At 32.8% G+C, this 70,084-nt stretch overlaps 9 protein-coding genes across 14 annotated transcripts; 6 read left to right on the top strand and 3 right to left on the bottom strand.

Annotated features, from left to right (window-relative positions):
* Positions 1 to 483: 483 nt before the first annotated feature.
* On the bottom strand, positions 484 to 2,801 carry LOC123886628. Its single transcript, XM_045935933.1, has 4 exons — positions 2,544 to 2,801; positions 1,573 to 2,440; positions 910 to 1,498; positions 484 to 541 (listed from the first exon to the last, which is right to left on the bottom strand). Exons 1-4 carry the CDS (start codon positions 2,799 to 2,801, stop codon positions 484 to 486), a joined length of 1,773 nt encoding a protein of 590 aa, XP_045791889.1.
* A 6,880-nt stretch (positions 2,802 to 9,681) lies between these two features.
* LOC123885574 (probable protein phosphatase 2C 40) lies at positions 9,682 to 14,281 on the top strand. Of its 3 annotated transcripts, XM_045934858.1 has the most exons (6): positions 9,682 to 9,843; positions 9,941 to 9,990; positions 11,493 to 11,576; positions 11,698 to 12,786; positions 13,535 to 13,799; positions 13,882 to 14,281. In XM_045934858.1, the coding sequence occupies exons 4-6, from the start codon at positions 11,707 to 11,709 to the stop codon at positions 14,007 to 14,009; spliced, it is 1,473 nt and encodes a 490-aa protein (XP_045790814.1). In that variant the 5' UTR covers positions 9,682 to 9,843; positions 9,941 to 9,990; positions 11,493 to 11,576; positions 11,698 to 11,706; the 3' UTR covers positions 14,010 to 14,281. The 3 variants fall into 3 exon arrangements, with proteins under 3 accessions (XP_045790814.1, XP_045790812.1, XP_045790813.1); XM_045934856.1 differs by lacking the exons at positions 9,682 to 9,843; positions 9,941 to 9,990 and adding an exon at positions 10,740 to 10,933; XM_045934857.1 differs by lacking the exons at positions 9,682 to 9,843; positions 9,941 to 9,990 and adding an exon at positions 10,740 to 11,255.
* Positions 14,282 to 18,163: 3,882 nt separating this feature from the next.
* On the top strand, positions 18,164 to 21,171 carry LOC123885475. Of its 2 annotated transcripts, none has more exons than XM_045934760.1 (12): positions 18,164 to 18,422; positions 18,552 to 18,825; positions 18,927 to 19,017; positions 19,116 to 19,237; positions 19,327 to 19,417; positions 19,537 to 19,705; positions 19,790 to 19,947; positions 20,042 to 20,162; positions 20,257 to 20,427; positions 20,532 to 20,579; positions 20,672 to 20,725; positions 20,812 to 21,171. In XM_045934760.1, exons 1-12 carry the CDS (start codon positions 18,285 to 18,287, stop codon positions 20,977 to 20,979), a joined length of 1,605 nt encoding a protein of 534 aa, XP_045790716.1. In that variant the 5' UTR covers positions 18,164 to 18,284; the 3' UTR covers positions 20,980 to 21,171. The 2 variants fall into 2 exon arrangements, with proteins under 2 accessions (XP_045790716.1, XP_045790715.1); XM_045934759.1 differs by having other exon boundaries at positions 20,532 to 20,585.
* Positions 21,172 to 23,261: 2,090 nt separating this feature from the next.
* On the top strand, positions 23,262 to 29,288 carry LOC123886627. Its single transcript, XM_045935931.1, has 7 exons — positions 23,262 to 24,528; positions 24,617 to 25,058; positions 25,146 to 26,062; positions 26,179 to 27,405; positions 27,473 to 27,691; positions 27,766 to 28,621; positions 28,709 to 29,288. Exons 1-7 carry the CDS (start codon positions 23,262 to 23,264, stop codon positions 29,286 to 29,288), a joined length of 5,508 nt encoding a protein of 1,835 aa, XP_045791887.1.
* Positions 29,289 to 30,520: 1,232 nt separating this feature from the next.
* Positions 30,521 to 31,578, top strand: LOC123886626. Its single transcript, XM_045935930.1, has 4 exons — positions 30,521 to 30,610; positions 30,691 to 31,149; positions 31,284 to 31,376; positions 31,480 to 31,578. Exons 1-4 carry the CDS (start codon positions 30,527 to 30,529, stop codon positions 31,576 to 31,578), a joined length of 735 nt encoding a protein of 244 aa, XP_045791886.1. The 5' UTR covers positions 30,521 to 30,526.
* Positions 31,579 to 31,925: 347 nt separating this feature from the next.
* LOC123885214 lies at positions 31,926 to 32,609 on the top strand. The gene is made up of 2 exons (XM_045934487.1): positions 31,926 to 32,107; positions 32,207 to 32,609. Exons 1-2 carry the CDS (start codon positions 31,976 to 31,978, stop codon positions 32,468 to 32,470), a joined length of 396 nt encoding a protein of 131 aa, XP_045790443.1. The 5' UTR covers positions 31,926 to 31,975; the 3' UTR covers positions 32,471 to 32,609.
* Positions 32,610 to 44,113: 11,504 nt separating this feature from the next.
* On the bottom strand, positions 44,114 to 45,905 carry LOC123885242 (heavy metal-associated isoprenylated plant protein 35-like). Of its 2 annotated transcripts, none has more exons than XM_045934515.1 (3): positions 45,670 to 45,905; positions 45,475 to 45,550; positions 44,114 to 45,104 (listed from the first exon to the last, which is right to left on the bottom strand). In XM_045934515.1, the coding sequence occupies exons 1-3, from the start codon at positions 45,715 to 45,717 to the stop codon at positions 44,344 to 44,346; spliced, it is 885 nt and encodes a 294-aa protein (XP_045790471.1). In that variant the 5' UTR covers positions 45,718 to 45,905; the 3' UTR covers positions 44,114 to 44,343. The 2 variants fall into 2 exon arrangements, with proteins under 2 accessions (XP_045790471.1, XP_045790472.1); XM_045934516.1 differs by having other exon boundaries at positions 44,114 to 45,059.
* A 9,636-nt stretch (positions 45,906 to 55,541) lies between these two features.
* Positions 55,542 to 61,862, top strand: LOC123884541 (guanine nucleotide-binding protein-like 3 homolog). Of its 2 annotated transcripts, none has more exons than XM_045933655.1 (6): positions 55,542 to 55,700; positions 58,683 to 58,761; positions 59,548 to 59,662; positions 60,536 to 60,642; positions 60,834 to 61,076; positions 61,268 to 61,862. In XM_045933655.1, the coding sequence occupies exons 2-6, from the start codon at positions 58,746 to 58,748 to the stop codon at positions 61,585 to 61,587; spliced, it is 801 nt and encodes a 266-aa protein (XP_045789611.1). In that variant the 5' UTR covers positions 55,542 to 55,700; positions 58,683 to 58,745; the 3' UTR covers positions 61,588 to 61,862. The 2 variants fall into 2 exon arrangements, with proteins under 2 accessions (XP_045789611.1, XP_045789612.1); XM_045933656.1 differs by lacking the exon at positions 55,542 to 55,700 and adding an exon at positions 56,760 to 57,019.
* A 178-nt stretch (positions 61,863 to 62,040) lies between these two features.
* On the bottom strand, positions 62,041 to 64,651 carry LOC123884542. The gene is made up of 7 exons (XM_045933657.1): positions 64,376 to 64,651; positions 64,237 to 64,272; positions 64,076 to 64,129; positions 63,921 to 63,974; positions 62,629 to 62,682; positions 62,472 to 62,543; positions 62,041 to 62,376 (listed from the first exon to the last, which is right to left on the bottom strand). The coding sequence occupies exons 1-7, from the start codon at positions 64,418 to 64,420 to the stop codon at positions 62,248 to 62,250; spliced, it is 444 nt and encodes a 147-aa protein (XP_045789613.1). The 5' UTR covers positions 64,421 to 64,651; the 3' UTR covers positions 62,041 to 62,247.
* Between the last annotated feature and the right edge of the window lie 5,433 nt (positions 64,652 to 70,084).

Below are 70,084 nucleotides of genomic sequence, written 5' to 3'. Positions count from 1 at the left end.
AGAGCCTGCTCGCACTCGTTAGACCATTCAAAAATAGCTTCTTTCTTTAATAACTTGAAAAGTGGGAGCGCATGTTGTGCGGATTTGGCTACGAAGCGAGATAAGGACGTTAGCATGCCGTTGAGAGTTTGTATTGATTTTTTGTCACTAGGAGTTAGGAACTCAGCGAAGGCACGACATTTGTCGGGATTTGCCTCAATTCCTCGCTCGGTCAGGTAAAATCCAAGGAATTTTCCTGCTCGGACTCCGAAGGTGCACTTTTCTGGATTGAATCTCATATTATATTTTCTGGCCTGCTTGAAGACCTTTCGTAGGTGCTCGACATGATCGTTTTCCTCGGGGGATTTGACGATCATGTCGTCCATGTAAACTTCGAGCATGTCGCCCATTTGTCCTCGGAATACTTTGTTCATCATTCGCTGGTATGTTGCTCCAGCATTCTTCAGACCGAAGGGCATTACGTTGTAGTAATAGTTGCCCGACTCAGTCATGAAGGCTCTTTTTTCCCTGTCCGCCACTGCCATTGGAATTTGATTGTATCCTGAGTATGCATCCATAAAAGATAATAATTTAAAGCCAGAAGAATTATCAACTAATTTATCAATGCAGGGTAAAGGATAAGAATCTTTAGGGCAAGCCCTATTGAGGTCGGTATAGTCACAACACATTCTCCATTTTCCATTAGATTTTTTAACGAGTACAACATTGGACAACCAGGTAGTATACCTGGCCTCAGAAATAAAATTTGCCTCTAGGAGGTCTTTTATAGCTTTTTCTGCAGCCTCCGCTTTTTCGGGAGACTGCCTACGCCTACGTTGTACTACAGCCCTAGCAGAAGGGTCGATGGTCAGCTGGTGACAGGCCACATTGGGGTCGAGCCCGGGCATTTCAGAGGCGTGCCAGGCGAACAGGTCAGCGTTCTCTCTTAGGCAGGCCTTCAGCTGCTTCCTAGCCAGGTCGGGGAGCCCTGTCCCAATCTTCACACCCTTGCTCGGATCTTCACCGAATGGGACCAGCTCGAATTCGCCATCGGGAATTGGACGATGGTGCTCTTTGCTAGCTTCGTCCTCTTCTTTGTTTTCCTTGCGTAGTTTCTTCTCCTCCTTGTTTTCTTTCTTGGAAAGGCGGCTGTCCAGGTCGATTGAGCTGATGTTTGGTGCGGGTGACGATGTTGGAGTTTTGGTTTTCTTGGCTTCGGGAGCTTCTCCAATGTACTCGTTTCCCTTGGAGGATGCATTGAAGCATCTCCTTGCAGCTTCGATGTCCCCATGCAAAGTGGCGACCTGCCCCTTGTGGGTGTAGTACTTCATCTTCAGGTGGGCAGTGGAGGGCACAGCTACCAAGTCTGCTATGGCAGTCCTGCCCAGGATGCATTGGTATAGGGAAGGGCAGTCGACGACCAGGAATTTGACCTTAATTGTCTTAGCTGTTTCCTGGGAACCGAAGGTGACCAAGAGGTCGACATACCCCCACGGTTTGGTAGTTGCTCCGTTAAACCCTGTCAGATCAGATCCCAAGTAAGGAGTCAAGTAAGTTTCGTCCAGCTGTAAAGTTTTGAAGAGCTAGGCGTACATAATGTCGCAGGAGCTTCCCTGGTCGACCAATACTCGCCGAACATCCATATTTGCCATATCGACCCTGATGAGCAGGGGAATCTGGAGTTTGCAGCTCCTCCGGGCAGCTCTTCCATGTAGAATGATAGGGGCTTTAATTGCCCTTTTGCTTTGTCCAGGGTTGCACTCATGTTGGAAGAGGCATCAATGAGTTCTTCAAATTTTCTTTTAATTGAGCCAACAGAGTGCTTGTCAAATCCCCCACCGGATATGACCATAGCTTCAACAAAAGTTTCCCATTCCTGTAGAGTGGGGGCAATGTAATTGTCTTCTAGATAATCAGGGATGGAAAAATCCTCTGTACGGGAAATGGAGAGGGCGACTGGCTTGTGCCCGGTTTTTTCAGGTGGAGCTTCTTCAACTGTGCTGGTTCCAGCAGCTTCTGGTCGAGGATTGTTGCTCTTTTTGACGTATTGCTTCAATTGTCCGTTTCTGACCAATATTTCGATGGCATCCTTCAGCTGAATGCAGTCCTCAGTCAAGTGGCCATAGCTCTTGTGATACTTGCAATATCTGTTCTTGTCTTGACCAGGTTTGAGAGGTGTTTGTCTTGGGAACTTAATTCCCGCTTTTGTGAATTCGGCTGAGTTACATTCCTTGAATTCGGCTGAGTTACATTCCTTGAATATTTCATCCCTTGAATATTTCATCTCGGGGCTCTCTTGGCCTTTCGTTTCTTCTTCTTCCTCCTCCTCCTCCTCGGTTTGACTGCTCTTGATGAGATTGAGGAGCAGAATGCGTATTGCCTGCTCGCCCATAACGAGCTGCATTTGCTGCCTGCTGCTCCTCATATTGTATGTAAGCTTGAGATTTGAGGAGGAGGTCATCTAAAGTACGTGGTTTTTCAATTCCAACAGCTTTTGCGAAGTCACTGTTCGGGCGAAGACCGCGTTGGAGCAGGTACTTCTTCATATCGTCAGTTGTGTCCACCTGAACGACTTCTTTGTTGAATCTCTCAATAAAGTTGCGAGGGGATTCATTATCACCTTGGAAAATGGCGTCCAACACTGCCTCGGTTTTTGGTTGCTTCCGAGAGGCAGTGAAGTGCCTGCAAAATTGATCGGCTAGATCTCTCCACGAAGATACAGATTGAGGAGCTAGACTGTGGTACCATGCCATAGCTCCTTTTCTTAGGGAAGTTGGGAAGTGCCTGCACCTGATTGCTCCGCTGACTCTAAGGAAGTCCATAGTAGCATTGATGGATGCAATGTGGTCGTCAGGATCAGATAGTCCGTCATAAGCAGGAAGGGCAGGAGGTCTTTCAAATCCCTTTGGAATAGGTGCTCGCAGGATATCACGAGTTAAGGGACAGCGAGGGTCCTCCTCGTCACTTTCCTAGGATCTCCGTGCAGGGGAATTGTCATGGTGGGTAGGAGTTGGGCTGCGAGAATAATGATCAGATTGATATCCTCGACTTGTAGACTGTCCTCGTCTAGCCATTGTAGTAAGTCCTTGAGGGGAGTGACGGTGTGGTTCTGTTCGGTCAACAATTTTTCCTTTTTTGCCACTTGGGGAGGCAATGCCCTCGCGAGGAGGAGAAACATAGTCTCTTTTTTTAATGGGCTGCTCAATTCGTTCCAAGGCAGGGCGTCGTTGTTTGACAAGCTCCTGTCGGGGAGGGGATTGGGAAGCAGGTGGTCTCCGCGGGGGAGAGCTTTTCCTTGAGTTATGTTGGTTTCTTTCCAAGCGTTCAAGTCTTTTATTTTGTTCATCCATCCTGCGATTTTGTCCTTGCAGAGCCTCCGTAGTCTGTTTTAGAGCAGCGACAAGTGCTGCTAGATCAGCGTTGGTCACTGAAGCTGTGGACAGATCAGTATCTGCTGTTTTTCCCTGCGCGGACTGTGGTTGCTTCCCCAACTGTTTCTCCGTTAAGACGACCAGCTCGCCGTCCTCGGAAGCCCAGGAAAGGTCCTTCCCGTCCCTGGAGTCAGTCTCGGGGAGGGCCTGGAGGTCAGTAATGCGAACGGGGGACAAAACAGTGTTTCGGGGAGATGTCTGGACGGCAGTATTCACGTCCTCAATGTCATTGTTGTTGAATTGTGATGAACTGGCCATGAGTGATTGATTGGTTTTGTTCTTTAGTTTCGTGCTCGAAATAAAGAAGGGGAGAACTCAGTTTTCCGCATACGGCGCCACTGATCTTAACTGTTGATCAGAACAGGTAGATGGCCAGTTAGCAGTCCGTTGAGCAGGTGGTTGACGGCGGGTCGAGCAGCTGATCCACGGAGGGGGGGGTTGTACCTGCAGGTGCTCCGATGCCAAAGTCAGACAAGGAAAGAGAGCAAGAGAGATACTAGAGAGAGAAAGTAAATGAGAGAATGAATAATGTTATCTAGCTCTCCTGTATAGGAGATCTTATATAGCCCCTAGCTCTGGGCCAAAGGTCCTCTTATTGGGTTGGACTTGCCAAGGCCCAATAAGATGGACTGCCAAGATATCACCCTTAGATATTGGGTAGAACAGTAATTTGCTCATATCTTGGAGAGGTTCCACCATGTTCTGCTGACATGGATATGATGGGGCAAGCCATGTGGACTTTAGAGGGTATGAAGTGGACTAGTCCTAGTCTAGTCCAGAACATTGATGATGTTTGTTTAAATGTCAAAGAAGTATATTAAGGTGTTAATCAACTTAATAAAGAAGTATATCAAATTATGTTATTCGATAAAGACATATATTAAGGTATAGTGTTATCTTAATAAAGACGAAATGTCGGATAGTGTTCCACATTATAAATGACGAGCAAAATGCTAATTGTGTGAGTGTGAATTCATGAATTACATACATGCATTCATGAATTGTTGATGTATATTGGATATTCCAATAAAGACGGATATCGGATTATATTTATCCGATAAAGACTAATATTAGAGGTGAGATACTCTAATAAAGACGATGGTACCACATGCATTAGATATGTCTAGGGGACATAGCATGAAGATTGTGGCATTAGATTGCATTAGGATATGTGTACACTATTTGATATTTGATATGTGACACATATGTTTGAAATTTGTGATAATTGTCTATGTGTGTTAGACTTGTTGTATATGTTGATTGTCCGATGATTATAAATGTAATTGACTTCAAGTTCTTGAGGATTATGTTTGATATTTGATTATAACTTCTTGTAGTTTATAATTAAATGAGATTAATGAAGTATATGCATGATATATGAATATGCATGAATGTTGATGAAGTGTTTAAGTATAATTTACTTACACTTGTATATTTTGAGTATGTTGTCTAACTCTCTTTTATGTGTTATGTGCTGGACCGTTGGAGGTCCAGATTCACAGGTTTTGTGGTTATCGATGTCGAGTCGTCGGTGAAGCTCCGCTCTGATTGTGACACGGGAAAAGGGTTGTATTTAGACTATAGAGTCTTTATGGCTTATGATATTTATTTGTAAAATTGTATCTTTCGATAAAGAAGATTATTTTGTATAAACATTATTTTTACTAATTAATTACATTGGTATTATTTTGATGAAAAATGTAACACTCGAACAATAACTTTTATAATATCAAACATTACTTTTCCGTTGTGTATTTTGAAAAAGATTTTACTAAAGGTAGAAATATATATATAATTAATGGGTTTGGGTGTTACACAATTTGTCAATTATACCCTTTGTCAATTACTACTATCTTTTTCAGTGAAAGTAATTAATGCACTATATTTGGAAAGAGAAAGATAACATATTAATTGTTTTTGTACATAACATATTAATTTTTGGCTTAAATGCAGTTTTACCCCCCCTATTTTGAAAAATGCGGAATTTTACCCCCCCTATTTTAAAATGCGGAATTTTACCCCCCCTATTTTATAATTTGTTGGATTTTGCCCCCCACCAAAATTTTGCACAAAATCTGCTTCTGAGCCTCAAGTTCAAAGCTACGCACAGAACTCAATTTGGATCAATAATTCACCAAACTGGTACCGAAACGACCGGAATCGAGTTAGTTTTCCACAGAATCAAACTCCACTAAATTTGGAGTTACAGAGAGAGATTAATTACTGTTTTAGTGAAGGTCTGTTCAAATTAATTATTGTATGAAACTACTAATGGTATTCTCGTCATTCCTCTCACCCTGTAGCTCATTTTTTAATACTATTTACATGTATGGAAATCTAACGAAATTAACCTTGTTGGCATTTCAATTTCGTCGAATTTGGAGTTACGATGTGTTCGGTAGACGATGTTGAATTTGAAGATCACAAGTAGATTTCTGCAGAATTAGTAATTGGACAGACCTTCACTAAAACGGTAATTAATCTCTCTCTGTAACTCCAAATTTAGTGGGGTTTGATTCTGTGGAAATCTAACTCGATTACGGTCATTTCGGTAGCCATTTCGTGAATTATGGATCCAAATTGAGTTGTATGCGAAGCTTTGAAGTTGTGACTCGAAAGCAGATTTTTTGCAGAATTTTGGGGACATACCTTCACTAAAACGGTAATTAATCTCTCTTTGTAACTCCAAATTCAGTGGGGTTTGATTATGTGGAAAGATAACTCGATTACGGTCATTTCGGTATCCTTTTGGTAAATTATTGATCAAAATTGAGTTGTGTGCGAAGCTTTAAAGTTGTGACTCGAAAGCAGAATTTTAGGGGGGGCAAAATCCAACAAATTATAAAATAGGGGGGGGTAAAAGTCCGCGTTTTAAAACAGGGGGGGTAAAATTCCGATTTAATCAAAATAGGGGGGGCAAAACTGCATTTAAGCCTTAATTTTTTTTTGTTCATACCAATATTAATTTTATTGGAAAGAGAAGTGTGTGTAAAAAAATAGGAATTTGTTGATATATTAAAATGAGGGTATAATAGGAAGAAAATGTGCAAAAAATACACTTATCTAATTTTGTGTTATTATTCCAAAATAACAACTAAAAAGAAATGGATGAAATTAAGTCAGAGTTGGACCATTTTTTCTCTCACTCATCCATTATCCTTAACACTTCCTTATTAACTCTTAAGTACTAACAAATCAGCCCCATTAAGTGATATATATTGAATCTATTGATCTCTATATATTGAGTTTGTTCATGTCTTTTGTAGTTATTTAAGGTTCAAAGCGAAAGACGACATGACTACTAACTATTACTCATGTCAGCATATATCTTTCTAAACCAGTATTCTGATGTAGGAGAGTTTCCTTAATAATTTATTATTTTAGCTATATTTAGTTTTATTATACTTTAGGCAGATTTCTTATTTTTATATTTCACCTAGATTAGTTATTTTTATATTTTAGGTAGATTTGTTATTTTTATTTAGTTAGGTTAGTTATTTTTATTTTTACAATCTTTTAGGAGATTTGTTATTTTTATTTTTCACCACTATTAAACCAAACTATTGTAGCCTTGAAAGACAACTTTTTGATTTAATAAAAATACAGAGATTTCTCTCAAGTTTGGTGGATTCCAAATTACTCCTTCTGGTGGATTCCGGAAGTCTAGTGGATTCTAGATTAGTTACTCTTTCTAGTGGATTCCGGAAATCTGGTGGATTCCAGAACCTTTATCTAAAAGGATTAGCGCTTGCTTTTCCTTCACGCTTCCGTACTGCGTCAGTTGGTATCAGAGCCTGGTTTCTCCTGTTCTTTTCCTAACGTGATCAGCCATGGGAGAATCAATTTCGGTTATTAAGGTTCGCAATAACAACCATATTGTTACGTGCTTGTTCAAAAAAACCATATTGTTACGTACATAAAATCAGAACATACTCGTGGTGAATCTGATTTGGAATACTATGAGCGTTGATATTACAAAAGGTTGAAGGATGATTACTACGAGTTTAAAATCTCTGATTCGACATATCGTTGTCCGTTTTGTTACAACAAAGATTACTCGTTGTCCGGCCTTTTGAGGCATGCTTACAGAATGGCAGGTAACTCGCGTAAAACGATTAAAGATATTGCTAAACATTCTGTTTTGATAACTTATGTTAATTGGTATGTTAATGTTAAATTTGAGGAAGCATTTAGCATCTTCAATAATGCCAATAACAACAATCATGCCAATAATTTTCATCTACGCCACATAGCTACTGAAACCCTAGATGATAACCAACCATCTCTTCCCGAGAAACTTGACGATCCTGCTTATAAATCCAAACCGAAAGAAACCGAAGTAGTTGTTGAACAAGATGCTTCGGTTGAAGTTGATGAATCGAAATATGAGAAGGAAGAGATCGATGAACATGATGATTCAGAGAAAGAGGATCAAACGGATGTGGAGTCTAAAATGGTAGAAACTACAATCGATGAGGAAGGAGTGCTCAATCTAGAATTGGAGGGTAGTTTCAACGAGAACAACAATAACATGGATTACGACATCCAAACAGAGGCGACACCCGAAATTGATAAAGAAACAAAGGAGAAAGAAGGTCATGTAACAAATTTATCGTCATCGGCAACACGGTATGATGCAACTTCAAGGACAACACAAACAGAGGGACTTATGAACATTGATCGGTATTCCCATGTTATACATATAAGCTCTACCTCCACTGTGGAGTTATTAGATGTGTTAACAAGTTGTTATCTCAAGTTAGAGGAGAAAAACAAAGAGCAAAAAGTAGCAATCAAGCAAACGAGAAAGAATTTGATAATTAAAGTAGAACCAGTACTAAGTTTCTACTATGATAAACGCATGAGTCAGTATCAAGCATATGAGGTTCTTTATCAAGATAAGAACTCGGGGTCGAGTTCTTTTGAGGTAGAGGAGACTGATGTAGGAGAGTTTCCTTAATAATTTATTATTTTAGCTATATTTAGTTTTATTATACTTTAGGCAGATTTCTTATTTTTATATTTCACCTAGATTAGTTATTTTTATATTTTAGGTAGATTTATTATTTTTATTTAGTTAGGTTAGTTATTTTTATTTTTACAATCTTTTAGGAGATTTGTTATTTTTATTTTTCACCACTATTTAAACCAAACTATTGTAGCCTTGAAAGGCAACTTTTTGATTTAATAAAAATACAGAGATTTCTCTCAAGTTTGGTGGATTCCAAATTACTCCTTCTGGTGGATTCCGGAAGTCTAGTGGATTCTAGATTAGTTACTCTTTATGGTGGATTCCGGAAATCTGGTGGATTCCAGAACCTTTATCTAAAAGGATTAGCGCTTGCTTTTCCTTCACGCTTCCGTACTGCGTCATATTCACTCATGGACAATTATATGTCTCTTTGTCTAGAGTCACATGAAAGAAGAGTCTGAAGATGTTGATATTAGATGAAGAAAAGATGAAGAAAATCAAGTGTGCAATGAGACCACTAATGTAGTTTATCATGAAGTTTTTAATGATGTATACTAATATTTGTTTCATTGTAATACAATTTAACGGTTAAATGATGACTACATTCCATCTTTTTCTACATTTTTAGGAAATTTGACTCAAATCTTCTAAATTAGCTAAAATATTATATTAGGTAGAAAACCTACAAATGTCATATGTTTGTTTAAATATTATTTTTCTATAATTAAAAAAATAGTGTAGTTCCCGAGCGGTGCGTAGGAGAAACATTTTATTGGGAAATGTCAACCCCTTAAATGGACATCAATTACTTCGAGTGAATTAATCTCTATAATTGTGCGCGGAATATAACTTTAGTTTACAAAAAAAATATGCGTAGAATATATGACATTAATTAATACTTTATAGATAATGATGATATAATATATGATGAGTGAAAATAATTTTAAATAACATTTAGACAAAATTCTAGCCCGTGTTTGGCACGGGTGTCCAAACTAGTATATTTTTTTTAATTGAACATAAATTAGATAAAAGCAGGCGCGGAACGCGCTTGCATGACCCGTTAGTTATTATAACAACGGTAACATTAATGACCGTTTTATGAATTCAAACTCGTACAATTAAATGATAATAATAATAATTTAAAAGACAAATAAATAATAGTTCGTTTTTTTAATGAAAAAAATAATAGGGTTTTTGACTAGTCATAAATGAATTAAGTCTTAGTCAAAAAAAAGAAAAATGAATTAAGTCAAAGAAATAAAAGATAAATAAATGAATAATAAACAAAGAAAAGATAAAAAGAAATAGAGAGAGAGAATCATGAACCATGAAAAATTTGGTTGCTTATAAAAAGGGGAAAAACAGCTTCTCTTCTCTACCATTCGAATTTGCAACAATCTCGCTTTTCGCGTCTCATTCAAGGAACAAAGCACTTATTCTCCACTTACATTAATTCAAGTAACAATCCCTTTTCTCTTCTCTTCATAATTCACCTTCACTTCTTCCATAATTCTTATCATAAATCTGTGTTTTTTTTCCCTCTTTCTGTGTGTAGCTGCATTTTTAGCTTCTTCACTGATTCATTGGCTTCTTAAGGATCAATTGGTAAGTGGGTTTTCCTTCTTTTATTAATATTTAGTTTATTTTTATGTAAAAATGAAATTTTTAATTATTTAATAAGGTGTGTTTGTTTGTAGAAGATTTTGTGTTTCTGAGTTTCCTATGTCATATGTTTCTGTTTTTCTTTGTGGGTTTTGACTATTTTATGAAAAAGATTCTAGCTTTATGCTTTAAGCTTCAATAAAATAAATGGGCTATTGAGAATTATGAGTAATTGTTTTTAGTTTATTAAAATTCAATTTTTTAGGTTTGAAAACTGTGTTATGTAATCTAAGGTAGATACTTGAAAATCACTCAAAATTTGTGTTGATTCGACAAAAATAATAGAAAACAAATATAAGTTTAGTTTCAGCATTAATATTTGTTTTCTTGTTTTTTTTTGCCGAATCAGCATTGATTAAGTCAATGTCTTAGTCGTAAGGATGAGTAATACTATGAGGTTCTACTTACGAGGAGTCACATCATATCGATTGTATGACATGTTTTTTTTTAATTAGGTTAAATAATTACAGGCTGGGAAGTGATATCAATGGGCCTTTGGTGTGATTTTATATGAAGTTTTGTCAAGTGTTTGTTATAGTTAATTAGGCTCTTGCATTAACCAATGGTTGTAAGTATTAGTATAATATAAGTGTCATTGTCAATGATGTTTGATTGAGTAAGAGAGAGATTGGAAGCAAGTAAGCAACTAGGATATTTGATTTTAGTACACATAGATTTGTGTTTCTAGACTTTTGTCTTTTGTATTTTTCCCATTCACAGAAAAAATTAATTGAACATAATTTGGTATTTTTGGAATGAAATGCCTCAATTTAGTCAATTTACAACTTGAGATTCTTGCCATTCATTTACTGTGAAGTTGGTTTATCTTCTTGGCCTCTCTGTGATGTTATGCTGATACTGTGTTTAATGTTTATAGAGCCTTTGAGTTAATCTCTCTCTCTCTCTCTCTCTCTCTCTCTCTCTCTCTCTCTCTGTGTGTGTGTGTGTGTGTGTGTGTGTCTCTCTCTCTGTCTGTCTCTCTGTGTCTGTGTGTGTGTGTGTCTCTCTCTGATTGTCCATGCTTTTGTTATGTTCTCTATAACCCTTTCCTCACTAGTCTTGATTTCAAAGGAGAATTTTATACCATTATTTGCAGATATTGAGAGAGTTGATCCGACGCTGAATTTTATACTATGTTTGAATTGAAGTTAATATTACAGTGAAACATAATTCTACTTCGATGAATCTCTGTTGCTTTTCCATTTATTGTATGTAATTAATGTTATCATCACAACTTAAATTGCTCTCTGGTCATATCGTTTAGTAGCATGCTTCGTAGTACTTATATACTCGCTAATACCTGCAAAGTACACAAATTTAGATACTTTCATGCATTAACCGTCAAAAAAGTGATTATGTTATCACAATTCGTTGCTAATTCGTTTCAGTGTTGTCATTTCTTTATCTGTTGACCTGATGGCTGCTTACTCCTGTATGTGGTGCAGGCTGCAAAGTTTACCGATTAAACCCTTGTTGGAGCATTATTTGGTATATCAATTGTGCCATTACACCATCTAGAAAATCAATCAGTTGAGTTTTCTATATCAAATATGAATTTCATTTACATTTCGTATGTTACTGAAAGTTCTGTTTTATTTAGAAACATATACCAGTGATATTGATATTGTTGAGAATGAATTTCTTAAACAGGAGGTAGCCATGCTTAGTCCTGAAGGTGAACTGAAAATAAGTTTCGGCTATCAATGCAATAGCCACAAAGGCATCCCTTGCAAAGTTGCCAATGGCTGCAAAATCATTCCTGAATTCCGAAGAACGAGCAGTTTCTCTTGCTTGTCAGGTGCTGCCATAAGTGCAAACGCTACACTTGCCAACACAAACATCTGCAATGGTTTGATAGGAGAAGAAATCCTTCCGAATTTGGACTCTCCTAATTCATTTCGGCGGGTACCCTCTTCGCCAAATTTTGGAGACACGCTATCATCTTCTCTCCATAGTAGTTTGTCAAACCTAAGTTGCAGCCCGTCCAGTCCAAGTAATATGCTTGAAAATGACCCTTGTTCGTTAAGATTCATGAGCCCTCCTTCTAGAAGTGATTGTTTCCATAATGCTACGGAAGTACAAGTAGCAGGAGGAGCTGCTGGCGAAGATAGAGTTCAAGCAGTTTGTTCCGAAGAAAAGGGGTGGCTTTTTTGCGCAATTTATGACGGCTTTAATGGGAGGGATGCAGCGGACTTTCTTGCCTGTACACTTTATGACTCTATTGTATCTTATCTGAATACAATAGATTGGGATTCAGAACCAAATTCCATCAAGAATGCTTCTGACAACGAGTGTTTGGATGATAGTCGTATTCTTAATGGGTGCCAATCTTCATCGAGTAAATCATTTTCGCATGTGGTACTTGATAACCTCAAACACATTCTTAGTCAGGTTGAGAATGATTTCTTGTACATGGTTGAGCAGGAAATGGAGGAACGTCCAGATTTAGTCTCAATTGGATCTTGTGTTTTACTCGTGCTTCTTCACGGGAATGATTTGTGTACACTCAATCTAGGGGACAGTAGAGCAGTGCTTGCGACATGCAGTACAAGTAATGGAATGAACGGGAATGAGAGATTGAAAGCTATTCAGCTTACTGATGGTCATACTGTTGACAATGAAGATGAAAGAACTCAACTTCTTGCTAGTCATCCTGATGATCCTAAGACCATTGTATCAGGGAGAGTGAAAGGCAAATTGAAGGTTACGCGCGCTTTTGGAGTTGGCTACTTGAAAAAGGTTGGTATCTCTTTAAAGTTTTAGCCAATTAGTTTCCAAATGATTTTGGATACTGATTTTTTGCAGTAGCATTTGTAGTTATGATTCATTCGATGATGCTGATCAACTTTTTGATTTGACAAAGTTGTCTGTTTGGTGAATTAGACTTAGAAGCTATGCTTGTTTGGATATTACGAATAAGATGAAAATGATACTATTAGTATTAGACTGTAACTAGTAAGCAATTGAATAGAGTCAATACTTGCTTTAAATAGGACTAATGATATTTTGTTACATTTTGACATCAATTAGGGTAAAGATACATTTATGACACGTTTACAAGGAAGATATGTTCGTGTTTTCCGTGTTTTTATTACATGTATCTTGTTGTAAGTTGTGATCGTCATTTGCATATATAGTTATATATTAACAAAAAAATACCATTTTACAGATATAATGCATTTTTGTAATGTGTTTTTGTTAATGTATAACTGTGTCAATATATTCTAGATTCTAGACCACATCGTATCTTTAGTTTTTAAGAATGTCGCATATCCTCGTATATATGTTGTATTACACCGGTGTCGAATCATGTACGTGGGCTTTATAGAAAGATAGTTATTTCAAATTTATACAGCATCCAAATAGATGGAAGAGTGTTGTGCATTTTCTGAGTTTGCTCGTCTACTTATCCAATTTTCGGAGTTTTCTGAGTTTACTCTTCTTACCAAAAATATCTAAACTTGATTTTATTTTATTTTTCATGCAGAAAATTCTGAATGATGCATTAATGGGAATCCTTCGAGTTCGTGATCTTAAAAGCCCACCATATGTTTCAACTGAACCATCATTGAATGTGCATAAAATCTCTACTTCTGATCAATTCGTTATAGTTGCAAGTGATGGTTTATTCGACTTCTTCAGCAACGAGGAAGCAGTAAATCTCGTCGAGTCTTACATCTTAAGCAATCCTCACGGTGATCCAGCTAAATTTCTCATTGAAGAATTAGTAACAAAAGCAGCTGATTCTGCAGGTAGTTTTACGAGATCTCTTTCAAAATTTTATGAATAGATATTTGTGTTTTATTATCGGTTACCTGATCGATTCTCTTACAGGTTTCACCACGGAGGAGTTGATGAATGTTCCGGATGGGAGGAGGAGAAAGTATCACGATGATGTCACTGTAATGGTGATCATCCTTGGGATGAATAAACGGACTTCAAAGGCGTCAATTTGCATCTAAACAGTCGCCAAGGAAAATTTGGGTATGAAGCTTTTCGATAGACAGCTTAGTCATGTAGTTTATTCTAGAAAGTTATGATATTCAAAGATTGTACATATGACAATTTTGAACTTAGAATCATTAGTTCCTTTGGTATTCAAATATTTTGTTTTAGTGGTTCCATTTTGCAGTAGAAATCTATGTTAAATTAAATATAGGTTGGTTTACAGATTATGATGAATTCAATCCATTATTTGCTTGCCATAATAATATATTTGTGGAATTCAAATTAATTCACAATATCCTTACTGTTCATTTTTGTTTTTCATTTATAAAGTTTGGTTGCGGGAACTTTTTCTTCGATGAAAATCAAGCTCTTAATCTTATGAAGCACGGACACCGGACACTGACATGTTAACACCGATAATAATTGCAAAAATGACATATTCAATGTAATCATAAGTGTCGGTGTCGGACACCGACATGTGTCAGACACCAGACACGCCTAATACGAGGAATGTCCGTGCTTCATAGCTCTTAATTGCTTGGACAAAAAGGCATTGGTGACTATTTCTAAAATCTATACTATATGTGAATGAGGGTCCTTCCGCATAATGCCCTTTGAAGTTTGAACAAGTATCTTCATCTAGATGCCAGTTTTATTAAATTACTTACTACTCCTTAGGCCGGTCAAACTTTCAAGGGTATTTGTGCAATATACCAATGATGTGAAATTCTCATTTAGAGTATTAATTCCACTTGATAGTCACAAGTGGTTCTTGGTAATAATTTGTCAAAAAAGAAAGTGACTCTTTGGAAGGCATTGACTTATAGAAACGTTCTTGGGCAATCACGAGGGGGCAGCCAGGGGATCATCCACATTGGGTTTAAGAACAACTTCATAAGTGAGTTGCACACCATACTTCAATCCAAAACCTTAAGGTGTTAGGTTTATGGGTCATCTCACTTATAAAGTGTTCAACCTCCACTTTTCTAAACAATGTGAGACTTAACCATTCACACTTGCCACAACAATCTCCCCCTCAAGTGTGAGTTCATCCCCTCTTGGATATGCTCCCCCTCAAGCGGAAGCTTTCTTCATCCTACACTTTTACCGCTGTAAGCCACACTGCTCCACGTGACTCTCCGCCTGACCACATTTGTCAGGAAGACTTTCGATACAAGGAGCCAGTTCAACCCTTCGTCGAACCATCGGCTCTGATACCACTGTTGGGTCATCACGAGGGGCAGCCAGGGGGGTCATCCATATTGGGTTTAAGAACAACTTCACAAGTGAGTTGGACACCACACTAAGTGTTGAACTGACTCCTTGTATCGAAAGTCTTCCTGACAAAGGTGGTCAGGCGGCGAGTCCCGTGGAGTAGTGTGGCTTACGGCGGTACAAGTGGAGGATGAAGAAAGCTTCCGCTTGAGGGGGAGCATATCCAATAGTGGATGGACTCACACTTGAGGGAGAGATTGTTGTGGCAATTGTGAGTGGTTAAGTCTCACATTGCTTGGAAAAGTGGAGGTTGAACATTTTATAAGTGAGATGACCCATAAACCTAACACCTTAAGGTTTTGGGTAAGAGTGTAGTGTCCAACTCACTTGTATAGTTGTTCTTGAGCCCAATGTGGATGATCCCTTGGCTGCCCCCTCATTGTTGACCCAACAGTTAAGATCTAAAGTTTTGGTGGCTGGCAGAAAAGTTTTACTTTGACCATACATATAACTAATTTCTTCAATATACTTCTAGAATTTTAGAATTATATTTTGACATTTTTTTATATTTATAACTGGATGGAGTATATATTTGCACTCCTTATCACGTATATCCATCTTTTGCCTATGAAACTAACATTAAAGCTTCAGCGACTCCTTTTATCTTTAATTCAAAACAGTTGAGCTACTCAGCCCTCACATTGATAGCTAATATATTCTAATATTGTTATTTTTTTTTACCAAATTATAATATTGTCAATAAATAAACTTTATAATATATTTGTGTTAGGTAATAATGATATTACATAAAACCTGACATATAACACTCCCATAGGTAAAAGTTGAGTAAAAAAAAAAAATACTCGTAGAAGTTGAAAAAAAGGAAAAAAAAAAAAGCATATATTAACGCAAAGGTATGAGTTCAGATTCAGAATTTTTTTTTATTTTTTTTTTAACAGTCAATGGTCTTTCTTTACATTTCTTCTCATTCTCCCATTTCTTCTCTAATTTTCTCTTATTAATTTACTCTTTTTTTCATTTTCGTTTTTTCCGGTGTAAACGGCCACATAGTCCGTCGTCGGTTAGTCATAACGATCTCATTCATGTTCTTTGATGACGGTTGAGATCATCATACTAATCGGTGATGGGATTTTTGGGACCTATTGAGATCGCTATGACTAACTAAAAGGGTTCGGGATCCGCTCGGATTTACTTTTACCCCAAGAGGAAGAGGAAGAGGTAGAGGTGGTTATGGTGAATTCGTCTATGCCAGATTTCCTATTAGGGGATTTATTGAATGTCCCTAAAAGTTGCAGCCTGACCATCATCATCTTTAACTCCTAGAAAGAGAGAGATGTGGGGCGTGAAATCTTAAACCTTTCTAGTTTTTGAATTTTTTTCCCATCTTCTACTTAGGTGACAGGTTTTGTTCGTTACTTAAGTAGCAGACATAAGTATTTACTCCTTCCGTCCCAATTTGATTGACACAGTTGACTGTTGTGCACTATTCACACATGTTGCTTTGACCTTATTTTTCTACTAATAAACAAAAATAAATATTAGCATATAAGATGTTGTTTGATACGTCTCGATTAGTATTTTCAAAATATCAAATTTTTACTATTATACAATTAAAAATATTAATCGTCAAAATTATGCACCATCATGCGTGAAACAGTCAACTGTGTCAATCAAATTGGGACGGAGGGAGTAGGTAATTTAGCAGGGCGCTTGAGAAAACTGGTAAGTGCTGAAAGAAACTTGTATACGAATATTAGGGTTGGGTCTAGCCTAAAGGGTAAGTCGTTTCCTCTTATTTGAGAATTTCTCCTTCCACACCCTACATTATCAAAAGTCTCCCCAATTCTTTCTTTCTTTTTTTCCCCAATTTAACCCTCTCTGAATTTTGAAATCATTAAGGACATCTTCATATCTACCATTCAAAGAAACATATTATCCAATACAATATAAGAATATTACTGTCCCTGGTAAATTCTAAAATGCCCCTGCTTAATAAACTGCCATGTGTCCATTTTAAGGGCAATTGATGTCCAAAAAACTGCTAACTGAACTAAATTGTGTTGAACCAAGCCATATATACATAACCAAGCCGCAAGTACATATTTGTGACACAAATTCACTTTTTAATATAAGCCATGGTTGGAAACAAATTCAGCCGGTTACATTTGAAATGAAAGTACACCTGTCAAATCAACCTCTTTTGCAACAAAACATCTTTTGTCTCAAATAAACTGACATTTTTCCCTCTCTCTATACACCAAAAGCTCACCAACTCTGTCTTGGTTGTCTCTCCCAGAAACTGTTCTCAGCAAGCAAGATTTTGAGGTAACGTTTTCATCTTCTTTCATTTCATCTCCTTGCATTTCATTCATCCGATTCATAAGATGTTTTCATCTTCTTATGCGAACTTTAAAATGTAAGATCACAAGTCTGAGTTTAGGTTTTGAGTAAAATTTGCATTCATGGTGTTGAGCTGTGTTTAACAGTTATAACTTTTGTGTTTTTGTGTTTTCACCACTTTATTTTCATGTTTAAAGTTATAAGTTTTGATATTTTCATGAAATCGTTTTTGGTTATTAATTTCTTCAACAACTTAATACTCTGTTTTTTAACTTCAAAGTTTAGATCTTTTTATGTTTTCATATTTGGGTTTTAATGGTTCCAAAGTTTTTTTTAAATGTCGGTTTAACGCTTCAAATGTTGGTTCTTTTGATTTTGCTTTAACGGTTGGTCATTTGAGTTAGAAAATTTTTAAGTTATGTTTTATTGATGTTTTATTTTAATGTTTAAAGTTGTAATACTTCAAAGTTTTGCTATTTTGATGTGTTCATATTTTTGTTTTTCTGCTTCAAAATCTATGTTTGTATCTCACTTTTAATGCTTCAAAAGTTGAAGAAGTTGTCTTATATATTTTGAAGTCATATGTTTTGTTTCTAAGTCACTTTTAGTGGTTGAAATGTTGAACAAGTGTCTTACAGATTTTGAAGTCATGTTACTTTTAAAACTGCTAATAATGTGTTGTCCTTTTCAAGTATATTTCGATATTTCAGCAAATGGCTAGGGCTTTTGAGTTTATCAAAGACATCACTGACCGTAAGGATCTATGGAAAGTAGCTGTCAAAGTGAAAGATAAATGGAGTGCTACCAAAGATGGGAAGGAGTACTTTGAAATGGTTGTGGTAGATGCAAAGGTAAAAATCAAATAAATTATTAAAACATTTAGTTTTGAGGTTGATGTTCAGAAATAATGTTACAATACATTCATTTGTCAAGAAAAAAAACAAACATTACATACAGAGATTAATATTATTTAATTTCAGGGAGATGATATCTTTGTCTTAGTTCCAAACGAGTTGAAACAGAAATTTGAAAATGAGATTCCTATCATTGTCAAAAACACTTACACTATGCAGAACTTTCAAGTATCAAAGAATGATGACCAATTCAAGCCATCACACCATGAATTCAAGTTGGGGTTCAATGGTGGTACATTAGTTAATGATGTCAATGTTCATGAAATTGCTGACCCTGTTACAAAGTTCAAATCTTTTGTGGATATTATTAATGGGAATTTTCGTGAAGATTACTTATATGGTAAATACTGTCATTTTCTATGCTTAAAGTGAATTATTTTTGGTTTGTTGTTTGATTTATCATCCTAAAAGTTTACATTATTTGTCATTGTCTATTTGTAGATATCATTGGAATGGTAGATGAACTAGGTTTTCAACAACCTAATCATGGAAACAGGAAAGTTCAATCAAACTTTTTTCTTCGAGACTTAAGGTATATTCTGCAATTGATAACTGTCTTAAATTATATTTGATCTATTATAACATTTTGATGTTCAAATCACTCATGATTTATATTGGATACATTTGTAGCAACAATCTGATTAATTGCACTCTGTGGGAAAACTATGCGATGAAATTCTTCAATGTACAGAACAAAGCAAATGATGGTCCAATTATTGTATTCATGAAATATGCCAAGATTAAAGCTCAAGGTTTGATAAAATATATACATATAACTGTGAATCCAATTATGTATGCATATATATATAGAAAATATATTAATAACATATTTATTCTGCAGGCAAATATGCCTTGAACATTTCAAACACCTGGAGTACTACGAAGCTTTTCATCAATGATGATGTTCCAGAGATCATTGAATTCAAAAAATGGTAGATAATTAAAAGTTTCTAACACCTTTTATTTTCTATGTGTCTTATGGCAATCACATGTGTCTTATAGCAATCACATTACATAGGTCTGCTAACTGTATCCAAAATTATTTTCTCAGTTTAGCTGCTGGTATTGAAAATGGAACAATTAATGCTGTTGCTGAGACTCCATCTCAAATGAGATCTCAATCAAGTGGAGCAACACAATTTGTTCCATACACACCAGAGCAGAAATTCTATTACAATGCTGAAGTCATGCCTCTTAGCAAAATTGTCCAACTACCTCAGGTTTAATGTTATGTTTCTCATTATTTGCCTGCAGCTGTACATTGTTCTTCTTATGTTAACAAATGCACTTTTTGTTTTATCAAGGATGCTAAATGTGTCACAGTCATTACCACAGTCAAGATTAAACCCAGTAGAGGTGGTTGGTACTATCTTACCTGTTTTAAATGCCCAAAACAGTGTTTTGGAGTAGCTCCTCCTTATAAATGTGGAGATGATCATGAAACTGAGACTGAGATCATAAGGTTAATATTGGTGTATCTGATTTTATACATTCATATTAAACTTATCTTTCTTCTTCAATGGAATGGTTATATATTCATTATTTATTCATTACAGGTACAAACTGGATGTTGAGGTTGCTGCTGGTGATGTAAAGGCAACTTTTGTCTTTTGGGACCGTGAATGTGCTCAAATATTGGGAATTAGTGCCGCTGACCTTCGTGCTGAAATGCTTGCGGTGAAAATTCATTTTATTTTTCTTTTCCTTACAATACTAATTTGAATTATTTGTACAACCACTTTATATTGATGGCTGTTTTGTTAATGAATAGCTTGGAATAAATGATCCTTTGAGTAATCCAGTAATAATGGATGACATTGCTGGCAAAACTTTGGATGTTAAGCTTAAGTGGCAAGCTAAATGGAAAACTGGGTCTGTCATTGGTATTCATGAAAGTCCTGAATTTGCCCTGGACATTCAATCTCAATTTCCAGCTGCCAATGTTAGTATTTTACTTAAGTATTGGAATTGTTTCCTGTTTGTTTCGACTGAAATCCATTTTCATAACAAATTATAACTACTTATTCCATCATTACCATTATGCAGGTTCCTCAAGGAAAGTTGCAACTACCTGCAAAAGAAGCCAATTATGAGGTGATGGTAATGTTACATTGATTTTCATATGCTTTAATCAATATTCAAACTCGAATGATTAAATCTTATTATGTTGCTATTATCAATTTTAGGACAATACTTCTGCTGAATCTTCTCAGAAATCTGACAACATTATTTTTCCAACGGTAAATTTCATACAAATATCATTTTATCAATGCGATTGTTTAAAATTATATGATGATGTATAATGATTTAGTTGTCAATGTTATAGGTTTCTTTGTCTGCCTCTGATGAAGTGGATCCTGACATAATTGATATGAGTACACCACCAAAGCGCTTAGGAAAACAACTTCAATCTCCCGCTGAAATCGATGTTGGCTCTGTCATAGCATCAAAAGCTTCTTCCACAAAGATGCTCAAGAAACCTAAGAAGGAATAGCTGCTTCAACAAGTTTAATGTTTCACTATATGGAAGATTTTACATGTTGTTTATTTAGCCATTTTGCTGGGACAAACTTTTACCTCCTATTGCTAGGTTATTAAATCTTTTGTGTTGTGGTCATATAATTACATTATTTCAAGGATATATTTTATGACCTATATTTTGGATGTATTGTAATGTGTTGCATCTAAGTACAACAATCTGACTGATATATTATGATATTATATTTTAAATGGATGAAACTTTATTTCTATACTTATTGCTTGGTCAAATAGTTTGGTATCACATTAATTATCTACCTCATGACAGGTTCATATTTTAGAGTTCCTCCATTTAATATCATGTAACAACCTACAACTAATCCTCAATGGCAATTACTAACACATAACTCTATCTATAAATAGTCTTCCACTTCCATAACTTTGGATACATTGTTTTACAATACTCTCCCATCTATAACATGGATGTATATGCCTATGAGGATGTCAATACTGTTCTTGGTACCAGGTTCAAAAAATCCATCTTAACTACAATACATGTCAAGGATGTTGTAAGTGCTACATTTTTCAAATTTTTACACTATTTTTTTTAGCTAATCATTATTTCTGACTTTTATCACTAATTTCATCTTCAACATAACAGCCATTTGGTGAAATCGATCTTGTGTTTGCTTATATGTACTCTGATGAGTTAGATGCTCAGTGGAAAGTGTATGCAGGCAATCACTTGCATTTACTTACTTGGAATCAATGTCTTGAACAACCTCTAATATCAAAAGGATGGACAGAACTTCGTGATTTGCTTCAGTTAGAGTACCAGTTTTATAAAATGGATTTGGTTTATTATGGTGATAACATTTTCCAATTGGTTCTTCCTTTGACAGAACCATGTCCAACTAATGAGTTTCCTTCATTTCACTCTCTTTCTACCAAACTCCCAGAACCATTTACATTTGAGATAGTATTAGCAAGTGACTCAAATGGATCAATAGAAGAATTAGTTGAGTCTTTGAGTCTTTTCATTTCAGTGATTAAGCTTACTTTGATTTTCCTTTCCTTATTATGGATTAATACTTACACATTTCCCTTTATTTAAAACCATATTATGCAGATATTAAACAAGTGGTTTGGTGACTATATCACATCTTTTCATTCTTATTTGGTGCTTGAAGGTCCGGTTGCTGAACCTTATTTGGCTGAAATTATTCAAACACCAGGTCCAAATGGAGTCAAAAAAATTGAGTATCAAGCATGGCACAAATTCTGCTCTGAAAATTATTGCAAAGCTGGGGATGTACTCAAGTTCAGCTTCTTGAATATTGCAAAGAGTAATATAGTTGATGTTGACATTGATAGAGTTGTTAATTAATCCAACTATCAACTAATGTTAGTTCTGCTTTTGTAATGCTAATGACCATTACAGCTGTATTGGATTTTATCTTAGCTATTATGTCATCTTTTCTTACTTTTTGTTCGTACTATTGAAGTAATGGTGTTGTTAACAACCACTTTGAAATGTGACTTTTCTTTTAGCTTATGTTCTTCCCAACATCTGATACTACTAAAATAATATCCATATAGTACAGTTGCATCAAAGAAATATTGGTTATTAACCACAATGTCTTTACATCGATTGAAGACAAACACCTATATGCTACCACAATTATCACAGCTGGACTGTATAACATAGACTTTGACCTTTTCTTTCACAATTCATGCTGATTTTGCATAAATAATTAGGTGGGCATTTAATGAACTGGCATTGTTAGTGTAACATACAAGTAAACAAGCAAAAAATGCATAGTTCAACTTTTGCCAGCTGCAAAGTAGTTACCTACATTTCCATAGTTAGGTCTAACTTAATTTTTCCATCGACAATCACCATACTCTCCCTCCAACTTAATAAATTTGAATGGAACTTAAATTTCAAAGTTCCCACCATAATGGAAAAAAATTGCAGTTCAAAATTCAAACTGATATAACATTTCATTATATGTTCCTATATCATGCTGTTAGTTTACAAAGACTAAAACATATTTTTAGTTCCTTATCAAACACAAACAAAAACGAAGATACTCATTTAATAACATACATTTTAAATATCTTTATAAACAATAACATCAGAATCATTCAAAATTGAGTAAACTAATGTTCAGATGTGATTAAAAAGGTAAGCAACACTTATTTTCTGAGTATTGTAATTCAGTTGTGACATTTTACACTCATGTTTTTTGTAACACTTTTTCCCTCAATTTTGAATTAGGCTAACCTGTACCAATAATGGTCATGGATAAAAACAAGAACTCAACTCAACAAAATTCATCAGCTGCAAGACAAAGACGAAGAGGAGTTATAGCAAACAAGAAACAATGCAGTCAGATTCCAAATCCTTCCATCAGTTCATCTATTTCTGGTATGGATTCTACATTGAAAGATGTTGCTGATTTTTCTGACATTAGCACAACAAAATTGAACCAACTCAATCAGACCACACGCAATTACCTTCATAACCTTGGTAATACATCCAATGCATGTCATTTGAATATTCCTAAGTCAGCTCCTAATAGGCAATTTATATTTCAATCAACTGGAAAGAACATAAACAAAAACTTTAATGATATAGTTAGACTAATTGCTGCTAATGAATCAACTCCTCAAGTAGGTAGCAAACGACAGCCATATTATTGGAACACTGTTGATGATAATCTAAATCCTGATGTCATTTATACTCCTCCAACAAACACAGTGAACTTTCACTCCACAAAATCTTCAAACATTGCAACTACTCCACTCCACACACAGGTCTTAAATTCCAAATCCTCAACTCCTACTGCAAATGTTCCTTTTGCTGACATTACAAAGAGATCACAAAATAAGGTCAGCAATTGCTCTACAAATATCATGAGGCCACATAATAATACAAACCAACCAGCCTTTACAAATTTTGGGAATGACATACCTCATAGACAATTTGTTTTTAAATCTACTGGAACTAATCTCATGAAAAACTTTAATGACACAGAAAACATAAAGGGTTCAGATAGTTTACATTCTCAATTAGGTTGCAAAATAAAGTCACAAGAACAAAAATTTGGGAATGAAAATGTAGCTGTCAACAACCTACCTACTAATTCATTAGAGACCTTAAGTTTGTTCTCCAAAAAAGCCAAAACTTCACACTTGAACTCTAGTACTATTTCAACTTCTGCAAGTTCTCAACAATGTCAAACCAATGATTTTGCACCAAATGCACAAACTACACAACCATATGATTTTAGCAATATAGTGGAACCACCTATGAAAAAATCCCGTTATGAAACCCGTGGAGTTAACTTATACAACAAGTTTACTGCCACCGTTACAAATCAGACAAATGATGTAGCAATTGATGTTGTTGGTGACAAAACTAAATCTCAGTACTCAACATTGTTTGAGGATCATGTCATGGAAACTTCGTCCGATGAATCTGAGGCAGACAACAACAGTTCAACTGATGCAGATGAAGAAACTGATGATCAAGAAGACTTAACTGATGATGAACATCAAGGTCATAACATTTAGATTTGAACAAATAATTATTTCCTATATTATTCAAATCATTGTGTCACCTTACATAGATATATTATTTATTGTAGGATATTTTGATATAGGTGATCCTGTTTGGGAATGCCAACAATGTGGTGCACACATGTGGTATCAAGAAAGAAAGAATAGGAGTAAAAATACTTTAAGACCTGAATTCCAGCAATGTTGTCATGGAGGTAAGGCTGAGCTGTCGTTGCTTGAACAACCACCAAAACTTCTTCAGCAACTATTGTTTAACAATGTCAGAACAGACAGCAAAAATTACCAAGCACACACAAGAATTTATAATTCCATGTTTGCTTTCACATCTCCCGGAATGAAAATTGATGACAGGAAAAATGTTGGTAAAGGACCACCAACTATAAGAATTCAAGGACAAGTTTGTCACAGGATTGGAAGCATGTTGCCACAAGAGGGTGAACACCCTAAATTTGCACAATTGTATATTTATGATACTGAAAATGAAATTAAAAACAGAATCCATGCCTTCAGGTAATTTGTTTATCATTGTTTACATCAATTATTTGTGGAACAATCTACAATATCATGTCATATTGAAAAACAATATATTTTTTTTAGGGATAACAAAGAAATTGATGCCAACATTGTACTCAAATTGAAGAATATGCTTGATACACACAACGTTCATGCAAAGTCTTTTAGAATGGCCAGAGACACGTTGAAAAAAAATCCTTTCCAAGATCTTAAGTTGAAATTAATTTCTGAAAGAACAACTGATGGTAGGATTTATAACAAGCCCACTGTGTCTGAAGTTGCTGCTCTGATAGTTGGAGATATTGATAGTGCTGCAAAAAGAGATATCATCATGCATAAAAGAAATGGCAATTTACAAAGAATTAATGAATTTCATCCGTGTTATCTTGCTTATCAATATCCACTCCTCTTTCCATTTGGTGAAGATGGTTTCAGAATAGGTATTCAATTTAGATATAGCCATGAAACTGTTGTTACAAAAAGGAACAGATTAACTATTAAAGACTGGCTTTCTTTTCGAATTCAATCAAGGAAAAAGGAAGCCAAAACTTTATTATGTTCAAGAAGACTTTTTCAGCAATTTTTGGTTGATGGCTATACTATGATGGAAACTGAAAGGTTGAATTGGCTGAGAAGAAACCATTCAAAGCTCAGGGTAGGAAAATATCACACATTAAGACAGATAACTGAAAACAATGTAGGTAATGCAGCTCAGAAAACAGGCAAGAGAGTTATTTTGCCTTCAACTTTTGTTGGCAGTAAAAGATACATGGATCAACTATATTTTGATGGAATGGCAATCTCATCTGCAGTTGGTTTCCCAGACCTGTTCATAACATTTACATGCAATCCAACTTGGCCAGAAATCACAAGAGAATTAGCAAAACACAATTTGAAACCTCAAGATCGACCTGACATTGTCACAAAGGTCTTTAAAATCAAGTTTGATAAGCTTATGAAGGATTTAACAAAAAGACACGTGTTAGGAAAAGTTCTAGCATGTAAGTCATTTAACTAATGCACTTTGAATGTTCTAATTGCATAATTGATATTACTATCTTATGTAGACATAGCTTAAATTTTGTTCACATATTACTACTGCATTTTGGTTATGCAGATATGTATACAATTGAATTTCAGAAAAGAGGTCTCCCACATGCTCATATATTGATTTTCTTGCATCCTTCAAGCAAATATCCTACACCTGAAGATATTGATCAAATAATTTCAGCTGAGATACCAAATCCTGAAACTCATCAAGAGCTTCATAACTTGGTAAAAAAACATATGATTCATGGTCCATGTGGCAAAGATAAAAAAGGATTACCATCACCATGCATGAGAAACGGTAGATGCTCTAAATTCTATCCAAAAAAATTCATTGAAAATACAATAGTTGATCAAGATGGTTATCCAGTATACAGGAGAAGGTCCAAAACTCATACAGTTGAAAAAAATGGTATCACATTGGACAATAGAAATGTTGTGCCATACAACCATAAATTGTTGCTCAAATTTCAAGCTCATATCAATATGGAATGGTGTAACCAATCCTCATCAATTAAATATTTGTTCAAATACATACACAAAGGTTATGATAGAATCACAGCTTCAGTTGTAAGAACAACTAACCAACAAAGAAATGAAGTCCAGCCAGTGGATGAAATCAAAGATTATGTTGACTGCAGGTATATCTCACCATGTGAAGCATGTTGGAGAATTTTTTCATACAAGATTCATGGTCGACAACCATCTGTAGAAAGAATGTTTTTTCATTTGGTAGGAGAGAATACTATTTATTTCACAGATTTTGATCGTATGGAAAACATCCTTGAAAAGCCAAGTGTTACTGAATCAATGTTCACATCATGGTTGCAAGCAAATGCGGACTATCCAAGTGCAAGAAAGCTTACATATGGACAGTTTGTAACCAAGTTCACTTATAGCAAGAAAAAGAAATCTTGGACCCCAAGGAAAAGAGGATTCAAAATTGGTCGCTTGATTTGGGTTCCTCCAACAACAAGAGAATTGTTCTACTTGAGGATGATGTTGACTTTTGTTAAAGGTCCAACATCGTATGAAGCTATTCGGAAAGTTCGAGGTACACAGCTTGATACCTTTAGAGATGCATGCTTTGCCATGGGATTCCTTGGAGATGACAAAGAGTACATTGGAGCTATAAGAGATGCTCATGAATGGGGACCAGGATCTTATTTAAGAAGATTGTTTGTGCATCTACTTTTGTGTGGAACTATGAATAGGCCATATGCAGTGTTCAAAAAAACTATTCAGTGGCTTTGTGATGGCATTTTATATCATCAACGCATTGTAGCTAACAACAAAGGTATATAAACAGTAAATTTTGTGTCATGAGCATTTGACAGTCAATGATTAATGATTTATCTATACAGATTTGCAACTAACAGACGAGGAGTTGGAAAACTTAACTTTGTTGGAGATTGAAAAAACTTTACAAGCTAAGAGGAGGAGTTTAAAGGAATTTGGGTCAATGCCATATCCCAAAGATTATGTTCTTCAACAATTAGGGAATAGGCTAATATATGATGAAAGAAATTATGATATTGCTGCACTAAAAGCAGAATTTGCTGAATTGGATGCTTCCCTAACAGGTTACTTATACATTTTGCATTATTTAATTGATGTTTTATTGAAATGTATTCAATATTGGATATTTTTCATGCAGATGAGCAGAGGATGAGTTATAATAAGATCATGAATGCAGTTGAAAAACAAAATGGAGGAGTATTCTTTTTACATGGTTATGGTGGAACAGGTAAGACCTACATCTGGAGAACACTTGCAAGCGCACTAAGGTCAAGACAACAGATTGTTATCACGGTTGCATCAAGTGGAATTGCAGCACTAATACTGCCTGGAGGAAGAACTGCTCATTCAAAATTCAAGCTACCAATTCCAACATTAGATAATTCCAGTTGCAAAATAGATTATGATGATGATCTTGCTGAATTGCTTAGACAAACAAAATTAATCATCTGGGATGAAGCACCAATGGCTCACAGATATTGTTTTGAAACTTTAGACAGGTGTCTTCAAGACCTTATGAGTAAATCAGGAGATTCTGATAAGATTTTTGGTGGCAAGGTCATTGTTTTTGGAGGTGATTTTAGACAAATACTTCCAGTTATCCCAAGAGGAAGCAGATCAGATATTGTCCATGCTTCAATCAATGCTTCTTATATTTGGGATCATTGTGAGGTGCTGACATTAACAAAGAACATGAGGCTCAGACAAGGATCAAATCCTGTTGAAAATGATGAAATTGAGAAATTCTCAAAATGGCTTCTAATGGTTGGAGAAGGCAGACTTGCTGAACCTAATGATGGAACTGATGAGATTGATATTCCAAAAGATATTTTAATTACTAATTTTGAAGATCCCATTAAAGCCATTGTTGACAGTACTTATCCAAATTTATTGCAAAACTACAAAGATTATGAATATTTGCTCAGTAGAGCTATTTTGGCATCTACAATTGAAGTTGTTGAATCCATCAATGATTATGTATTGGGTATAATGCCAGGAAAATATATTCAACTTCTGATATATAATACTTTTGTTTTGAACAATTTGGATACTAATATTTTATAGGAAATGTACAATTTGTTAGGTGAAGAAAGAGAATATTTCAGTTGTAATTCCATTGACAGATCAGAGATTCATGACTATCAAGTTGTTCAGCTATTTACACCTGAGTTTTTGAACTCTCTTAGAACTTCAGGACTTCCAAATCACAGTATTAAATTAAAAATTGGTACACCAATCATGTTAATGAGGAATATAGACCAAACTGAAGGTTTGTGTAATGGAACAAGAATGATTGTGACCAAAATGGCTGATAGTGTGATAGAAGCAAAAATAATTGGTGGCAAATACCATGGAAATGTAATTGCCATTCCAAGACTTGAAATGTCTCCATGTCAATCTCCATGGCCGTTCAAATTAACCAGAAGGCAATTCCCAATTATTGTGTCTTATGCAATGACAATTAACAAATCACAAGGCCAATCTTTGGATTATGTTGGAGTCTATTTACCAAGAAATGTCTTTAGCCATGGTCAGATTTACGTAGCAGTTTCAAGGGTTAAAAGCAAGAAAGGTATCAAGATATTGATTCATGATGAAAACAAAGTCACAAAAAGTACTACACATAATGTTGTATTCAAAGAGGTCTTCAACAATATTTGAAGATTGCTATGTTTTAGGATTGTAATTCAGGTGTATACTTTGTTCATTAACTTTTTGAAACATGTTGCAAGCATTATTTATAGCATTAATTTTTGTTTTATGTAATTTCATATCCAAGTTTGTTTAGAGTTAGCATATATGTTTATAAATTTATTTAAGTTGCGTTCATAAATATTCAAAAAAATACTTACAAGTCGAAATTTGTCGAATTAAAAGTTTTATCTGATTTTAATAAGTAGACAGGGCCGGTCCCGAGTATTTAGAGCCCCAGTTTAAAAAATTTCAATAGATTATACAATTTAATTTTTTAAAAAAATTCATTCTCTATTTATGTCGTAAATAACATAAAAAGTACTCATCCTAATAAATAACATCTAAAAATTACTTATTTTTATCAACATTAAAATACACATTCAATCTAATATATTATCAACTTTACATTTTCTTCGGGACAAAAACTTTATTATAATGTTGGTTCTTTATTTACAATCAAGTGCAAATCACTTATAAAATCAAATGTTATATGCCAAATTTTATTTTCACCAAAATCATCTTTTCATTTATATATTATTGTTAACTTAATTATATGTTATTATGAAATTAAATGTTATATGCGAAATTTTAATTTTAATGTTAGATATATATTTGATTTTATAGTGTACATGTAAAATAAGAAAATGATGAAAAAAAAAAGGACCACAAACAATCATTATCAAAAATCATACATATACAGTTCAAATATTAAATTTGACTGAGGTTGTTATGAACAAAATCAATTTGGGCCCAGTTAAACATTAAACATATTACTTTAAATGCTTTATATATATAGATACAAATTAGCACTTTATCAAGTTTGGACCACACAATTTCTACGAACAATTACCACACATTAGTTCCAGATGCTTCCCATTTGGACCACTATAAACATAAGAAAGGACATTTTAGAATATTATTTATTCCAACAACTAACATCCTCCAAACCCTAACCAAATCACAAAAAATTGAAACCTTCGTTTCCTCATATCAATGGCGTCTTCATCCAAAAGGTATGATTTTTTCAATCTTCGCTACTTTAATAATCATTCCATGTATACATCTAAGTTGTTTTCTTCAATATTTTGTCTTAAATTCATGAAAACACTTTTGTATATAAGTTTATTAAAGTTTAGTATTCATAAAACACTATTTGTTTTAGTTATACTTAGTTTGATCTATTCACTGATGATGTTCATTTTGTTATGATCAGTCCTGCGATTTTCAACTCATTTTCAGATCTAAAAAAACAAACAAAAACATTTGAAACTGTCATTGACCCAAATGAGGTATTTTTCCTTTATTTTCCATATTTGATTTCAATTAACTCAAAGTGGATTATTAATCACATTTTTTTTGAATAATAAAGGCTATGATTCCTATTCCTCGAGAGTTTTGTAAAGCATGGAATACTGAAATTGGAAAGCACTCATATGGTTGGATCGTAGGACCTGATTTCGGTATTTTGGTCATTTTCCATGTATCTGAGACTCAGAATTCACTAAGTTCTGGTCGTGATGTTGCAAAAGCATTCCGTTTTGTTGAACCAACTAAAGTCAAATTGGAGTATGCTATTCAAAAAAACACTTTCTATATGAAAACCCTACCCAGGATGCATGACAATAATCAACAAATTGAAATTATTCAAATCAACTCTACTGATGATGAATCAGATGCTGGCAAGAACCGTGCTGATTATGAAAGGCGTAGAAATAACCGTGCTGATTATGAAAGGCGCAGAAGAGTTAAAGTTCAACAAAGTCAAAATTATTCAAAACTTAAGCAGAAAAATCAAGTTACAATTAACCCTACAGCCTCAAAAGTTTTGGTATGCTTTTAATTAAATAGCCTTATTTAACACAATATTTTAAAAAATCATTTTTAACTTACTTGATTTATCTATTGAATTCAATGGTAAATGGTATAGATGACTAATGTTTTATTATTTTAAATTGTCATAAGGTGCAAAAGAATGAATCTAAGCTGCCGTTGAAGAGGAAACTTCAGAAGGACATAATTGCAGATACATCAAGGAGAACCAGATCAAAAATGCTGGTATGATTTTATAAAATCATTTTAACCTTAGTTGATTTATCTATTGATTACAATGGTAAATGGTATAGATTACTAATGTTTTATTAATTTAAATTGTCATAAGGTGCAAACTAATGACTCTAAGCTGCCATTCAAGAGGAAACATCAGAAGGACATAACTGCAGTTACACCAAGGACAACCAGATCAAAAATGCTGGTATGATTTTGGTTAATTACAGTTATCAGTTAATTTAGCCAGTTATAACAAACTTTTTGGTTTATCATATGTATGAACAATTAGTTTTGATTTAGGTGCTTATGCATAAATAATTAAGATTACCTGCATTTTATATAGAAAATTGAGAAGTAATTAAGTTAAACAAAACAAATCAAAACCAGATCAAAATCTTAAGTATAGTTTTTTTAAATTCAATCAACACCTTAGGTCTACAATTCCTTATATGTAAAATTGTTTAATCCCTAAGTTTTTGTATTCAAACATTTGATTAAACCTCTTTGTTTTATTGTATCGAATACTTTGCTGATCATTAGTTGGTGCATCGTTGCAGAATCCTACAAGAATTCAACCAAACCTACGATCAAGTGGCCTTCCTGCAGATATGAAATCAAGGATATCACCTGCAATACCTAGAAAATCATCAATTAAGGTGAAGATAAATCAAGCTGGACAATATGAATGGGAAAAAATTGTAACCAAAGCAATGGCTAGAAAGAAGAAAACTCAAGTGCTGGTAAGAAACCTATATATACTACTGAATTTTATTCAAACTTAAAATACTTTTTGATGATTTATCAATTTTAAACACTGATTTGATTTATTTCAATTGAAGCACCTACCAAGATATATAGCTAGATTTGCCTTGCCCAAGGAAGTAACTACAACCACGCTTCAAATTAAAAAAAATGAAATCACTTTGAAAAATTGTACTTGCAATATTATTACATCAAACAGGCATGAATTTGAAAAGTACATAGCTAAGGAATGGTGTGGATTTCAAAAGAAGAACAAGCTCAACATTGGTCAAAAATTGATTTTCAAACTTGACCAACCCCCATCAAGATTGATGATTCACATTGCCAATGCTGAATTTTGAATGTCCCCTTATTGAATTAACTTAACTGTGGTTTTATTAAGAGTATATGTTGAACATCAAATTGTACTACTATGTTGCTAATTTTGAGTTACAAGGATTTGTACTACTATGTTTTGTAATTGTAATTTGGACAAGAACAATGATGTATCGTATGAATTTGATCCAAAAATTAAATATGTTTCAATTTTAATATTGGATGTCATTGTACTTTAAAATTAACAATTAAATATATCACTTCGATGGTGATGTTATTGTTAATCTATTATATTTCCTTATGAAAAGTGAATAATATGAGTTCACGTGGTATGATAGTTGCCTCTGCAAAGTTATACCAGGCAAATCAACTTTTTTTTGCTCAATATAGGAGATATAACTATTACTCATTGAACATTATTAGAAAAAACAAATAATGGTGATGTACTATTTTGTGTTGTCCTATCATTGTCATAAGTGTGTAGATTTTAAATGTAATGTCTCATCAATAAGTGAATCTTATAGCTTTTCAGATTTTGATACAATATTCCTTTTTCAATTATATAAACCATTCAATATTAGAAATTCATGATACACCACTTGGAAATTTTAAATCTTCAAACAATGCCTTCAATTCAAAATGTCTTCGATGGTGAAATTATAGGAGCTTTTATGACCATACACCTTCCAAATGAGGTTAGGACATCATGCCTTCATATAGATTTTTTTCAATATCATTATTTCTACTTTGATATTTATGTAACTTAATATTTTTTAAATTTGTTTTCATCAGCCATACGGAGAAATCAACCCAGATTTCTTTACAAGACTTACCAATTTCCGATTTAAAAAAACATGGAAGTTAATAGATGACCAAGGAAAATATCATAAACTTATTTTCAACGGAGACTATTGTCATCCATTATTCACAAAAGGTTGGAAACAATTAAGAATCTACTACTCTTTGGAAGGCCCTGTTGAAATTATGATTTCTTACTATGGTAGAAATCATTTTAAAATAAACATATGTTCTAGAAATATTTCTACTTCACAATTCCCTGCTTTTCATAGTCGAAGTACAAGTGTTGGTGAAACAATTTTTTTTGATCAATGTATTACAAACAAATCTTACTTTGTAAGCACCGACTTTTTCTCAATTAAGTCATTTTTTCACTTTTTTTTATATTAACTATAACTAAATTATTAAAATGATCAAAATAGATTTTCGATCCTGAATTGTGTGACTACATCAACAAAAATGACTTTGAATATCTTGTGCTTTGTGGGAAGAACGGAAAAAAAGTAGATGCAAACATAATGACGGAATATTCACCTCCAACATACTCTTATCTTGAAGAAGAATGGAAATTATTTTGTACCCTAAACAATTTCAAAGTTGGAGACTACATCCGCTTCAAATTTGCACGTGTTAACGAAAGTCACATGGTTCATATCTTTAAGATTGCTCCATAAAAATATTGTATCGCAGTATAATTAACTTACTACTTTATATGTAATTTCTGTTAAGTCAATTTATCATGTTTATGTTCATGTCTGGATAATAATAAAGTATTATGGTATTGATATTTCTTTTGGTTGTCATAAATTTAAACTTTTTAGTAATTTGTAGTATTATCTTTTTTTGGGCTTTTATTGACTGTGGTAATATGTACTATTGGTTAAAATATGTTAATTAGTCATTTAACAACATGTTTATTTTACTTTTTTAAATCATTTTACATTATATTAAAAGAGATATTTATATATTTTTTCGGATGAATTAAGTATTAAATTTATTTATTTGTTTTTTTTATACTTCATTCTTTTTTAAACAAGAACTCATTTTAAGAACAATGAAACATTATTCTCTCCGATGGTTAAAAAAACTTTCGCACGCAATTTATAATGAAATAATAATTTATATCTAATCCTTCGATAATGATGGAAATTATTTTACAAACTCAATAACATTTGAAAAACAAAATTTCCATCCAGTTAAAAGTAATTTATTTAACTATACAAACTATTATAGTAAAAAATAAATAATAAAAAGGCCATTGATAAATTTAATATATAGTATTCTAATATATTATTAAAAAATTTTGAATTAAATGTATTATACTTTATCAGTTAAAATAATATAATTTTGTTTTAAGGATTAATAATTTATTTTCGAGAACATTGTTGATTTATATTGTTTTTTATTTTTTATATATTTGGTAGGTCACATGTTGCTTTAATATACAAAAAAAAATATTTAAGTCAACCAACTGATATCTTAATGGGGCCTTATATTAAAATATTTTTAACAAACTGTGGACCCAATAGAGCATTTGCCAAAATAATATAGAAAATATCACTTAAATAATGTTTTCATTTATTTTACCAAACATATCAATTTGTCTTTATCCATATCAAACAATTATATTCCTGTAAATATTACCTTTTGAAGAAACGGACAAACAGGATTCAGAAAGCTCATTAACTATCTACACGCCAAAATCGCTTTGTTCCTTCATCTCCTACCATTGGATCTTCGAACACCATCTTCAAGAACTGACCCAGCCATTAAGATCTTCCATGGAATCTTCTTCAAAAAGGTAAAAATCTTAACTTTATTAACTAATTTCAGTTTTTTACGCATATGAATCTACAAATGCATGCTTCAGATACTTCATCCTTTTCCATTTTTTTTCGTCGGAAATTGCTTTACAGTTTATCAAACCCATCAATGTTTTAATCAATTAAATTTGTTTGAAAAATATGAGAATGTTATCTTTTATAATATATTCACAAAAAATGAAATATGTGATAGATCTGTTTCTGCGATATAATTCATTTTGTATATGTTACGGTCATAATTTGTTTGCTGATGATGATGAACTGTTGTATCAGATTTGAATTCAAAAGAAACACCAGATTTGAAACGATTATTTGCCCTGATGAGGTATATCAATAAGTTTACATACTTTACTTTTGATTTTTTTTCATGTATTTCTATAATCAATAATTCATGTCAACTTTAGGGAAAAATTGAAATACCAAGAGATTTTTTTGAATCATGGAAAGGTGATATTGTGAAAAAACAAGATGCCCAGATAAGAACAAATGAAAAATCCTCAACAGTACGTTTGTGTTTAACGGATGACGAATGTTTTATGTATTACGCACATTACGTGGCTGAAAGCTTTGGTTTTACGCAACCCACCAAAGTTATGTTGTATTATAAAATCCTTAACAATGTCTTTGAAATTACGATAATTGGAAGTATTGATAATCGGAATAGAGCAACATCATTTGTAACAATAATCAATCCATTTGAGGTATATTGCATTTTTATATAATCTACATTTAAATTAATTGATGTAATGCAAATATGAACATTTTATAACTTAGCTTTTTGTTAAATTTAGAGAAAAATTCAAATTCCAATTGCTTTTTATGAACAATGGGAAAGAGAACTCCATCGACTTGATTATGGTAGGATCCAGTGGAATGATCGATCGGTAAGTGTTAAGTTTGAATTCAATAATAATGAAAAGGTTATGTATGGATATGAGGTTTCCTCCGTATTTGGAATTCTAAGACCAACAAAAGTGCGTCTACAATATCAAATCAAGAACAACATATTTTCATTGAGTTTGATTGAACCATCCGATCACCAAACCATTGAATCAACCGGAGTATTGGTAAAGTACACTTTTAAATTTTCATTTTCTGCTTGGACAAATTTTATTAGGTTTTCCAATTTTAATATTTTGTGACATCTAATTATTTTTTCAGGATGGAGTTCAAAAACATTACACTGCACAAGAGCTTCAAGCTGCTGATCATGATGAATTTGTTGAAAAGTCACTAAGTGTTGATCAAAAACCAAACCTGTATGTTACATTACCATATACAATACTTTCATTAAAACTTAAGCTGTCTACCTTGGTTCAAATTATTATTTTACTTAAGTATAGTTCTAAAGGATCAAATTATTATTTTAGGGTTTTCAAATCTTTTCCTTATATGCTGCTACCTTGGTTTTAAAATTCATATAACAACTTAACATTTCAATGTCTTTATAGTTTTCAAATAATACATTTTTTCAATTTAACTATTGCCAACTGTTTTCATTACATATTTACAGTTTCAAATTGACAAGAGATGTGTCTGAAATAGAGAAAACAAAGTCATTTCGAACCATGATTTATCCAAAAAAGGTATCATCAAATTAAACTATGACCATCATATTTCAAATTATTTCTCATCATACAATATTTAATTTAGTTATCATAAATTGTATCTGTCAACATATAGGAAAGAATACAAATTTGTCCCAAATTTAAAGCTTCTTGGATTCATGAACTTCAAAAACAGTCATATGGATGGATTAGACATCCAAATATGAATGTAGTTCAGATAAGTTTATGTTTGGATGATGCTAATTGTTATTTTACTTCTGGAAGAATTGCTTCAAATGTGTTTTACTTTCAAAAACCCACTCCAGTCATTCTCAACTATGAAATTGATGACAATCTTTTTACAATGACTCTTAAAAACAATGAAGACAATGAGAATGACTCTGATTGCTTTATTGTATCGAGTCCTGAAAGATCTTCTCATTCATATGAGACTATCCCTGAACCTCAGATTGATGAGAATGAGGAAATAAATGATGAAAGTCTTTATAAATGGGAGCTCATTGTGAGTAAAGCTTATGCAAACAGGAAAAAATCACAAGTTTTGGTAAGCAACTACAAAACTCTTCTTTTTACCATTAAAAGATAAAATTCTGTTATTTAATATCATAGCTTTTAATTTAATCAGATTATGATTAGTTATTTTTTCAATCTTATAACACATACCACCTAAAACTGCTGAATTAGTGCTGAATGGCAAGGAGTATCTATTCATAGATACTCCACATAAAATGAGTGGGATTAGGTGCACCGTTATAACTTATGAAAGAAAGAGCAAGGATAAGAAGAAAAGAAAGACTGTAGAGAAATATTTGACCAAAGGATGGTATACATGGGTTTTGGCTAATAGTATAAATCAAGGAGACAAGTTGATATTCGAACTTGAGAGGGGATCAAATATTATTCACGTTGACATTGTTCGAAAATAACAATGACCATATTAGGGAGCTTTAGATCAGTGACAGTTTTTTACATGTTGTATGTTACTTCAAATTGTATTTGAAGTTCTGTTGGATTTATCACATGATCAATGTAATGTGAATTTCCATGTGCCAACATTAACAATGAATTTTAATTAGTTGTATGTCCTCTAATTACTAATTTGTAATGTATGTCAGTTGAACAAATTCACCCTTAATTGGTATTCAAGTTGTATGTCCTATATTTTGTATCAGTTTTATGATGCATTTACATTGTTACAAATCCTTACCTATGATGCTTTGGTTAATATGTTGGCTGCTTGATTTCAAATTTCATACTTATCTAAGTTATGCATCTGTTTTGGCACTATATAACAATTATTATTAATCTAAGTTGATTTCAAAATTCATACTTATCTTTGTTCTATTAGTATTCCAATGCTTCAATCAATACAATGATATTCAAATGCCATTTATAAGTTAAATCATCTATTGCTTCATTTATAAAATATTATTGACATCCTTTGTACATTTGACTTATGTCCTATATATTGATATGTTTCAGCAATTAAAAAAAAGTTGTCGAACAATTATATTTAATTAGATTGTATATTCAATTTTTTTTTTGTTAATCTGATATCCCAAAGTGTGACTAACAAAAATTAGCGGCGTACGTTACGAAGATGTGGAGTCATCATTCATAGTTTTTTGTCTTACTTTATGGAACTTGATGTTCAATATTATCAAATTTGTAGCTATCATTATAATTTTAATCAATGTTTCGTTGATATTTGTTCTTTAATCCCAATTTAATTTTACTATTATTCAATATTTACATTCACAATAATTAATTCATCAAAATTCTAATGTAACAAAATTTATACATATTCATAAAAAATACACAAGTCTACATTTTTCGACATATTATTTTAGAAATTTTGAATAAGTATTAAAATCAGATAGAAACAATTCAATATTACCGCGTCATTAGTTAAATATGGGGGTAAATTCCGATTTAATTAAAATAGATGAGGTAAAACTTCCATCACAAACTATATATCCATATGACTGCAACAGTTGATACCATAACTGATCCCCGAACTATAATAAAATGGTGCAAAATTCCAAATAAAAAACTTTGCTAAATATATACACCACAATGATCTAAAAACATGCCGTCAAATTAGACCCATATTAAATGTTTAGATCCTCATATACCAAAAAATCATTTGATCTCATTAGGACCAAATTTTTTTAAATAGCAATCATTAATCTCAACTTATATAATATGTTTTTTTAATAGTTCTTTTCTATTTTTTACTACTAAGCTTTTTGTCATTTTATTGATTGCCATGTTATATATTATGATTCGGTTCCAAAATAGACACTTGACAATTTTATATCTATATTTGGGGTATAAATGAATTTTTTCAAGTCCTCATTTATTTTTATGATTTGTTTTATTTGTATGCATATATTACTAATTCCATTTTTTTCCTAATTTAAATACTACATTTCCAAAATTACTATTATATATAAAACAATTCATATTTGTTTATTTAATATTATAAGTATCTTTTAAAAAAGGATATTGATATATCTATGTTGGTGGACCCAGTAAACCACACGAATAAATTTATTCTTCAAATCTTTCCATATCTGATAAAACCCAAAACATTAATTTTAACATTTAACAATAAACAACAACCACAAATTGAGCTATCGTTATCATCTCTGAGAACCTTCTAATTCATGGCGCGTGATCATGCTTCATCCTCTAAAATGGCCGATTCTTCCTCAAAATGGTTAGAATTTCTTTTCATTTCATGTTTCGATTTAATGATATTCTGGATTTAATGAAAGAATCCAAATTTGTCCTAAATTTAAAGCTGCTTGGATTCATCAACTTCAGAAACAGTCATACGGTTGGATTAAACATCCAAACAGAAATGAAGTTCAGATAAGTTTATGTTTGAAAGATTCTAACTGTTACATTACTTCTGGAAGAGTTGCTTCAACTGTCTTTTCCTTTCATGAACCAACTTCAGTAATTCTCAACTATCAGATTAATGACAATCTATTTAACATGACTCTGATCAATAATGAAGACATTATTGATTTATCAGGTAATGATTCGGATTCAGATTGCTATATTGTTTCAAGTCCTGAATCATCTGTGCATTCATATGAAAATGTAACTGAAGATGACATTGATGAGAATGAAGAAGTTAATGATCAGAATATGTATAAATGGGAAGTCATAGTAAGTAAGGCATGTGCTTGCAGGACTAAACCTCAAGTCTTGGTAAGCAAATACATAACTCTTTATTATTTTGATACAGTCATTTACTTATTTTAATATCATTTATTTTGATTTAAAAACTTTATGATTCGTTATTTTTTTTTATCTTATAGCACATTCCACCTAAAATTTCTCAGTTTGTATTGAGTGGCAAGGAATGTGTATTCATAGACACTCCACATAAAATGAGTGGAATTAGGTGCACTGTTAAGACTTACCAAAGAAAGAACAAGAAGAAGAAAAACAAAAAGATTGTTGAGAAATACTTAACTAAAGGATGGTATACTTGGGCGTTGGCTAATAGTCTGAATCAATGGGACCGATTGATTTTTGAACTTGAGAGGGGATCAAACATTCTTCACATTGACATTGTCCGTTCAAACACTAACCAAGCTATCAGTTCTACTTAGCAATTTGTGATATGTTGCAGTTGCAAAAACAAAACTCAGGTTTCAATGTTGTTCAAGTTGTATGTCATGTGTTTGTATGACTTTTATTTAGTGATAACATTGTTATAGACCTTTAACTATCATGAATTATTTAATATGTTGCATGTTTGCATTCCAATTTTACATGTATGTAAGGACTAAGTTATTTCTACTATTTTGATTGTGTTAATCATGTTTGGTATTAATATGTTATGCTAATATATAACCATTATCTTCACATGCTATGCTACAATATCATATTTGTACTACAATTTAACCTAATCAATAGAGTTGTACTCAAATGCCATTGATATGTTACATCATATATTAGTTAATTGATCAAATATTCTTAACATGCTATTGACAAAAGAGTAAGACACAAATAATCATCACATGAAATGTCTGTTTTGTAAGGAAAAAAAGACAGACACTACTTTTTATTGATACTCACATCACATTTGTAACATCCTTTCAAACTTTTTATCTATTGTCATATCCTTTAAAGAAGACAAAATACAGCTAATCCTATCATAAAATTAAAATATATTATATTAAACTATGTCTATAAAGTCAATCAACTTATAATGTTCCACAATGAATCATTCATAACATCTCAAATTCAATGGCATCAAGGTGGCCTCCTATCATGCAAGGAAGTCCTAAAGGAATGTTTGTTACAGTTCATGCTCCAAATCAGGTTCGATTTGTAACTCATTATTTTTTTCATGCTTGAAAACACAATTGTGATGTGAGTATTAATCTGAATGCAGATATATGGAGAGGTGGATCCTTTTTTTTTAGTTAACTTCTTCAATGAGATCAGTAATCAGTGGAAGTTCTTTGATGATGAAGGTGTTTGTCACAATGTTAATTTCAATGGTTCCACAATCCTACCACGTCTAACCAATGGCTGGACAGAATTAAGAAACCATTATAATTGGCCTGACATTAAAAAACTTACACTTTTCTACTTTGGAGAAAGTTCTTTCCTAATGATAATTTCATCAGGCAGACCTTCCAGAAGTCTTCTTCCATCTTATCATAGCATGAGTAGAGCAACTTCGTATGATCATGAATATTGTCAAACTGTGCCCGACGAAAACAACATCATATCTGAATTTGTGAGTATTCTATTTTTCAAAAAAACATAAAATTTAACTAATTATTTGCAACATTTTAATGAAAGAGTATTGAATTTAAATTTACAGGTCCTTTCCCAGCGTTTTGGACATTATCTCATCTCCCAGACTAATTATTCTGAATTTAAACTTTGTGGATCATTAGGTAACATTGTTATTTGTAGACTTATGGTGTCATATGAACAAAATTTGACCGTCAAGTTTGGAGAAGGATGGAGATATTTTTGTCAACTTAACAACATTCAGCCTGGAAATCAATTGAAGTTCATATGTAATCACTATTATGAAAACAATGTTGTTTTAGTTAAGCTAATTCAATGACTGTCGTACTATCAATTATGTATTATCTTATAAAATATGATGTAATGAATAAATATTTCATTATATTATGCTTAATTTATATTATAAATTAGTGTCCAAACCAAACAGTTTATTTATTTAGTAACCTATCCCAATTGTGACTTTGAAATTTAACAGCATAATATTACCAGCCGTGTCAATGAAGAAGCCTATTAATCTTTTTTTTTTTTTGTATGTTTGATGTGATTAATTGAATCAAGTAATATGCATTATTTGTTAACATATGTTTATTAGAATTTTAAGTGATGTCTAATTTAATTTTTCTATTATTTGTTCGACTATTCAAAAAACTATTCTTTTTTGTTATTCGGATTAACTACCCATTATTTTATTTATTATATTTAGTTCCTCATTCATTATTTTATAAACCAAAACATCAATTTCTTTAATGTTTAAAATATTATTGATATGCTATTTACAAATTACTTCTGTATTATCTAATTATGTCTTTTTGCAATTAAAAATAATTTGTCGATAAAATTTTTATACTGAATGCATATTTGAAAAAAATATGCTTTATTTATAATTAGTATGTAAAATATATATTTTCCTTCTAATTTGCTATCACAAAAGGTGACTTAACAAATTAACGTCGTAACATTACGACCCGTGCGAATGCACGGGTCTATTACTAGTTTGGTACGAAAAGAAAAACATTATGAATATAGACTACTTTAATTTATATCAATCAAATTATAGCCATCATGTTAAAAATTGGATTTGCCACAGTTATAACATCCTATAATGTAAAATTTGAACCGCCCGATTCTGAATCAACGGTTAAAATGAACTATAACGGTACAAATCCCTCATGTTGCATTCTTTAATGAGAACATATTTCTAAATTCTAAGTATAAAGCTTGTCAAATAGAGTCTAACTTTTTTTTTTTGGGTACAAAAATAGAGTCTAACTTTAATATTTGAAGTTTAGAATATGAAATTACTTTACAAGCCTGGTGTTAAATGGCCCCAACTAGAAAGTGTTTTCAATAAATTCAAACTTTTTCCCCACAAGAATAGTCCATCCACATATAAATGTCCCAAAGGAAGACCAAAATTATGCAGAAATGTTATCTTCTTGGAACCAGTTTCCAAATTCTATCCATATGACATTTGATGTCTCAGATTTAGATTTAAAATACTTAATAATCAAGTATTAGCAAATATCAACCTTTTCTTTATCACATTTATAGTTCTTATATTGTTCATTTTCTTTGCTGAAACAGCTTTCCTAAAAAAATGCCTTTGACAAATGCATACACTTCCTTTTGATATGAGATCCCTACGCCTCCATAATACAGTCAAATTTTTTAAGGCACTATGAAACCATAACAATGAGGATTATTATTACGGTATTTTTTAAACCGGATATCTTCCAAACGCAACCGTGAAGACTAAATAGATAGAAAATTCTCCCTGAGAATTTAATTGTTACTGCATATCTAAACTCAGAATCGAACCCAAGTCACTAGTTAAACTAAAAGAAATGTCTCATTTCATCTAGGTATTCTTGGATAAACAATACAACAAGGTATGTATTTTGGAGATGATTTTAGACATCAAGATTATGATGTCTTTTATTTTTGCATGTACTTTTAATATAAATGTGGGTAAGTTATTTAAAATAAAAAATAAGTGAAAAATAAACATAAAATACATACAATATCATGTACTTTTGACTCAATGAGCTGTTTTTTGGATTCTGATGGGTCGATAACTTTTGATTCGAGATCAGGAGTTAGTGTCTACTGTGTAGTGACATCTTTATGGGTGGGGTTGGTGTCTTCTCGGTAGTCTGGAAGCTGAGGAGTGTCCTAATAACGGGATTAGAAGTGAATCTCTTTTAGGTGGTGTATGCTTTGGTGTTTTCATTCGTGTTCCGCTTATATATGACACTTTTGTTTTTGTAGTTCCTCTTACTGATCTCTGTTCGCCTTGTGCATAGACATGATTAATATTAATAATATTTGTAGTTAAAAAAAAAAGTGTTTTCTTCGATACTCTAGAGAGAATTTCTTAAGTGGTGGGTACGTCTCCGACGGTAGAATTTGCTACAACACATCTCTATTTTATATGAATGAATGAATTAGGACTTCAATGTACAAGCGGTATTCATAATAATTCGGTCCAGATAACAACAACAAATACTCCTGAACCATAGCGCGAGGTAGCGTCGAGCACCCCTGCCCAACATTTGGGCCAAGCCCACCAATACATATGAGCCATACTCAACATAAACATTTACAAATTGCAATAACATTTAATTTTCTAACACACAAAATTTTCATATGATAAATTTATGTAAAATTTTACACAATTTGGATATTTTTCTCTTGAAAGTACCACATTTAGTCCATGATTTAATATTAATCCATCCATCCATAACAAAAACAAAGCTAAAACTTAGCATTTCAGCTTTGAGATGCCAAAAGTACCAAAACACCCCTAAAGGCTTACAAGACCAAGGAGAGAACAATGTAATGTCTTACAAAAACAGCCCTTAAAACCTATCATTCCAAAACTACATAAAACCAAAACAAAAGTGCTACATTTCTTCACAAACCTCACATAATGGAACACCCATTAGCATTCTCATCACTAAAATACTCAAAAGGAACCAACGGCCCTGATTGAAGTTGATAAGTACCATATTGATATTGATCTACTAGGCAACTAGGAGGACACGTGTAGTGTGGAGATGGAACATAATAAGAAGGATCACCAACTCTTCCCATAGGATATAATCTATTGTAAGCTGATGACACAGAAACCATTGGAGGGTACCCTGTTTCTGATGAATGCAAGAATGATTGCTGACGTGTAGGGCTGAGATTCACTTGGTGGGCCATACACTGACCAAGATTCTGAAATTGGAATCCAGTGTGTGCTGGTCCACTCTTAGCTACTGTAGTCAAACCATCACTTCCATTTCCACCACCACACCCATCTTTCTTTTTTTTCTTCTTATCAGAACCACCTCCACCACCACTCACTGGAGCAACATGGTTGCCGGCGGGTGACTTTTCCGGCGACTCTCCGGTACCGGAATTTGATTTTTTGTTCTTGTTTTTGCCAACATTTTCACACTTTTTAGCACCACTTTCAGTTCCCTTGTTTTGCAAGCTTTGTGGTTCTTTTGGTTCATTCTTATCCTTCTTCTTCTTCTTCTCTTCGCCGGAGCTTTTTCCCTTCCCGTCGATATTCTCCGGCCAAATCTCTGCATGTTTTCCGGCTTTAACTAACTTCCTTAAAAGGGTCTCAACAGCAACATTTCCAGTTACTGTTACTTTTTGTTGTTGTGAATCAATTGTTGCAGTGAAAACACCTTTATAGTTATGCATGGTAAAAGAAAATAGAAGAATTCTTAGTAAAAACTTGAAGGGTATGTAAAAAAATTGAAATTTGAATCAAAGTTTCTTCTTTTATTTCTCTACATAAAAAAAAGATTTTTTTTTTTCCGCTTTGCATGCGATTTTGTTAAAATTTCTAAAGTGTAGTTTTAGTTAAGATTTTGTTGAAGCTTTAAAATGTACGATAATTGAGACAACTAGCCCACCCAAATTGAGATAATCGAAATTGAGATCTCAAGGAGGAGCACATTTTCAGGTCTCAAGCCAATACCAACAGACCAACCCAAATGGATTCATACAATTACTAATTAATAGTAGTGGTAGTAGTAGTAGTAGTAAAATTACCATCAATGCGCTTCAAAACTTTCTTTACTTTCTTTTTGCAACCTTCACAATGGATAGAAACTTTCAAGAACCATGTCTAAAAGAAGAAAAAAAACATCATAAGAGAAAAACAAAAAATAAGCTAGAAAAGGTAAAAAATAAACTATAATGTGTGTGCAAGTGTAACATTTTATAAGGGTATGATTATTTTAGTACCTGATATTTCAAAGGTTGTGGTGAAGGTGGTTTTGGTTGTGGATCCATTAGAGAGTTGAATGTGGAAGTGATTTGTGTTGTGACAAGTAGAAGAATTGAAGGGATTGAAGAGTTGAAAGCAGAGAAAAAAAAGGAGAGGAGTGGGGGCTTAAATGAGAAAAGAAGGGAAAATGACAAGAATGTACTTGGGATGGGATGATATGCAATGCAATGCAATGCAGTCTGTGGGGGAACAAAGTGAACAGGTAAGTAAGGATGGAAGTATAATGTGACAATGACACAGGGACACGCTGCTGCTTCATTATTTTCGAATTCAATTCAACATTACTCTAGTTAGTAATATACTTTACCATTTTTTTTTTTGTTTAGAAACTTGCATTTAAAATATTTACTTTATTTAATAATCCATGTGTTAGGACCTATGTAGTATGGGTACTCCTAAAATGATAAAGTACTAGTACCGGGTATGTACCAATACCGGATACTCCATGGTACTCGTATGATACGTACCGATTCCGTACCCATTTTTATTTGGTTGAATTATGATGATGAATACGGAAAAAACATATTGGTTGTTGAAAAATCTCTTAGAATATTATAATTTTTTTTATTATATTTCAATTATCTCTCATTTTTTATGAAAATAGTTGAGACGGTGGACAAAAAAAATTAAATCTTCAAAGCATGATGATAATAATTCACTTAAAAATAATTTTTCTAATATTTTATATTAACGTACCGGTACCTTAAATTTTTTAAAAATATCGTACCGCGTACCAGTACCCGTACCGAATACTGGTACCGTACTCGTATCTAGGCAACATAGGTTAGGACTAATATGTGTGATTGATTAGTTTTACATCGATTTTGAGTTTAATGTTGGATATGAAATGTAGACGATTTATATATTTAATGTTTTAAAATTTTTGGTAGAGATATGTCATCTTTCTTTTGTTGTTCTAAAGCGTTGGTCTGTTGTTATTTCCAACTCTTCCTCAGACTCCTCAACAAATTGTATCAAAGCACCGTCCCATTTGGTGGAGGACAGTGGATTCTTGTGTTAGATCAAGTATAAGATATGTAGTTGTGGATCTTGAGTAATTTTGTCGAGGGTGCCAAAAATTCACATAATATAGGAAACAATTTCATATATACTCTCTCCGTCCCAAATTATAAGGGAAAAAAGCTCATTTTTTTTGTCCCAAATTATAAGGGAGAAAATCATTTTCAAGAATGTTTTTCCCTTATTCTCATAAAATTAAATGCAAATTGCATTTAATTTTCTCTCTCTACCCTTTTCTCAATAAACAACAACCAATAAAAATTGTTTTTACATCTTCCTATGCAACTTATTCCAAGGAAAACCCACAAAAACATATTTCAAATTCTCATGTTTTACTTTTTCTTAATAAGTGTGATTTTTTTATTTTCTCTTATAATTCGGGACGGAGGGAGTACGAGAAGAAAAAAAAACTTATTAGTACAATGGTCATTTTTGTTGGAATTTCACTTTCTAGATACGGGTTCGAGTCCTGACAATGATATTCACTTTCCACCACTACTAACACAAATAATATATTGAATTGTGCCTAATAGTGTATATATAATATAGTTGAGGGGTGTCATGGCACCCGCCCGCTGCCACCAAGATCCGCCATCGAAGATATGAGACACTCACATTTTAGAGAGGATTGTTAGATTTAAGTGTGAGTAGTTGGTCACACATAACTGGGAATGAGTTCAGTGTTGGATATATAAGATATGTAACTCATATATATATATATATATATATATATATATATATATATATATATATATATATATATATATATATATATATATATATATATATATTTTAATATTTTGAGTGGAGATGTGATATCTCTCTCTTTTGGTCCTTGCATGTTTGCTCGTTGTTACTCTCGGCATTCTCCTAAACTCTCCAACAAGTAATATCAGCGTCTTGGTTATGTTTTAATGGGAGAATGGGAGCAGAATCCTACTTGCATAGCATATAAACACTTCCAATTTAATATTTTCTACTTTGCATTTATCGTATTTGAAATTAAATGCACAAATATATGATAATGTTACTTAAATAAAATTAATCTACTCTCACCTAAAAATACTTAGATAAAATGACGCGAATCTTCTAGTTTAACAAAGATTATGAGTTTCATCAACTAAACTAACTATTTTAGTACGAATCTTCTAGTTTAATCTGCCACTACGTAGATACATCAGTATTAATTAACAACCTTGATCTGCCACTATGTGAATACAGGGATAATAATTCAATGGTTAAAATTGATTAGCTTTAGCTAAATATCTCATTTCTCTCGCAACCGATGTGAGATTTTTTTTAACGCATTCTTTGTATTTAGTACTGTTGGATTTAGGGCACAAATATAAATAGTGATGACTTAATCAGAAATCTGAGAGCAGACGACTTAGCACACCTAACTCAACCCTACAAAATAGAATTACCTCTACTTCACAAACATATTCAAACAGTCTCACAACCGATATAGGACATCTTAACGATTTCGACATAGAGACAAACCAGTTCCCTTTATTTCTAAGGATACTTGTCTATTAATCTTAGTTCCTTAATTGTATCATCCATTTCTTTGTATATAGTCTGATCCCCATTTTGTTTGGCTTTTATAGATGTACTAGTCTTTTATTTCATTTGGTAGCTAGGTATTACTATGTTGTTGTAACAAGGTATTTGTCATTGCTCACAAAAAGATTCTTCATTGTATTGTACCAACTTTTTTTTTGTGGAGTCATTGTATTGTAACTTTGTGTACTCTTACATATTTGACACTTGTGTCATATTTATCAAGAATAATAGTATAATTTGTTGAAAGATTTTAGAATTAAAAAAGAAAATGTGAAAATTGTGTGAATGGTGTAATAAGGAAATAAATGAAAAATGAGATTAAAAAAAAAAGTGAAAATTTCACAGGTAACGTGTAGGTTGGATTTGTATTAAGTAATCTGGGCAGTTTTGGCTTCAGAAATAAAAGAAAATTCCTTGCACGAACAAACATATGAGAACCAAATTTTTGGGCTTTAACTGTTTGAATTTGACCACCCTATTTTTTTTTCTTTACCCCAGTTTAATCTGGTTCGAGGGTCAGGCATCAAGTAGTTTCAGTCCCTTCTGATCGCAGTTGTAGTTGATCGAACCGAGATCCTCCCTATCAAGTTCAGCATCAATCACCACTTAACTAATTAACGATTGGTAATTTGACCATCCTATTTGGTAAAAGCATTTTCTTTACAAAGTTAAAAATCATTAATGATAAGATACTTAGAATAATTATGGTTATTGATTCGATTTTTAACTCTAACTTATAAAAAAAAATTAGTTGACCTCAATGGAATCGCAGCATAAACAAACCATATAAAAAGAAAAATTAGTAATGCATTTATATCTTGAATAAAAAAACATTGATGTCTTGACAAAAAAAAAAATTGATGTATTAATACCTCAAGAACAATTTCAATAATTAAATTGGCTAAATAAAAAGTATTAGTGTCACAATTATTTTATGAATTTAAAGAGTATTTTGAATATTTGTTAATATAAGAAATTAAATTGTTTATATAAGAATACTTCAAGATTTTGACCACATTTAGTGAAGTCTCTCCTCTACCATATCATTCCACTTTACATAGTTTTGATATGTGTTTTGTTGCTGCAGCTGCGCGTTTGAAAGTTTTCTCACCGTAAAAACTAACAACTCCTATTTGTAACTTCAAAGTAAATGTAATTTTTTAACGCAGTTTTGAATGCTCTCACCACCAATTCAAACATATGTATAGAGGAACCTGGTTTGAGTACGGTCAGTTTTTCTTGACTACATTGTATTCAGCCACATCCGAGCCGTCCAATATAAGATCGAATAGTTCAAATTTAAAAGACAATTTTATATTTAAAAGAAAAATAAAATCATGCTATTAAAATCAGATAGTTTATATTTGCCGACTACGTGCATTTTGACCGCCCTAGATCTATGTTCATGCATAGAGAGTTTGTTTTTTTCTTTAAAGCAAGCTGGTTATATATAGTCGTGAAATTAGTCTATTTTACCCTTTTTATAGATAGCGTGAGAGAAACAATAAACATCAGAGAAAGTAAAAAGATCCAAAACTGAGAGGATAAAGAGAACATAAATATTTGCCATACATAACAAATTAAGCAGAAAAAATAATAATATAGGCCCCCTTGATTGCTTTTGGTTTGAACAAAAATCAGTCCATTTCACCATATTTAATGCATAGAAAAGAAAGGACTAGTCTATTCTAAAGTAAATATTTAATTAATTAAATCTATAATAGAAGTGACTGCAACAAAATCTAGGGAAGAAAAATGTCCAATCTGAATTAAATATATCTATTATTTATATCCAGTGAAAGATGACCCAAATTTAACATAACCCCTTGAAGTTGAACATTGGTTGAAGTGTTATTGAATTGAATTGATCTATATCTCTAGTGTCTTTATGCCACATCATGAGGAAAACCAACAGCACGTCATGTACTTTCACCTGAGAATGACATTTAAAACACAACCTTCAAGCAATGCACTTAATCTTGATTCTTGACTTGAGGGTCAACCTGAAAAGAAATTATTTGGCTTTGAAGCATTGTCCTAATATTATCGGCTTTAGTTCAACCGACAATGTCAATATTATTAAGTTAAAAAACTCAATATTTGTTACTTTGGTTACAGATAAAAAATACTACCGATTGGTCTTAAATAACCTCAAATGTTTGGTATGTATTTACCAAATATTTAAAAAATAAAATTTAGCTTTATAAAAAATTATTTATGGTAACAATTGAACTGTAATAATATGTTAAGAAGATTCAATCGATTGAAAGATGACTTCAATATATGTTTATAAGTAAGAATAATTTTCACATCACAAGTCGGTTTTATAGAATCAAGTTAGACCCAACACTCAATACTAGTATCAAAGTCTCTCTACGATCAAACCACTATGTTTGGTTTAGTGGTGAGGGGTTTGAGTAGTACGTTATAGGTCTTGAGTTCGATCCTCAGCTAATTTGTAAACCAAAAAAAAAGTCTCTCTACGATCCGCTGAGCCGTCTGCTATCAGGTTTTTGTTCAAACTATCCACCGTTTATATAGCCTGAATATATATTTTTAAGTAGTTTTGTAGGATCAAATTAAGGTCCGCTCTCAATTTTTCGATAATCCTCTTTTAGAATTTGAACTATGTACATGACAAAATTAAGTTCTTACATTATACATAACACCTATTGATTGGGCATTGTCATTGATCATCAAATATATTTATTTACACTACTAATGAAAGTTTGAACATGATGCTATAATTAACTTTATAATTAAGCAAAAACTAATTATCATTCCCATATCCAGCAATCAAACCTGACTCAAATTAGGTTGAAATAGTACAATGGCCGCAGAGTTTTCAACTATGCACGGTGAAAATTAGAGAACGGATAAGGACCAGACATAAGCAGCAGTCCCTAAACAACATTTATCATTAAAAAACTGCACTTTTCCAAAGCATGGTAGTGATGTTTTATCTTTAGACCCATGAATTTTACTTTTTTGTCCTTCAATAAAAATTTCGGTTGTTACGAATCAAATTTTTTTTATCTTGAAAAAAAATTCGATTTCTATTAACCGAATTTTCCCTAAATTTGAACTAGAAAAAACTTCGGTTTCTGCAAACCAAAGTTTTTAGCAATGAAAAAATTGGAATATTTAGAAGTATAAAAAATCCATGGTAGTATATGAGGTAAGCTTGTTAAGATATCTTACAATGGTATACTACTAATATGGTATAGAGGTTAGGTATACCCAATAAATCAGTCATCATGAGGCCAAGAACTTAATTAGTACAGGCTATCTACCACATAAAATATTAATGTAAGCTCCAATTTAACTTAACTTATTTACTTATATCTCCTCCATCCAAATAAGTGATTTTATTAAAAATTTCACAAATACTAAAGTAACATTAATATTAAAGGCGACATAAGTAGAAAAATTGAGTTTGATTCCTGGATAGAATAATTTTTTAGTCAGATTTTATTTATCACATAGCTGAACTTTGAATTCCTACAGTCCCTTCCTCTAGGAATCGGAGTGTCGACATAAAAAAAAAAGTAACATTAATATGTAGCGGTGTATTTACAATTATCATAAATGTAAAATAGAAGATGTCGAATTAAAAGTGTGATAAATAGTCTTAATTAAAAGAGTAGAAAATTAGAAATAGATAAAAAACATAAATGAATATTGTTTTGAAAATTGAAAAGGTAAGTTATTTTAGGACAAATTATTTTTATTTTTGCAAACAGATCATTCATTTTAGAATAGAGGAGTAGTTTTATGATAAAAAGAACCTGAAAATTTGTATCTAATTATTTTTTTAAAAAAAAAGTTATTTGATTTGTCAAAAAGGATAAAAGTGGAAAAGAATAAGTCACATGATTTTTATTTTTTTTAAGGAAGTCATATTCTATATATATAGTATGTAAGCATTAAATACTATTTTGAAACCAAAAGTGAAGTATTTTAATTGAGATGAGCCATATCCACCAAGTTGGATTGGGCCAGGTGGGGGGGGGGTGGGGTGGGAGGTTCTTCTATCAATTTATCCAATATCCATTGTTCTCATTTAAGGGGTATTGAGCCAAAACTTGAGACTTAAAAATATGTAGGAAAAACAAATACGGTGTCATGGGTTCGAACCCCGACCACTGTATATAAAATGCAATGTCCCTTACCAATTGAGCCAAGCTCATGGGGACATTCAAGATATAAGATATAATTTAAATCTAACTAATCTTATCATACCAACGGTAATATATTACTTGCCAAATATCTTTTAATAAAACATTTATACAAATTAAATGAATAAAATGTATGTACATATTTTGAAATTTCAAGGAGCACACAAACATAGAAGGGACGCGAAAAGAAATTCTCACTAAAAAGTTACTGATGAAGCATGGGATAGCTCTCATTCGCAAAACCTCATGCATCCACACGAGAATAAAACAATGTGCTTAACTTTACTCACACTCCATGACCATTCATAAACATAGACTACATAGTAAAGGGTTATGGAAAGAGGTAGAGAAAATCATGGAATACAAGGAAATTAATCACTAGGTACTAAGAATTAGGCCACATTTTCAATGTTTTATCAGCTGAACTTCACTAGGGACCTCAGTCACTAACAATAACCTATGTCTGATCAACTAAATCCATATAAATAATAGTAAATAGAAGCAAGCAACAAATTGTATAAGAAAGTATAGATTGAACAATGAAGTTAACAAGAAAATTTTATTAATAGATTTAAGCAACTTGGACCTAGTAGGTGAACTTATTTATGCACCATTAATATGAAGCAGTATTTTTAATGGAAGTTCTAGACAAAATTGTTGTTAGCCGTGCATTTGTTAAAGGTTAGTAGTATTCCTTGGCGTTGAAAAAGTGCGGAGGAAAATGAAGGGTCCTCGTCTATAGCATTTGTTGGAAGGACAAAAATAAAAGGAATATCAAAGGGTTTTGAGCAGATGTTAGGCAGGATAATTATTTGATTAGGCGCCTAAACTCGCAATGAACGGATAAATTATACATAATCATATGTTTTAGATAATAAAATATTATTACCTCTAGAACAAAGAAGGTTCAACCCGAATTAATTGGTGTAGTTTATTAAAGACGAGAAAAGAAGTGATCCCAAATTTATAAATTAATATGTTCCTATTTAATAGCTCAATTTAGTTAATATCTACTTTATTACTAACTCTAACTATTGAACTGGAATATGAGATAAATTGTTCGATCAAATAATTACTTTAGACATATCGAATTATTGACTGTGATAAGAGAATTAACGTCCGATAAAATTTCTTATGATTTTTGAATTCACCTAAGACATTATGGTTTTATTATTATTATTATAAGAAAGCGTTCTTAGTCACTAACCATGGTTTGAACGAATTTGTTACTTCATCGTGCCGACAACATAAATATTGTTGATATAAGTCCGGGTTCATTCTAAATTAGGGATTCAAAGAATCTAATCAATCTTTAATTCATTTTAAAATCACCGCAAGTTATTTTCTGTTTAAACAACAAACTTATGCAAACATACACCCCCTGCTTTTACATTTACATTCTAAATATTACACAATTGTTTATTTGAAATTACACAATCCCTGTGGATACGAACATTGATATTATTACTTAACGACGAATTTAGTTCACTTGCTAAAATTGTCATCACCAATGTAGTGCTATCAATGTTACGCTGGACATCTGTAATTAAAAAGATGTTTGTAGCATATCCTGCAAGATATTATCTCATCTAACATTTTTTTTATTTTTTTTAATAGCAAATATATAATATATATTATCTCATCTAACATTGAATAGTTCATTAACTTCCAAACAATTGTTCTCACAAACAATATTATCATAACTTGCAGCTCACCGGCAACATATACCTCCAACTTTATAGTGAGAAAATTCAGATATCAAATCCCCTTTGTGGTTGCAAACAACCCCACCATCAACTAAGCACATAGATGTTTTAGGAAACTACCATTCACAATTAATTTGATGCTCCATGGGCCAATCCTTGATGTATGTCAATCCACCCCAAGATTTGAATAATAAGTCACACATTCATCGTGCAATTCGATCAAAAGTTTAGTACCATCTCATGCATGGTTATGCCAAAGTTGGCTCTCAAAAATATTTTATTCCTCCAACACCAAACATGTCATAGATTTGTAAGTTTGTAACAAACAAAATTGAAGAGGCACCTCATATCATGCCATAAATGCCATAAAGTCAAAGTTTAACATTAATTTGGAGAAAAATGGTAGTTGAACATTTTATAAATGAAAGAATCCTTAATTTTAATGTCTTAAAATGTTGATGTTCAACTCACTTAAATAATTATTCTTAAACCAATGTGAATGATCTCCGGCTGCACGGCACCATCTCCTGATCCAACAATGTAGTACTTAATCATATACACTACAAATAGATTTTTTTTTTTTGAAGGCACATATATAATTTGTTATATCATATCCTACTTTAAATTCATTTTGAGAGCAAAGTTTAACCTTCAACAATAAGAGAATCAAAACATATATCACTTTTTATTAAAAGGTTTGTGCTTGAATGTTGAGGGTCAGGTGAGGCGTGTTCAAAAATCTAGTTAACTGAATCAAAAAGTAATTCGAACTGCATTGAACCATATTTTAAACTGCACCATTCAATATAGTTTTGAACTGAACCACTTTTAATAAACAGTTACAATTCAGTTTATAACCAGTTTAAATTTATGAACTGTTTTTTATTTTTTATTTTTTTAAAGAAAAATATTTAAATTTTTAAAAAAATCACTTTTTTAAAGTTTCGAAATAGCAAATGCCCCTGAAATTTCAACATTCGTCAAATACCCCCTGAAATTTCAAAATAGGCAAATACCCCCCTGAAATTTTAAAATGTCAATCAAATACCCCATTAAATTTCGAAATAGGAAAATACCCCCTGGAATTTCAAAATGTCAATCAAATACCCCCTAAATACCCCACTGTCAGGGGGTATTTGATTGACATTTCGAAATTTCAGGGGGTATTTGCCTATTTTGAACTTTCAGAGGAGAATTTGCCTATTTTGAAATTTCAGGGGGTGTTTGACAAATTTTAAAATTTCAGGGGGGTACTTGCCGTTTTACTCGTTTCAAAACATAAAAAGATTTTTGTCAAAAAAAAAAGAAGAAGATTATTATTATTATTATTATTATTATTATTATTATTATTATTTTCACTTCAAAGTTTAAAACATAACAAAATTTTCACCACTTTTCAGAGAAAGGGGTTTTCTCTAAACCCTAGCCCCCAAATCGCACCGACCACCACCACCAATCGCAGCATCGTTGACAGTTCTTGTTCTTTCTCCACCACCGACGAAGATTTTGCTTTCTTCAAAGGTAAATTCCTACTATATTTAAATTCCTCACTGATTATGATTAAGATTATTATTATGATTATGTAAATTCCTACTCTGTAAATTCCTCAGTGATTATGATTATGATTAAGATTATTATGATTATGATTATGTTAATTCCTACTATAAGTAAATTTCTTACTTATGTAAATTCCTCACCGATTATGATTAAGATTATTATGATTATGATTATGTAAATTCCTACTCTGTGAATTCCTCACTGATTATGATTAAGATTATTATGATTATGATTATGTAAATTCCTCTGTATGTTTGGTTTTCAATTCATGAAGGAAAATGTCAAGTGAAACTGAGTTATCAAAAGCACCACATCTGGTTTTTTAAAAGACACTTAGAAAACTAGTTTAAAACCGGTTTTATATATATATATATATATATATATATATATATATATATATATATATATATATATATATATATATATATATATATATATATATATATATATATATATAAAACAGTTTTAAAAAAAAACCCATTTTTTTAAAAAACTGGTTTAAAACCAGTTAACTGAAACTAAACCGGTTTAAATTATAAACTGGTTCTAAATTGGTTCTGAACCGAACTGAAACTGATTTGAGAAATAAACTGATTTTTATAATAAAGTGATTCAGTTAATGAACTGAGTGCAGTTCATGAACCATGAACACCCCTAAAACCAACAAACCTTTTGTTATTTTTTTTTCTCATATGAAATATAGGCACAATCTTAAAAGCCAATAAAAAAAATGATGAAAATAAAACATGACATTTAATTTCTTTAGGTAGACATCCATTATAACAATATTGATGAAATGTAAACACATGCATAATAGTAAACATATAAATTGCTCAAAACAGATAAAAATTTAGACACGGTTGACAATATTGACGTTGTTGTTAAGAGCTTCAGTCAATTTGAAAATCAAATGATTCTCAACTTCAATGTTGTTGAGTTGACAAAAAGTTCTCCAACCATGTCCAAATTTTGAAATTGATCATTTCGTTGGTCAGTGGCGGAGATGCCACCCGGCATGCCCTGGCACGTGCCCGGGCTGCCCCACCCCAAATATTTTTTTTTTTTTTTTTTTAAAAAAAAAATTAATAAAAGAAACAAGAGAAAAAGAAGTAACCAGTTTGCGTTTCTCCTTCTCTCCGTTTCATTCATTCCTTTCGCCATCGACCACCGCAGCACCGCTCTCAAATCCGCTCTCAAATCTCTCTATTTCTCATTCTCTCAGTCTCAGGCCGCTCTCCGCCGCCGCTCTCAGCCTCTCTCTCTCGCAGTCGCAGCGCAGACAGGTAAAGTAAGCAACCCTAAAATTGAGAAATTGCATAAAATACTTAGAAATTGGTATTCCAATTATTATTCTATGTCTAACTTGATGATATTAATCATTATCCTTTGATGTTGGGTTGTAGTATGAGAAAAAATATGATTCCTGTTTTAGGTTATTTAGAAAAAATTGGGATTTCAATCAAGGTCTAAACTTGGTGGATTTGTTAAGAATTATCCACAAGTTTTGCATGCTAGTGTTATTGTTGAGCTTGCTCCTGTTATTAAGTTTCTTAGAGGGCTTGATGTGGAGAAGATGATATTGGGTTTGTGTTGCAAAAATCTCCTGAACTTTAGGCTATGCGCTATGCTCCTGTTATTAATTAAGTCAATATATTTGCAAAAATATTCTTAGCTTGAAGGTACTATGAGTACTTCAGTAGCTTATCTTGTTAGTATTGGTGTTAGTCCTAGAGATATTGGTCCAATGGTTACACAGTATCTGTGATAATGTTGTTTCTTTTTCTGCATTTTCTCAGCAGTATCCTAACTAAAATTGTTTTAAAATTGTTATTTTGTGCATTATCAGTTTGGCTAAATTTTGTATCATTTAATTTCAGAGATGAGGAGGTTTTTGGTTCATTCTTCAATTCAATATATTTAGCCATTTTAAAAAAAAAAATTCATCTCTCTTATTTGATTATGTTTTGCTGGTTTTTTCTTATTTGACGCGCCAAAAAAATATTGCGGTTAAAATTGTGCCCAGGCTCCAATATAATCCTGGCTCCGCCACTGTCGTTGGTCACTACATTGTAACTTGCAAGAGTAAATTTGACCTAAAGGACCAAAGCTTAAATTTTGAATGAGTAGTCTTAAGTATGAGTGGCCTTTCAAAATCTCGAGAAAGAATCTATATAACAAATTTGAAGACTTAGTCAAAAAAAAAAAAAAAACAAATTTGAAGACATAAGCTTGAATAATTATGAGGTAAGATAGATTTTAAATAAAAATAACAATATATTATACTCATCAGTTCATCTAACGTGCAGTTTTCACCTATGTTCACTAAAAATGAATAATCACAGGAAAGGAAAATCTTATGTATTGTTTTATACTAGCTATAACGTCAAAAACTTATTTGCATAAATTGAGAACCTATAGAGAAGGATGAGCTTCTCATGTGTTGAGTAGTTGTGGGGGATCAAAATTTAACTTTTATGAAAGGATGAGCTTCTTATGTGTCTTCTTTATAATAATGAAACAAAATAGCGCTGAAGCTCTTACACCGAAGAAAAATCTGTCAAACACTTAAAGTCTTGTAAAAGTTGTGTATTTTGTAAACACCTCTGATTGTATATCAACTATTAATGTTTATGTGTATTTGAAGTTATTAATTGTGAAGAGTTTCCTTTTAGCTTATAATAGGTCTTAATATAGTTTTTTTTACTTGTTTTTGTGTGGGTATAGCAAGGTGATTATTGGTTAGTTGTTATTAGTGTCTCATTTGGGGATGTTATGGAATCTAAGACTAATTGGTAATTCTTTATGTTTATGTGAAGTGATTACTTGTTATAATAGGTCTTAATTTAGCCTTATCACTGGTGTTTTGGAGGGTTTTATGAGGTGGTTTTGATTGAACTCATTGTTTTCGTTGACCCTGATATCTGACAAATCTTACTCTTCATGCAGTTGGTGATCAGGAACTCTTATTTTTTTTTTCTTCGTCTGTTTTCTTGACCAACTTACGAGCAAATGGAGGATGGTTGTGGTAATGAGATTCCTCTTTAATTTGATCACACACTTCACCCATTGTTTAATTACATAATTGCTGAAATATTTTATTTTTTGGTTACAAGTGCAATCAAAGTATTGGATTTGCATGTGTATCACATCAATATCAATAAAATTCTATAACATTTGCTGCTGATTGGTTAAGGCTGACATTATAAAAAATTATGATGTTCTTTACTTGGTAGTTCACTAACATTTTGATTCATTTTTTATTATGTTTGGAATCATTGAAATTGTATTTGATTTGATTTAAAATATATGAATTTGAACATATGGGATTATTGTAAAAAGTTGATTTTACTTGATCTGTAAATAAATTTGTTTTCGCGCTTTGACCATTAAAGATTAAATAAGCGTGTTATCGTGGTATTTCTTCGTTATTGCCCTATATAATATTTTTCAAAATGGCTGCTCTAGCAAGTATGATATTGTCCATGTATATATAGAAATTATGATTACACCTCATTTTCACTCAAGTTCAAATATATTATAGTGAATCTCTAAATTTTCACAACTAAAGAATAAGAATATTTTTTCGGCGAACAGGAATAAGAATCTTATATCAATTATTTAGATTATATTTCCCAACTAATGATTTCATTTATAAATCAAATCAATCCCCAATTCCAATCACACTTTGTATCATTCTGACAAAAAAGTTGTATATTAAACCAACAATTCACTCTAACCATACTATGTTTCTTGTACTGTATTATTTATTGTTGTTAATTTGAGATATGCTTGTTTATTTTTTCCGCGGAAGAACAATGGGCACCTAAAAAATCTACTGAAAAAGCTCCTGAAAAGAAGGGAAAGAAAGTAGAGCTAGAAAAGGAAGAACCACTGGATTCTTTGGCGGAAAAACATCTTCAACAAAGGTTTATTGTTTGCATCTGTTTTGTTTACTCTGATTCCAATGTTCCTTTTAGAATAACATGTTCTTAGTGCTGGTATGTCATATATTATTATTAAACACTATAAGGAACATTGTGTAGCATTGCCGTGTATGCTAGCTAAGAAAATAAGATTATGAGCAAGTGCTGATCATAAAAATTCAACCACAAACCCAAATACTCTTCCTTGTTAGATTGCTTTACGTGCTTTTATGGAAACTTTGTTTTTGCTCTGTGATAAAGATGTCTTTAAATACTTTGGGTGTTGTTTCAATACAATTTCTTCTTTTTAGAGCTAGCTCTTCTTTGGCTTCTGCCTGAGCAGGCAATATAGTGTTGTTAAGGGTTGCTTTTACTAGCTATGGTAGTTACACGATGGGTAGCTTTTTTGGGTCTTAGAGGCTGCATCATAGGATTCAATTGGGGAGTTGAAATGGAGAAATTAAATTGTAAATGAGGGAGAACTATCCAGAGTCAGTAGAAGAAAAAAAGGATATATATTTAAATGCTCTGTCATTTGGTGTGATATACATTATAGGCATTATCCAATCTTTATAGCCAATACTACTGAGATTTTGTTCTTTAGAAGCACTATTATTAAAGCACAGTAAACAACGTCTTGGTACAATTTGAATCGCTGAGCTTAAATGATTATAAAATTCAGCTTTTAAGTATATTTGATCTCTATTTTTCCATTGCAATTAAATTTGTTGTTTAAGTAATATCTTGTATAAAATTGCCTCTTACTAAATATAACTGTCATAGCTTCTGAATGAGTATATAGGATATGAAAGAAACTGATAATTAATTTAGATTAAAAAAACTACTGTTTTTGATTTAATTTACTTCCTATGACAGACTAGTTGAAGAAGCAGATGTCAAAGATATCTCATCTTCCGTGACTGCCATTGCAAATGAAAAGATAAAAGCAGAGAAAGAAGCCAATGCTGGTAAAAAGAATACAGGTAACTTCATCTTACACTAGAACCTTCTATGTTGCTTTTATTATTCATATTATCTTCCAATTCTAATCACACTTTGTATGATTCTGTCAAAGAAGTTGTATATATTAAACCAATAATTCACTCTAACCATACTATGTTTCTTGTACTGTATTATTTATTGTTGATTTGAATATGCTTGTGTATTTTTTCAGCACACCAATGGACACCTAATTTTAAACTTAAAGTTATATCCAAAGATGGTAAACGACTTAGAGTTGTATTGATCGGTCAGGGTGAGGGTGAGGGTGAGGATGAGGATGAGGATGAGGATGAGGATGAGGACGAGGACGAGGACGAGGACGAGGACGAGGACGAGGACGAGGCTTCCGTGACTGCCATTGCAAATGAAAAGATAAAAGCAGAGAAAGAAGCCAATGCTGGTAAAAAGAATACAGGTAACTTCATCTTACACTAGAACCTTCTATGTTGCTTTTATTATTCATATTATCTTCCAATTCTAATCACACTTTGTATGATTCTGTCAAAGAAGTTGTATATATTAAACCAATAATTCACTCTAACCATACTATGTTTCTTGTACTGTATTATTTATTGTTGATTTGAATATGCTTGTGTATTTTTTCAGCACACCAATGGACACCTAATTTTAAACTTAAAGTTATATCCAAAGATGGTAAACGACTTAGAGTTGTATTGATCGGTCAGGGTGAGGGTGAGGGTGAGGATGAGGATGAGGATGAGGATGAGGACGAGGACGAGGACGAGGACGAGGACGAGGACGAGGACGAGGACGAGGACGAGGACGAGGCTGAGGACGAGGACGAAAAGGAGGATGAGGATGAGGATGAGGAAAAGGAGGAGGAGAAGGAGGAGGAGGACAATTTTCCTTACTGCTTTTGTTTTCCGATCAATGCAGATTATTCAGTAACGGGATTCACCGCATAAACTTGTTCAAATTTGAAGAGTTTGTCTTGCATTTTGTCCAAAAAGAGGGTGCATCAATGTCTTTTTTGTCACCATTATACTTGGAAGTTGTTCTTTCACTAGATGATTTATATCTCTTAAAAGTTTGAAGAAGGAATGTGTATTAAACATTAGACATTGCATTTGCCTTGGGTACATTCATGTTGGATTGTAAGAATATATTTGTTTTCGCAGTACTTAGCACAGATGAGTCTGTATGCTTAATTATGTTATAGAAAAGTTAGTGGAATGGCCAAGTTGTTCTTGCACGTAATTTTTAAGATGAACTGTTTTGGGGTAACTGAAATGGGGAATGTTCAACAATGAATGTCTACATTTTCTGGGTAAAAATTATAAATTGCAACTTGCCTTAATATGTAGTGACTTGGGCTTATATAAGGAATTGTGGTTTCATTAGAGTGTATACTCTTGAACTGTTTTGATTATAAATCCATATAAATAATAGTAAATAGAAGCAAGCAACAAATTGTATAAGAAAGTATAGATTGAACAATGAGGTTAACAAGCACATAACACTAATCGAACAGAACATAACACTAATAATACAAGCACACAGAAAATCATTCAGCTTTTCTTAGGGTATACATCAATAGTAGCAAATACCCCGAAACAAAAGCCTGTTTAATTTTCAGCTATCTTGGTATTCTCGTCCTCATGTAAGTGTAACACAGGCTGCTCTTCCTTGGCGATTTCTTCAGTCTTGGTTTCTTGTGACTGAGCTTGCTTTACATCTCCTGAGACATCCTGAAGCTGCAATACATTTTGATGTTACTGCACTTATTAATTAAAGTATCGTTGAGATTTGAGAAGTGCTTTTAAAGATTATCCCAATTTTCGATACTTACCCCCAAGTTTCTTAAGCTAGTTGTAACATCCTCTTGTTGCTGCTGAAGAGTGGTCCTCAGATCTTGAAATTCCTAGTTTCGATTTTATCAACAAAAAATTACACACAGATTTAATTTGAAAGAGGGCACTTGAGAAAGATTAAAAAAGCACACTTACTGCTCTAAGTTGTTCCACTTCGACATTAAGTGTTTTCTTAAGGTCTGTCAGTTCCTGCATAAACAAAATCAAATGCATCAAGATTTAAGAGTTGCAAACATAAAATAAGGATAAAGGTAAGTATTATTAGAATCAGTCATAAAAGAAGAGCTCAGGTATAATTATAACCAAAAAACAAACAAGACCCCAGGAGGGGATAAAAAAATCTATTAATCCTTAAGAGCTATGTATGACCGTTGAAAACATTATGAACCCTCTCAAAACCAAGCAAAAAAGAAATAGAAGCCATTATGGTCAAATATTATTTGTGCTGCCAGTTTATGACTAAGCATCCACTAAATTCTAGGAGCCATTACATTTTTTTAAAAGCATTGATTGAACACACTTGATTTTACCCTTCCGGTTTGGAAAAACCGTCACGCCCAAGTGATGAGATCTCAGCAATTCTAATCAAATGCAGTGTTGTTCAATACGAAAATAACAAATCAATAGCAATGAAGTTGAAAAGCTTACAAATTACATCCTAGAAACTTTCTTCTTTATAGAATGATTTGGCATAAGAAATACCTTATGGAGTCAATTCTCCAAGAAAAGAAGCATAAAAGATGTCACTTGGATATCTAAATGAACCAAAGCCAATTTCCAAGTATAGTGTTCTAGATTACTACACAAGTCTATCCACACAAAGTAAGAAAAAGGTACTCTCATGATATTTGACCACAAAATTAGATATTTAATAGCACGAATATCAGTTTGTATATCATGTCTGTTATTGTTATGTGCCTCCTAAGGCTTTGTTTGGAAGAGTTTCTAATAAACTCTCTTACGCTTATGCCATTGCATTTTACTCTACCACCTATCGAAACATACAACTGTCTGTTAGAATCGATTAGAAATCAAATGTTATGATTTCCTAGTTATGTACCAATCATGTTTAATCAGCATTAATTGTAATTGATTCTATTTCTATTATAAATAGAAACAAGGTGTGCTCTATCTAGACACACAACCATTCACACAAGTTTACAATTTCTACACCCCTAGGTTCCCCATATTGAAGGGGTTTGACCTCGGCTTTCCCACTCCCCCTGCCGTCCTAACTCAAAGCCCACGATCTAACACATGCAACTAAAACAAGTGTTCAACTATAACATTTCCTCCTTAGAAAAAAAAACCCAAGATACTAATATCAAAATTGGTTATAGAAAACATAACAATAATAATCTTCTTGTTCAACAAAACACAAGCAAAATCCGGTATTCAACAGATTGAGATTAATAGCAATCACTTACATCCCTATAGACCTTAACTTGTGTATCTAACTTCGATCTCCAACCTTGCAAATCCTAGTAATAATAGATCCAAAGAAACAAACAAAAGGAAAATAAAATTAACTAAAAATCAAAACTTAACTATCACATGAGTATAAAAATGATAAAAACATTACCTGTTTCAAACTCTGAATTCGACCGAGTAGCTCTGATCTTGATTCATTAAGTTCCTAAAACAACAATAATTACATATAAATGAAACATCATTAAAAACATAAACATGGTATTAGAAGTTCCATAAATGTTTTGCAACAGCAAGTAAGAGTAAAGTAAGTACCGCAATTTTTGAGGAAATTGGAGTAATGTTCTCCTTCTGAAACACAAAAAATTGAAGTGATAATTAATAATTAATAATGAAAATGAAGAAAAATAGAATAAAATTGGAAAAAAGAAAAAGGAGCAGAAGATACGCATACAGTGGAGAGAGGAAGAGAAGGAGCGGTGGAATCAGGTGAAGACATTAGGGATCGAATTAGGGTTGAAGAATTAGGGATTTGTAGTTTTAGGGTTTGGTGAAAATCAATTTGAAATTTTTGTTGGTCGGTGATGAAAAATGAGGAAAAGAAAACAGCAACGTTAAAATAAACGAGAGAGTGAGAAAGAGACAAAAGAGGAGCTTGAATTTGAAAAGTCACGATGAGAAACGAGATATTAGGATTAGGCGGGATATCGCTCTCACTCTCACTCACTTCTCTTTTCCAGTAGTGTAGTAACCATTTTTCCTATTTTCTTTACACCTTTTTCTTATTTCCAAAAGTTCAATTATTATTTTTTTACAATGAGTTTAGAATCCAATCTTATGACCTCTAACATTCTACCAAAATCTCTTACCACTAAACAAAATCTAGTGCCTTAAAGTTCAATTATTTTGTCCGTACGAGTTTAAGGTGGAATTTCAAGTTACTAAACTACTTAACAAAAAAAATTATTTTCACTATGTTATAGTTAATCTCGATCAGCAAAAATGTTTACTATTACTTCTATTTTTTATTTTAGTTTTCGTTTACTTGAATAAAATAGTCCATTAAAGACGTTGGAAAGAATTAAACATGGTCCACCATTAAACATGAGACCTTAAAAGGAGTCTATTTTTTTTTTTTTACAATTACCATTAATCTACTACTATCGACTATTAATTATAAATATCAGTTAATATAATTACACATAAAAATAGAAAACCAATATATATTAATATATTGAAAGTAATTACTATCACTACTGGCGTTTTGTGAGAAGACAAATGTCTCTGGTGAAACTATTTTTATAGACTTGCAAGGAATGCAGAGTAGACAGCAAAATCACATAATAAATGTTTGTTATTGATAAGTAAAACTGGTTGGTTTTTTGCCATTATGTATGGTACTGTAGTGCATAATTTTTTACATATTTATATGTAAACTACGAGGAAAAAGTTGTGAGATGACATGTAACATCGTGTAGATTGTAGGCTAGGGGACAAAATTGTCCTCCTTGTTTTTTAGCCCATTTTTCCATCGGTATACCCATATGCATCAAGTTCAGATGGAGATTTGAAAGAGAATGCCCAACTTGCATCGAATTTATATTGATTATAGGATAGCATATGCACGACTCGTATGGATGACAAAATAGTTTAGTAAAAGAACATTTGAGGTACAGGCTGCTCAAGCGTCAAGCCCAAGTCAAGGCACTTTCAAGCCTAGGTTTAAGAAAATGAGGTTATTGGCCAGACACTTTAAAGCCAAGTTCAAAATGATAAGAATTGAATCAACTAAATTATGATGAAATTCAAGCTCAAGCCCAAGTCAAGGCACTTTCAAGCCTAGGTTCAAGAAAATGAGGTTATTGGCCAGACACTTTAAAGCCAAGTTCAAGATGATAAGAATTGAATCAACTAAATTATGATGAAATTCAAGCTCAAGCCCAAGTCAAGGCACTTTCAAGCCTAGGTTCATGATGGCGATTTTCGCAAGTGTACGAAATCGTGCAAGTAATATATTTAAAACGGTAAGACCGAGTGTCGAACTCAAGGATCGCGTTATACTGTTGAATTGTGATTTTTACTCGATTGAACAAAAGGTTTCAGTTTGATTGGTTGCAATGTTGGAACAAAATTGATTTAAAAATGTTTGCCCCTAAATCTATTAAGGTTTTGATGATAACAAAGTATTAATAAACAATTGGAAGGACTAAAAATTTAATTTAAGTGTGCAGGACTTAGATTCAATTAAGCTCTGATTAATGATCAGAAGATAAGGACTTCAGAAGTTTGTAAGCGATCAGAAGATTGTGAGACTCAGAAGTTGTACTCTTCAGACGATGAAGTCTTCAGAACTACTTAAGGGTCTTCAGAACTTCTTAAGGTCTTAGCTTCATCAAACTCTGATGATCTTCTTGAAGTTTGTAAAGATTCTCTTTTGCAAGTCAACTCTTCTACCAATGAAGAAAAGGACCTTTCAAGCCTGATCAGAACAGCTAATCTCTTTCTGTCTGTTCTCTTTTGAGAACGTGGGTCATCAGTTGTGTTAGCTGAATAAGGAAAGTCTTCTCTGCAGTAGTCAAAGTACCTGAAACTCTTACTTAGTTTTGGATACAACCAAACTGCATCAAGACAGGCTGCTTGAAGACAAAAGATTATCTACTTCAACGGTCATCTTTGCAACGACTCTTTTCTAGTCGTATATATACTAAAGGAATCAGTTGTAATTAAAAAAAAAGGATTATTAACACGCACGAAAAAACTCTGAATTCCTCATACAAAGCTCTGAACCTCTGAACTGTGTTGTTGCACTTTTAGTTCAAATATTTAGTATTTGTTCTTCTAGGTTCTGACTAAGAGTTGTTGTATACTTTCCATTACTTTATTATATCTAGTACTTGAGGTAAATTAAGCTTGTGTGCTTAAGTGTGAAGTCTTAAGCTTGTGTGCTTGAGCAGTGTTGAGAAGTCTCTTGCTTGTGTGCTTGAGCAGTTGTAATCTTGTGTGATTATAGTGAAATCCCTTGGAAGTGCAAGGGGACTGGACTACTCTCGTTTTGTGAGAGGAACCAGTATAAATTGCTTGTGTGATCTCTCTCTCTCTTAACTTGTTTTATTGTGTTATTTATCCGCTGCTGTTGTAGTTAAGTTAAGAACTTGAAAAAGTTTTAAACTTGACTAAAACACAATTCAACCCCCCCTTCTTGTGTTTTCACACCTTCAATTGGTATCTAGAGCTCTGGTCTGTTACTTTCACTTAACAGTGAGACAGTAAAGATCTTGTGAGAACACTATGTCTGGAGGAGACGATAGTAGCACTAGAACAACCGGTGAAGCCGGTGAGGCCAGTGGAGCTGGTGGTGGTCCTAGAAATGCTTTTGGTTTTGACTACTTGAGTAATGAATCACATGAACATAGTGGCAACAGAAAAGCCCCTATATTCAATGGTGATGCATCTTTATTTGAGTGGTGGAAGGAAAGACTGTATAGCAATATCACTGTTATTGATCATGAGTTGTGGGATTTGGTTGAGCTGGGAGTAACTTTTGAAAACTTAAATGAACATGGAAGATTGTCCATTGAGCATAGAAAGTTACTCACACCAGCTAACTTAAAAACCTACACTAAGCATCATAGAGTAAAGGACATTGTTGTTGGTGCTATTAGACATGAAGATTATGTCAGAATAGAAAACAAGTCTACTGCTAAATCTATCTTTGATTCGATGTGTGCTACCTATGATGGTAATGAAAAGGTTCAAGAGGCTAAGGCTAGTCTCTTGATAAGGTAATATGAACTATTCACTATGCAACAAGATGAAAGCATTGAGACTATGTTTACAAGGTTTCAAATCCTTGTATCTGGTCTTAAAGCTCTTAAGAGGAGTTATTCCACCTATGATCATGTTCAGAAGATTCTGAGAAGTCTTCCTATTGCTTGGAGACCTAAGGTCACTGCAATAGAAGAAGCTCAAAATCTCAAGACTCTGAGTCTTGAGGCTCTGATAAGCAATCTCAGAAGCCATGAGATGGTTCTGAACGCTGACTCAGAAGCTAAGAAGAAGTCCAAGTCTGTGGCTTTACAGTCAACTAGGACTCCTTCTAAAGCTCTTAAGACTCAACTTCTTGACATTGAAGAGGAATCTTCTGCAGATGGTCAAGAGGAGGAAATGGGTGAAGATGAGTTTGCTTTATTCACCAAGTTTCAGCAATGGAACATATTTAACAAAAGAAACTTCAGAGGTAACAGCTCCAGAAATTTTGTCAGCAAAAAGGATGATCAGAAGAACTGCTTCAACTGTAAGAAGCCAGGACACTTTATTGCTGACTGTCCAGAAATGTCTGCCAAAGACAAAAACAAAAGATACAGCTCAAAGAAGCAACAATTCAAGAGCAAATTGAAAAAGAGTTTGATGGCTACTTTTGAAGAGCTATCATCTGAGGAAGAAGTTGAGGAAGAAGAAGAGGCAAATCTAGCCCTAATGGCTTCAACTGACTCAGATGCAGACTCAGAGGATGAATCGGAATCAGATTCAGAAGTAACAGATGAGGTATTTTCTGACTGTTCTAAATCTCAACTTATAACTGCACTTAACAAGGTCATTGAGAAACATCTCAGAGTGTTAAGTAAACAAAAAGTTTTACAAGAAAAGCTTAACACTCTGACTGAACAAGCAGAACATTTTCAAGGTCTGTATCAAGAAACTCTGAATAGAGTAAATGACTTTGAAAAGGGTTGTGCTGTTTGTCACAAACCTATTGATGAGCAGGAAATAGCTCTTCAACAGTTTGTGCATCTCAACCTTGGGAAGAGCAAAGCTGCTAATAGAATTTATAATGTTTTGAGACATAGAGGAGAAGGACTTGGCTATGAATATGGTAGAACATATTCAAAGCTAAAGACCTTTGCCAAAAAGGTTGGAAAATCTTGGGTTTATTATGTTGTTCCACCAAGTGAAGAGGGAAAGAATCCTGGTATTGTTGAAAATGACAATGATGATCTGAGTGATTTAGAAGCTGACAGCTCAGAGGAACCAAGTGCCTCAGGATCTGGAAAGAAAAGTTCAGAAGATAGAAGTTGTTCAGAACCTGAGAACATTAGTTCAGATGTTCTGAAAGCTTCAACATCTGAGACTTCAAATTCTGGATCCAAAGGAACTTCAGTACCTGAAGCTAGTCAATCTAAAAGATCAGAAGTTTTTAAAAGAAAAAATCCAAACTCCAAATCTCAGATGAAGTACAGGACTCAGATTATTTATGATTCTAGAGTCAGTAGATATAATCAATCAGAACATGGGATTGGTGATAAATACAAACCCTGGAATCATAAACAATCCAAATCCTGGAATAATAACAGATTTCAAACAAAGAAAAGGTTTCAAAAAGGTTATTATTCCAAACCAAGATCTTTCTCTAACACTAGACAACATAGTAAGCAATTGTGGACTAACAAGCGTGGACCCAGAAGATGGGTACCAAAAGCTGAAATAATGTATCATTCAGATTTACCAACTAGGAAAGGATATGTCCTACCTAGAGTATGGAAACAAGTCCTATGCAAAGGAAGAAGGGCTTATGTCCTAGACAAATGGCTGACAAGTTCTCAAGTTAACAATCAGAACTTGAAAAATGAAGAGGAAGAATACTGGGATGACTTTATCATTAACTGTGATGAAGAGTTCTACCGCAATGATTAAAGTTGTTTCTCATACAGCCTGCCACTCAAAGAAGTATCATGAATCACTCATGGTATCTGGATAGTGGATGTTCAAGGCATATGACTGGTGACAAACAATTATTTTCTAAGCTGACTATGAAAGAAGGAGGATCTGTTGGCTTTGGAGGTAATCAAAAAGGAAAGATAATAGGTACAGGTACAGTAGGTAATTCTTCCCTATCTATTAATGATGTTTGGTTAGTAGATGGACTCAAACATAACTTATTGAGCATAAGTCAATTTTGCGACAATGGTTATGTAGTTGTCTTTAATAAGGAATCATGTACTGTGTCTAAACAATCTGATAACTCCATTATATTCAAAGGTCTGAGAAAGAACAATGTTTATAAAATTAATCTTTCTGATTTGAATGAACAAAAAGTGATGTGTCTTTTGACCTTGAGTGAAGAAAAATGGATCTGGCATAAGAGGTTAGGCCATGCTAACTGGAG

This window comes from Trifolium pratense, linkage group LG5 (assembly GCF_020283565.1).
Source record: "Trifolium pratense cultivar HEN17-A07 linkage group LG5, ARS_RC_1.1, whole genome shotgun sequence".
Lineage (NCBI taxonomy): Eukaryota > Viridiplantae > Streptophyta > Magnoliopsida > Fabales > Fabaceae > Trifolium > Trifolium pratense.
The sequence above is the reverse complement of the archived record's forward strand: the minus strand, read 5'-3'. Positions and strand labels throughout refer to the sequence as shown.

Coding starts and splice junctions, on each gene's coding strand:
- LOC123886628 (XM_045935933.1), bottom strand. CDS start 2,801: ATGGACTTCCTTAGAGTCAGCGGAGCAATCAGGTGCAGGCACTTCCCA. Junction 2,441..2,543: donor TCAACAAAGAAGTCGTTCAG/GTGGACACAACT, acceptor CACGTACTTTAG/ATGACCTCCTCCTCAAATCT. Junction 1,499..1,572: donor GGAAGCTCCTGCGACATTAT/GTACGCCTAGCT, acceptor CTGATCTGACAG/GGTTTAACGGAGCAACTACC.
- LOC123885574 (XM_045934858.1), top strand. CDS start 11,707: ATGCTTAGTCCTGAAGGTGAACTGAAAATAAGTTTCGGCTATCAATGC. Junction 12,787..13,534: donor GAGTTGGCTACTTGAAAAAG/GTTGGTATCTCT, acceptor TTTTTCATGCAG/AAAATTCTGAATGATGCATT. Junction 13,800..13,881: donor AAAAGCAGCTGATTCTGCAG/GTAGTTTTACGA, acceptor ATTCTCTTACAG/GTTTCACCACGGAGGAGTTG.
- LOC123885475 (XM_045934759.1), top strand. CDS start 18,285: ATGGCTAGGGCTTTTGAGTTTATCAAAGACATCACTGACCGTAAGGAT. Junction 18,423..18,551: donor TGGTTGTGGTAGATGCAAAG/GTAAAAATCAAA, acceptor ATTTAATTTCAG/GGAGATGATATCTTTGTCTT. Junction 19,706..19,789: donor AAATTGTCCAACTACCTCAG/GTTTAATGTTAT, acceptor TGTTTTATCAAG/GATGCTAAATGTGTCACAGT.
- LOC123886627 (XM_045935931.1), top strand. CDS start 23,262: ATGGTCATGGATAAAAACAAGAACTCAACTCAACAAAATTCATCAGCT. Junction 25,059..25,145: donor AACAGAATCCATGCCTTCAG/GTAATTTGTTTA, acceptor TATTTTTTTTAG/GGATAACAAAGAAATTGATG. Junction 27,406..27,472: donor CATTGTAGCTAACAACAAAG/GTATATAAACAG, acceptor TTATCTATACAG/ATTTGCAACTAACAGACGAG.
- LOC123886626 (XM_045935930.1), top strand. CDS start 30,527: ATGATCAGTCCTGCGATTTTCAACTCATTTTCAGATCTAAAAAAACAA. Junction 30,611..30,690: donor CTGTCATTGACCCAAATGAG/GTATTTTTCCTT, acceptor TGAATAATAAAG/GCTATGATTCCTATTCCTCG. Junction 31,150..31,283: donor CTACAGCCTCAAAAGTTTTG/GTATGCTTTTAA, acceptor AATTGTCATAAG/GTGCAAAAGAATGAATCTAA.
- LOC123885214 (XM_045934487.1), top strand. CDS start 31,976: ATGAAATCAAGGATATCACCTGCAATACCTAGAAAATCATCAATTAAG. Junction 32,108..32,206: donor AGAAGAAAACTCAAGTGCTG/GTAAGAAACCTA, acceptor TTTCAATTGAAG/CACCTACCAAGATATATAGC.
- LOC123885242 (XM_045934515.1), bottom strand. CDS start 45,717: ATGGATCCACAACCAAAACCACCTTCACCACAACCTTTGAAATATCAG. Junction 45,551..45,669: donor CACAACCTTTGAAATATCAG/GTACTAAAATAA, acceptor TTCTTCTTTTAG/ACATGGTTCTTGAAAGTTTC. Junction 45,105..45,474: donor AGTTTTGAAGCGCATTGATG/GTAATTTTACTA, acceptor ATAACTATAAAG/GTGTTTTCACTGCAACAATT.
- LOC123884541 (XM_045933655.1), top strand. Junction 60,643..60,833: donor TGCTGGTAAAAAGAATACAG/GTAACTTCATCT, acceptor GTATTTTTTCAG/CACACCAATGGACACCTAAT. Junction 61,077..61,267: donor TGCTGGTAAAAAGAATACAG/GTAACTTCATCT, acceptor GTATTTTTTCAG/CACACCAATGGACACCTAAT.
- LOC123884542 (XM_045933657.1), bottom strand. CDS start 64,420: ATGTCTTCACCTGATTCCACCGCTCCTTCTCTTCCTCTCTCCACT. Junction 64,273..64,375: donor CTTCTCTTCCTCTCTCCACT/GTATGCGTATCT, acceptor TTTGTGTTTCAG/AAGGAGAACATTACTCCAAT. Junction 63,975..64,075: donor GAATTCAGAGTTTGAAACAG/GTAATGTTTTTA, acceptor TATTATTACTAG/GATTTGCAAGGTTGGAGATC.